A 72,089-nucleotide genomic window follows, 5' to 3' on the forward strand; every position below is an offset into this window, starting at 1 on the left:
AAACGGGGGGGGGGGGAGAGAAAAGGTGCCAGACAGACAGAAAACGGGGAGGGGGGGAGAGAAAAGGTGCCAGACAGACAGAAAACAGGGGGGGGGAGAGTAAAGGTGCCAGACAGACAGAAAACAGGGGGGGTGGGGGGGTTTAGACAAAAGGTGCCAGACAGACAGAAAATGGGGGGGGGGAGAGAAAAGGTGCCAGACAGACAGAAAACGGGGCGGGGGAGAAAAGGTGCCAGACAGACAGAAAACGGGAGAGAAGAGAAAGATTGCCACACAGGAAACGGGGGGGGGGGAATAATATTGCCCACTACTGTGTAGCATAATATCAACTGGGGGCACTATTGGGGCATAATATCAACTGGGGGCACTATTGGGGCATAATATCAACTGTGGGCACTATTGGGGCATAATAGCATAATGTCAACTAGGGGCACTTTTGTGGCATAACATCAACTGGGGGCACTATTGGGACATAATATCAACTGGGGGCACTATTGGGGCATAATAACAACTGGGAGCACTACTGTGTGGTAAAATATGATTTTGGGGGCACTACTGTGTGGTAAAATATGAATTTGGGGCACTACTGTGTGGTAAAATATGATTTTGGGGCACTACTGTGTGGTAAAATATGATTTTGGGACACTACTGTGTGGCATAATATCAATTGGGGGCATGTACTCAGGCATGAGGGAAAGAGAAGAATGTTAATATAATGTGGGAGGCAGGCTATTAGTTTAATGGTGGTGTTTAGGTGGGGGCTAATTATTTAATTTGTGGTATTTTATTTGTGGGGTGATGTGGTTTCATTTTATATTAGGGGCTAGCAATTTAAGATAGGGTGACTTTTCAATTAATAGTCCCCAAACCACCCCAGCATTAAATTAAAATGGGGCTGTTTGGGAAAAAATATGAATTTAATGGCAGTGATGGTTGCGGGAAATAGCATTTACGTTTAATAAATAAACCTATTTCCCTCCCTCCAAACAATCCCAGCCATAAATGAAATAGCATTTACCTTTAATAAATATACCTATTTCATTTATGGCTGGGATTGTTTGGAGGGAGGGAAATAGGTTTATTTATCAGCAGCAGCAGCTATTTATTTTAAATGTAAATTCTAGTATTTTAATGTTGGGACTGGATGGAGGCCTAATTATAAAACATAGGTTGTATTGATTAAACACCAGGGCTGGTTGGAGTTTTTTAAATTACATGCACCCATTTTTTTCCAAATAGGGCCTCCAACATTGCAGTATCCAGACAAGCAGCAACTGAACTAAAGAAACCAGGAGCCATAGGTGGTGAAAGTAACAAGACAGGTAGGAGAGAGCAGGACAGTCTGCCAACTGTCCTGAATCTTGTGGGGAAGTCCTGAATTTTGGTGACTGTCTCATTTAGTGAGATTTGATCCGACTACAAGGACAGTTGGGAGGTATGTCCCACTTCACACTGTACTGCTTGTGAAGGCAGAGCTGTGTGCAACTAACAGTATTGCACACAATATTGCCAGTGTATTTGTCTAACATTTGTCTAAAATGATAGCCATGTTACATAATAGGGGCTCCCTGTCTTTAACACCCCAGGTCCCCCAAGTGTTAATCCAGCTCTGGTTAGAAGGAGGGAGCGGATAGCTGCTCCAAGTCTCTGGATAGGACACAGCCTGCAGAGCAAGCCGAGGAGCTCTAGGTCTCACAAGATTTGGTAATCTTGTGAGACTAAGAGCTTCCCTGCTCACTCCACAGGAAGTGGATGGATGTCAGCAGCACCAGAAGCATAGATAAGTACAGTGGGCTGGGGGTGTCATAATGTGCCTCGGGGGATGGCGTGATAAATGTAATGTTTTATTTTAATGTATGTATCATTGCCCCATGTGGCCACACCCACAATACAATGTGGTCACGCCTTTCTCGGTGCCCACCTCGGTTTCTTTTCTGCTGGAACTAAGGTGGGCCTGTGGAATATAAATGCCAGGGCTGATTTTTAGTCCCAGTCCGGCCCTGCTATGGATTGTTGGTAATTCACCGTTTGCAGCCCCCAAAATAGCCTCACAGACAGCTGCTAATTAGACAGAAGGTTAAGACAGGAATTAAACAGGCAAGTTCAGTGCAAGCAAAAATGGGTCAGAAATGTATAAAACATTTGGGAGAAATTGAAAGTCAAACATAGAGTGTTAAAAATAAGCCAGGTCAGTGTCTGTAGGCAAGATATAATAATGCACAAGTACAACAAAAGGTAACACTACCTGTCACCCAGGTATCAGAGACTATTCTGAGCAGATATAGAGAAGAGACTGATGTCAACTCATGCATTCGTGGGTTGGGTGCAACTGTAAAGGAGGACAAACAGGAACACAATACCTGAGACAGTTGGTGCACAAGGGCAGATTTATTTTAGCATTCCCAACCTCTTTATGGGGTTAGATTGATTTTTTTTTAATCCAGAAGAAGAGCACCAAGATCAGATGCTTGTATATACAGTTCAGTTAAATAATGTACAGCGCTGACAATGGAAGTGTTTATGCATTGGCCAGCCCTGACTTACAAGGAGTGTCTGTCTAGAAGAAAATGCCTCCCTGCATTCCTTGTCAGCTTTCCACAAATTGAGGTCTGATTTGTAACACAAGCTCTTCTCAGACTTCTTCCTTCTTCTACTTCTTCCTTCTTCTTTCTTCTACTTTTTCATTCTTCTGCTTCTTCCTTCTTCCTTCTTTTACTTATTCCTTCTTAATATTCTACTAATTCTTCTTTGTGTACTTCTTTTTTCAAGAATTCCCACTTTACTCTCTTTATACTTATTACATGTTATTTTCAGACACATAACAAATTATTCCTATGTTTTAAAGTAATTGTTATTCAGTAGTGTCTTAAATGTGATAAAGTATCTCTCACACTGGGCCTCATGCAGTGTTGGCCACAAAATGGGTAATTAACACAAAAAGCATCTTTACACCTATATGCTGAGCTGTATGCATCTTAAGATCTGTGCAGGTCAGCACTAGTAGCATATGCACCCAGATTACTCCAGCACACCTCACTGATACTCATATCCCACTAGCACATGATTTTATCCATTTTGTTTTAAGAGCAGCAAAATCATTTATGAAAGTTTTTTTAATAAAAGTTTTGCTTAAACACGCACAAACATGCAAGGATAATATATCAGATGTGTAAGTGCAAACAGAAAAGTTCACTAGTGCCTGAGAACGACTTTATCTTCATCATCCACTATTTGCACCTGACCACTCACCCATAAGTAATACGACTTTCTCAGACTTAACTGCATCATTTTCATCATCATCAGCTATTTGTATAGCACCACTAATTCCACAGCGCTGTACAGAGAACTCACTCACATTAGTTACTGCCCCATTGAAATAACAATAAAGAAAACAGTACTGATCCAACGCTCAAATAAATAATTACAGGATTTTAGGGATAGGTATAGGATGCGAGAAATAAGAATAATTATAATTTATTAATAAAACACCCCAATTGTGAAGCGCTACGGAATATGTTGGTGCTATATAAATAAATGATGATGATGATGATGATTATTAAACATGATATAAAACAACATGCAAGGTCCAAATAAAATAAAATTAAATAAAATAAACTCAATATCAAACAGTCTCCAGAAGGTATCCAGGAGCGATATAGTCCATAGAGATCCCTTGACGATGGTAAAAACAATATCCATTTATGAGATGGAAGTCCAACAGAAAAAAAACAGACGTACAAAATACTTGCTGTGGGGTAGTGTGCACACTACTGGCAACTCCCATTGGCCGGCTCACAGTGAAAAATGGCAGTCTTTGTGCAGATAAGCGTGTCTGGTCCCGTTATACAGCATGCGTTCCACATTGGAATGCGCGTTCAGTTCCTGTTTCCGTTTCTCAGGTGATGTGTAACGAGGTGGCAAGAGGTGTTTTTTCCCTAACGCATTTTGTCACACGGAGTGACTTTTTCGAAGGGTGGAGTTCTTATAGTGCCAACCTCTTATTTGTATCCATCAATGGAGTCACATGATTGGTACTATTACGTGCTGTATATGTTCCCGTTTTAATTACTTCAGTGTTTCTTAGCAGGGATGAGGAATCCAATTAATCAGATTATATTGCTGCACTAGTCATAAGACAAAGGTGAATAAATAAATACGAAGGTGATGAATGAATGAATCAATGTGGAAAGTGGACTACAGCCCTCATCATATAAGTAAAGAAGTAATCATAATGAATCATATTCCAATAGTAAAAATAACGTAAAAATGAAAAATAAGAATGAAAATAAAAATAAAAACTAATATCCTGATAGGCTAAAATGTATAGTCTACTTGAGTCTAAAAAACAGAAACAGGATTATAATCAAACATTATTGAGTATGTATCAAAACTGGTGGCACATGACTGTTTTATATACCGTCTACTAATAAATTATCTGTTATATATCGTATTGGACTTCTTTTTGATGCCAAGTCGTCAATGGAGCTAAGGTATAAGTCATGATCTAATTATGCTCAATACCATCATTTTATTGAACTTAAAATGTGTATGGCCTTATCCTAAACAGGGAACTGCTCAGATATATTGTGTTCTGTATAATATTAACAGAGCTAGCATGCTTGTGATAATTTTGCATTGTAGAATTAATGACCTAAAGTGGGATGATGTGGACTGTGGGGATAGGTGGTTGCTACAATGGTGTACTAGAGGATATGGGCAGCCAGTGAGTTTCACCAACAGTCGATGTGATGCCCCAGACAGGATGTCCCTGCTTACAGTACTAGGTATTCTCAAGTCTTGTAAGGCTTGTAACGTACCTAGCCCAAACCAGCTTCACTTCCACGTTCAGAAGAGGTTGGGCAGGGGAGGGCTGGCAAATTTTAGCCCAGGGGGCAAGACTCGGTTCAGCAGCCTATTAGGAACATTTTAAAGGAAAAGAAAATGCAGATGGCCCAGTGACCCAGCCCAAGTTAGCCCACTATGGGACTGACCCAGGGGACAGATGCCCCCGTGCCCCACAGCCCAGTCTGCCCCTGGGGTTGGGCTTATTCCAGGATGGTATGACTATAATAAACTGTAATTATCCTTATTTCTCGCATCCTATGCCTATCCCTAACATCCTGTCATTGTAGTAATTTGGTAGTGCTATTTGTTTTTTTAGTAATATATATAAGGTCATACACCAATCACTATTTGAGAGCTGGATCAGTACGGTTTTCTTTATTATTATTTCTAGCAAGGGCTGGAAACCGTTTAGATCTACAGCTGCTCCTATCTCCAGCTGGCTGTAAATCCTGTGCACACAATACTTTTATGAATCCTGCCCCATTGGAGCTTGCAGTCTAAATTCACTAGCAAACACACACACAGACTAAGGTTGATTTGATAGCAGCCAATTCACCTACCAGTATGCTTTTGGATTGTGGGAGGAAACCTGAGCACCCGGAGGAAACCCAAGCAAACACGGGGAGAACATACAAACTCCACACAGATAAAACCATGGTTGGGAATACATGACCCCACTGCTGTGAGGTAGAAGTGCTAACCACTAAGCCACCATGCTGCCGAGACTGCAAGTTTTTTTCCCTGTCTACATCCTTTCAATGGCGTGAACACACCCTTAATATATGTGGCCACTGTCCTACCTTTCCGGGTGTAGGTTTGACTAAGTGGCAGAATCAATAGTTATTAAAATTAGTTTAATATGTAACTACATGTATACATATTTAAATGTTAGTATGTGTTTTTCAATACATGTTATACAAGTGGCTAAATGTCTTGGTTTTATCTCCATCAATAACTACAGCAACCAAGAGTGTTGGGATTATTGTTATTCTCCTAAACAGAAGAGTATCTATGACAAGTTCAAAGTAATGTTTTATAATGCAATATGCTATATTATTTTATAGATTAACATACTGTAAATGTGTATTTACTGTATGTTAACAGATTTCAAGAAATCCTGGGGCAAATTCTTTTTTCCACCCACAAATGCGTAATATTTGATCCCCAGGTTGCAATCTGGTCTTTTCTCACAGTGACTTCTAGATTACATGTTGTTTCCTCCTGTAGTTCCTATTCTATGTGTTCCATATGTGACTCTGCTCCCAAAAAAATCACTTTATTGTATCTGCCACTGTTGGTCTGTAGTACTTTTTTCTTAACACAGCTGTGTTAATCTGGTCCAACACGCTACGAACCTTTGTAATACCTTTCATCGAATATGATCAAGGCTGTGATTAATCAAAAATCTTCAGATATTTTTCAATGCTCAGTACCAAATCTCTGTGAAAGGTCATCCCACAGAACTTAAACTGTTGATAACAGTGCGTGATAGAGCGGCCTTAGTAATAAGCTTTATTTATGTGACCATGTACATTTATATATACATGTGTATACAATTTATGTTCCCTTGTATACTACGAGACTAATCTGAGAGAAATGTGGTATGTGCTTTTTGAATGCAGTATTTTTTCCTGTTAACTTTCTATGCAGTTTTTGAGTCTGTAGAGAAAAAGCACAGACCATTAGATATTTTAAAGAAAATTGCAACTCCAGAGGCCTGGAGAAAGCAAGTATAATTTCAAAGTGTTACAATATGTTCCTGTGCAACTTTTATTTTCCATTACAATTGCATACTGGGTGTAATATACTATGTTTCCAAGAACATGGCAATTCATAACAGATGGGTTAAACACCTATAAAAAATTATTACACACTACAAATCAGTGCTGGAATTATGCAGATTTGCTATTAAATAATTATTATTGCATGGAAAAATAAGAGACTTTATTATAGGAAATGAATCCCATGACACTCCCATGAACACTTTATTGTATCTTGTTAAACATAGCAGAAACATATAAACATTTCATTGCAAACTGTAAATGACAAAAAAAATCACATTGATACTTTAACCGAGAAAAAATTAACACTGATGGACCTACCAAGAAACATAATTTAAAAAAATAAATAGAATATATAGAATCTATAATATAAATGTCTAGTGGCTTGTGTTAGTCTGTCTGTGTGTGGAAAAAATAAAACCAAGCTGCAGCGCCACCTGCTGGGCGGAGTTATACACTGACCTACTAAATTCTTAGTGTGTGTGGGAAAAAAAATTTCAGCCCTTTCTGAGTTTTTTATTCCACACACACTAAGAATTTAGTAGGTCAGTGTATAACTTCGCCCAGCAGGTGGCGCTGCAGCTTGTTTTTTTTTTCCACACACAGACACACGCCACTAGGCTTTTATATAGTAGATATTTTTTTTTTTCTTTACTTTGTTTATAACTAAAATGTGTAGCATGGTGGGTATTATTGACAGTTTATATAATCATTAGAAGATCAATAGGAGTAAATGTATCAAGCTGCGATTTTGCATTTCTTGGGTGAGTTTAAAATCACTGATTTATTAACCAGCAATTTGATCTAAAGTCGTCAGAGAAGTGTTTCTTTCAAAATTGCCATTCTCAAAATCGCTACAAATCGCAATCCCGAGGTTTTGCCACCCCAGCTATACAAATCGCCAAATGTATAAAGCTGCGATTTTGACGTGTTTGATTTAAAAATCGTCAGATACAAAATGCTGCTTTCTATAGCGAGATTGCCAAATTCATCACTGTTGCACTGCAAGGCAATGTTAATATAATAGGAGGCAAAATGGGAGTTTCAAGAAAGCATGTTTCTTGTTGTAGAGGGGCAAAATGATTAGGAATTTTCTTTAGGGGGGACAATTTATTTTAAGAATAAATTAATGGCCCAAATTTAATTTAAAATATTACGCATTTATGCGTGCACAAAAAAAAATTGCCCCAGGATTTTTTTCAAATAAATAAATAAAAAATGTTCTTTGCACCTGTCCCGCCTGGTGGATGGTCGTCTGCCACCCCTGATCCTACCACTGCTACGCACAGGAGTAGCAGGCAATGATGAGCTTGGGGTTGTGCTTTAGGTGCTGGCAATGGAAGATGCCAATAATTGACCACACAATGTTACTAAATTTTATATGGCATTTGTTTCACCGCCATTAAAACATAGGTGCGTTTACCTTCCAAGGAGTCATCCTCCTCTTGGATTGCGACTGCTGGTGCTGATGGTGTCAGCTTTGGGCGGAGGCAGTGAGAACAAACATTTGAAATATTAATTAATAGTTGTAATGTGCAAGAAACATTCAGGGAAAAAAACATTTTAAAATGCTGAAACTTCTGTTGCAATGTGCAGAAAAATCAAACATTTACATGCTGCAGGATTACTGTTTGAACATAAAGGATAAACATTTGCACCATTATACATTACTTACCAACCTGAGGTCTGTCGGTGTCCCGAACATTTATCCCTTCAATTAACTCCATGGGAATTAACTGCTTAAATTTCTCTTCATATGAGGTATATGTCATAACCAGGGCTGGACCACCACCAGTCCTTGCAGCTGCAGCCTCTCCTCTGACATTTTCTCCTTCACTTAGCATTTAATATCGGAGATGCGCTTCCTACAATTTCCAATGCTCCCTTCAATTGGGCCCACAGCATTGATAGACCTGACTCACAGCTGCTTTTTTCCTTGAGCAAGCAGTTTTTGCAGCTAGACTGCCCAAAATGTGCTCATATACCAGTACTAAACTGTGTATAAGTGCACAGTTTTCGCAAACAACTAAAGTGCACATTGCGCCCAGACTGTGACTTGCCAACACAAGGGCCTGAATCTTCCCCCCTGCTCCTTCTCACCTCCTAGCTCCTCTCCTTCCTCCTCCCATTTCTCCATAGCCTCTCATAATCCTGACATACAAACACACAGGGAAGAGAGAAACAAAAAAAACAAATAGACTGACAAATACAACACAGGGGAAATACAAAGCAACAAACAAATACACTCACAAACCAAGGACAGGGAAAATACAGTAAACAGCAATAAAACAACACTCATAAAAATAATAAGTAATAAACACACAGACAATAAGACAAACAATGGAAACTTAATAAACTAAGCCAAAAAAAACCCACCACAAATACTTTCAACACTTCTTAACACACCCTAAACTCTCTCCTACACTTCCACCTGCTCCCTATATGCTCCTGAAACCCCTATCAACTCAAATAAGGAAGTAGCTTGTTTTTTTATAATGTTAGTATGGTCAATATTGTGTGTGCATTTTGCATATAAAACTTGCAACCAATCAGAAATGAGGAACCCACTAGGAACCGGACTATGCTGGACCTAGTAATAAAAAACAATGTAGACGTAATATCAAATATTCAAGTAAAGGAGCACTTGGGAAACAGTGATCATAATATGGTCTCATTTGAAATTAGTTTCCAGAAACAACGGTATAAGGGATCAACTAGGACTTTAAACTTTAGAAAGGCAAATTTTAATATGCTAAAGGAGTCTATAAAGAGCATAGACTGGGACAAAGCCTTTGCAGGAAAAAATACGGAAGAAAAGTGGGCTGTCTTTAAAATGTTGTTGGAAACATACACGTATAAGTTCATTCCTATAGGAAATAAATGTAAAAGAATTAAGTCTAAACCAATGTGGCTAAATAAGAAGGTAAGGGAAGAAATGCAAAGGAAGAAGCGTGCATTTAAATTGTTTAAGTCTGAAGGGTCAGAGGAGTTCTTCCGTTGGTACAAGGAATGTAATAAAACATGCAAAAAGGAAATTAGATTGGCTAAATTAGAAAATGAAAGACACGTTGCAAAAGAAAGTAAGACAAACCCCAAAAAGATTTTTAAGTATATAAATGGCAAAAGGATTAAAAAAAGATAATATAGGACCCCTAAGAAGTGAGATGGGTGATACTAAGGAAATGATACTAAGAAAAAAGCAGAGGTATTAAACACTTTCTTTTCTTCAGTATTTACCAGAGAGGAACAAATGGCAGGAGTAATACATAAAAATGGAAATGAAACCATGCCATTAATTAATACTTGGTTGTCAGAGGAAGAAGTCCAAAGGCGACTGAAGAATATTAATATAAATAAAGCTCCAGGTCCAGATGGCATACACCCAAGGGTCCTTATGGAGTTAAACTCGGAAATAGCTAGACCGCTATTCTTAATTTTCAGAGATTCATTCTCATCAGGCTCAGTACCAAGGGATTGGCGAATAACAGATGTGGTGCCGTTGTTTAAAAAGGGGACGAGATCACAACCAGAGAATTATAGACCTGTAAGCCTGACATCAATAGTGGGAAAACTACTGGAAGGTATTTTAAGGGACAGTATTCAGGATTACTTGGTACGCAATAAAATTATAAGTGGGAATCAACATGGATTTGTGAGGGATAGGTCATGTCAAACTAATCTAATTCGTTTCTATGAGGAAGTTAGTGGGAACTTAGACAAGGGCAGGACAGTAGATGTGGTCTACTTAGATTTTGCAAAGGCCTTTGATACAGTGCCACACAAGAGGTTGGTTTACAAAATAAGGGAACTGGGTCTAGGAATCAAAATTTGTTCTTGGATCGAAAACTGGTTAGAGAATAGGGAACAGAGAGTTGTGATAAATGGAACATTTTCTAATTGGTCAAAAGTCTTAAGTGGAGTACCTCAAGGTTCCGTGCTGGGGCCACTCCTTTTTAATATATTTATTAATGACTTTGGTGATGGTTTGGAGAGTAAAGTTTCTATTTTTGCAGATGACACTAAACTCTGTAAGGTAATAAAATCAGAGCAAGATGTAGCTTCTCTACAGAGTGACTTAAATAAACAGGAGGATTGGGCATCCAAATGGAATATGAGGTTTAACACAGATAAATGTAAGGTTATGCATTGAGGGATCAAAAACAAGAATGCAATCTATAAATTAAATGGAATTAATTTAGAAGAATCTATAATGGAAAAGGATTTGGGAGTGCTCGTAGACAGTAGACTAAACAATAGTGCTCAATGTCAAGCAGCGGCTGCAGGGGCAAACAAAGTATTGGCATGCATAAAAAGGGGCATAGATGCAAGGGAAGACAGTGTAATTTTGCCACTGTATAAATCGTTGGTAAGACCTCATCTTGAATATGCAGTACAGTTCTGGGCACCACTCTATAAAAAAGATAATTTGGAACTAGAAAGGGTTCAGAGAAGGGCGACAAAATTGATAAAGGGTATGGAGTCATTAAGTTATGAGGAAAGGTTAGCCAGTTTAGGCATGTTTACTTTAGAAAAGAGGCGACAAATACATTAGGGGTCAATACAGAGAGCTTTCATGGGAACTTTTTACCTCAAGGACCATACACAGGACACATGGTCATCCGCTAAGGTTAGAGGAGAGGAAATTTCACAGCCAGCAAAGGAAGGGGTTCTTTACAGTAAGGGCAGTCAAGATATGGAATTCATTGCCAGGGAAGGTTGTGATGGCAGATTCAATAGATATGTTTAAGAAAGGGTTAGACAAATTTTTAGCGGAAAGGTGTATCAAGGGATACGACCGTTAATTAAAATGAAGGATACTAGTGGATATAGGGTAAAAATAGGACTGCAATATTGAGTCTGGGGGGATTTTCACAATTGAAACAGATTGGCGGTTGCTTACTTTGGATTAATTTCAAATATAAGTGCAGGATCGCAGGAGATCCAAAATAGGTTGAACTTGATGGACTGGTGTCTTTTTTTCAACCTCATCAACTATGTTACTATGTTATGTTAGTATTTGTTTGAAAATGATGATTTTCAGCTAAACTTGGGCAAGTTTGCTAAACACGGACGATGCAAATCGCAAGAGATGAAGCGCGAATTTGAAGATCAGACTAAAAATCGCTACTTAATACATATGGCAACTTGGGGACTCAAATCGCCAGTTATCTCTCGAGATTTAAAAAAAATCGCAACGTTATACATTTACCCTCTAATGTAAATTAATCTGTAGAGAAATGTTACACTTAATTTGTAATAGAACATTATGAAACGCATCTTATCTCATTGTAAAAACTGATGAGTTTGGTTTGGTCTATTGGACCTATAGTTCTATTTCAGCAAATCTTTTATTAGTGATTCAAACAAGGGAATATGTTTAATAATGGGGTTTAAAGTATACGTAGATGAAAATGTATTCAATTTGTTATTTTTGACAGTTTTTTTTAAAGGTTAGATATGTGCAGGGAACCCATTATTTTCATTTATTAAAATTAGTTACAAATACATTTGTAGAAGAAGTGGGTGGAACTAGAACAACATGCAGCCAATAAGCGCGTTATTAGCAGTGGATGAGTATTGCAGTTCAGGTAACCTCTACTTCTATGTTTGGACTCCTGATTAAATTAATATCTAAGGGTAAATGTATCAAGCTGCGAGTTTCCAGTGGGTTTGAAAAGTGAAGATGTTGCCTATAACATCCAATCAGATTCTAAGGGGTAAATGTATCAAGGTCCAATTTTTTTCAGCATTTTAAAATCGCTGCAAATTGTGGGTGTTAATCCGCAAATTTAGCCCAAAAGTTATCAAATATATTAAGTTGCAATCTTTACCCTGATCTTCAAAATCGCTGGTCATCTCTGGTGATTTGCTGCAATGTCTCCTGTGCTAACTCTCCTGTGTTGTCTTTATCTAGCTGCGAGATTAGTAAACACATCACTGTTGCACTGCCCATGTCTATACAGCCGGAGGTCCCGACACCTGTCAAAACTGTTATAAATAGATAAAAGTTTAAAAAAAAAAAAGTGGAGTCCCCCTGCCCGGCCACTATTATCCCTAGTGTTGCCAGCCTACCGCTGGTTGCATGAAAATCAGGAAAACATCTTGCGTGGGGTCCCCCCAATTTTCATTTAACCAGCATTAGAAAAACCAGCCTGGGGTGGGTGGCACTATAGCAGGGGGACACGCGGCAGGGGTCCCCCTGCCATAATGACAACCAACCCCAGGCTGTTCAGCGCTGGGCTGGATTTTCCTAGGGAGTGGGGTCTGCCAAAAAAACAAGTGGGCCCTCCCTCTAGGGACAACCAGCCCAGTGCTGAAAGCATTAGGGCTCTTCCTACACCCCTAAGCAGTGGGTGTAGGGTAATAACGGCGATAAAAGTAAAAAAAAAAATAACATCATTTTGTTTTGTGGAACTACAAGTCCCAGCCAGCTAGGATGCCATAAACTGTGTGTGCATGCTGATACTTGTATAACTACAAACACCAGCATACCCATGGCAGCCAGGGCATGTTGGCACTTGGAGAAGCACAAGTGCCAACATGACCTGACACCCACGGCTGGTTGGGACCTATAGTTCCACAAAAGAAAATGTTTAAAAAACCGCAACGCCCTCATTAAAACCACATACTTTTAATAAAAATAATAAAACCCCAATAAAGACACTAAACACCCTAATTTATGCAACATACTTTTATTAAAAATAATAAATCCCCAATATATTCACCACTGATGTTTTCATCTGTCGTCAGCAGCTTTTAATCCTAAACCAAATCACAATTAATTTTGTATCCAAAGACCGGCTTGACCAAGTCCCAATTAAATTTGTATCCAAAAGTCCATGCTTGACATGTTTTTTGATCTTCTTGGGCAAAAAGCCCCTCTTGTTGCTTGAACTCTTTAGTTCTTCATGGCCAGAAGGGCGCCCTTGTTGCTTGAAGTCTTCTTATCTTCAGTCAGAAGGGCCCCAGATTTGTAAGATCCCATCCGGAACATGCTTGTATACCAAAAATAAAAAAAAGATGAGAAACGCTGCAAACAGCTTCTACAGTGTAGATGCTCCGATACGCAATGAACTTAGCACAGCCGTGAGGTCTATTTATAGTATTAGGAGATTTTAAAGGCAGACAGTGCAACAGTGATGTGTTTACTAAACACGCTGCTAGGATGCAGCGTGTTGTATGTAGCGATTTTTAAAGCAAACTCAGGAGAGTTTGCTTAATCGCAGCTTCATACATTTGAGACTAATATAGTTTGAGTGGCAAACAGTCAGGAGTTTGATCTCTATCGATTTTGGAAATAGCGATTTTGACAGAAACACAACTCTGGCGATTTTACATGAAATCTCAGGTTCCTACATCTGCGAGTTTCAACTCTCCCGAAAAAAATCGCTGGATTTGCAAAGTCGCACCTTAATACATTAACCCCTAGATATCATTTTGTAGTATATCCTAAATAAATGATAACTAATCTGATTGATTGCTATAGGCAACATCTCCACTTTTCAAACCCGTTGGAAACTCGCAGCTTGATATATTTACCCCCTAGTGTGTGTGTATTTGTGTATTATAGAATACATATGTATTGTAAGCTCCACTTGGGTAGGTACTGATGTGAATGATTAAATAATCTCTATAAGATGCTGCATAATATGTTGGCACTATATAAATAAAGATTATAAAGGTTAATAAATAACCGGTAAATAAATGTAGTTTATCAGAGCACCTGATTTGGTGTGAGGATACTGTAGTGTCAGCTGAATTGTATCTCTACATGAAAAGAAGCTTATGCTTCCAGCTTGTTTATAGAATGTGCTGCTATAATAGAGCATTTTTTGTTACAAATTTACATTTTTGAAATGCAGTTTTATAGGAGACCAGCATTTTTATTACAGCATTCACAGACTGATTCACCAGCTACAAAGCACTGAAAACCATGCTCTGTTTATTCTCTAAATGATCTGTTTTATCTGGCTGTGATCTACCACATCACTGAGACAGTCACTGCCTTGGGCTGGCTTTTGCCATATTGAAAGCTTCATATAAAGCACAATTTACATCTGGTAAATATCTTATTTTTAAAAGCAAATCACTACTATGCAATTTTTAACCTGTCAGCCTATAGAGATAGGAGAAAATTATCACATTTTGAGATTTATTGTCATTGCAGCTACATTCAGCAAAGGGTGAGGTTATATATATCTCTCACTCAATTTTTTTGTGGCTGTATAATTGTATTTAATAGTGAGTGTGACTGTTATTAGAGAGTATTAGTACAAGCTGAATCCTGTGCCACTTAGGAAGAAATTATCTACTCTTTTGGTATATATAAGTGGTAGAAGTCACTTGTTACAATTTATCTCTTCTTGTACCCTAGTATAATGTTCAGCATAGTATGTAACAAATTATTACAGGTTATTTACAAACAAAGTGCAACATTTTACCTATCCAATAACTTGTAAGTCATTATCTGAGAAGTGAGAAGATGAAGACAAGGGGTAAATTTATCAAGCTGTGGGTTTGAAAAAGTGGAGATGTTGCCTTTAGCAGCAATCAGATTATAGCTGTCATTTTATAGAATGTACTAAATAAATGATAATTAGAATCTGTTTGGTTGCTATAGGCAACATCGCTACTTTTTCGAACCCGCAGCTTTATAAATTTACTCCAAGGTCTCTTCTGTCGCTAAAGATTGTGGCACATTTGCAGATCAGTTCATTCTTGTTTCTTCCACTCTTATCCACTCTTGTTTTATTAATGGTGCTTTCCTACCTTAGTCCTTATTGTGAAAAAATAATATTTTGCCCACAAAATTTAGAAACCATAGTTCAACAGATGTAGAAACAAAGAAGTAGAATGCCTACCACATTGGACATCACTACAATAAGTGTTGCATAGAGCAGGTTACAAACTGACACCCCTTTAAGTTTCTTGATTTCATATGAAATCAATAGTTCACAGCTTGTTTATTTTCTTGAAGCTTTTGAAGGGAGATTTACTAAAGTGTGGTTTTGCAGAACTACGTTACAAGCAAGGGGTGCATATTAGTTGATTATTTTGCATATAAGTTAAATACTGGCTGTTTTTTCATGTAGCACACAAATAATTGATAGCTTGATTTTTACACTGAAATTGTAAAAGTTGATCTAGGCATGTCCTTCCCAACTATAAATCTGTCCCTACATTTTAAATTTACCTCCACCTCTAATGTAACATGTTTTTTCCACGGTGCAAAGTTACTTCTTTTTAGGGCTTTACTTTCCTTAATGAATCAGGCCCTATGAGTTTTACTAAAGGCTAAAGTGTACACAAACTAGTATGTTTTGAAACTGCACAGCTTGAAACCACTACCGATTTTTCAATTGGAAAATATTTATTAAACTGCAAAACCTCTAGCCAAACTAGTAGTAGTGCCCCATATAAAGAAAAATATAAGTAGTGCTCCCACTATTCTAATATATTCATTCTAGCTATATTATACTTTATTTGTTTAAATACTATTTCATTGAAGTTTCACTGAAATCAAGGGTGTGAGGGAGGGGTACAAAAAAGAAAAGATTGAGGAGGGGATTGAGATTGAAATGTTAACATATGCATATCAGAACAACTGCAAATGCACAAAACTATTTTTTATTTAGAGAATGAAAGCATCTCAGTGTGAGATTGCGGATAGATAAATGAAAATAGCACAGACAGATGTATAGATCATAAGAGAGAAAGGGAAGAAGGGGAGGAAAGAGGGGGAGGACCGGGAAATTTTAGTAGGGGGAAAAAGAAGTATGGAAAGGCAGGGGAGGGGGGGGGCGGTAAGAGGGGGGGATTGATGAAAAAATGTGTAAAGAACTGTCATCTCCGTTGTTAAAAAACAAAACATTATATTACATAATATATTATTCAAATTATATTAATTATGTTTCCCGAATAAACACTTACCTAAAGTCTTCTTCTTTTCTTGATTCCTTGGAAGAAATGAACCACTCACAAGAAACACCAGATACAACATGTTTTAGTCTTTACAATTTCCATACATTTATTAGGGGTATATTTACTAAACTGCAGGATTGAAAAAGAGGAGATGTTGCCTATAGCAACCAATCAGATTCTAGCTGTCATTTTGTAAAATCCGCTAAACAAATAACAAAAATCTGATTGGTTGATATAGGCAACATCTCCAAATTTTCGAACCCGCAGTTTAGTAAATATACCCCTTAGTCTTCATCTGAACCAGATCATTACACAGTATAGCGGAAAGCCAGGCACATGGCTTGTGCTGTGTTTTATTAACCTAGGCAGGAGAGTCACTGCAGTGAGAAAATTTCCATTCAACTAGAAAAAATAGACCTGCACATATATTGTAACTCAAAAGAAAGCACTGTCTAAATCAAGCAGGATAGAGGTTATACAGATACTTTGTAACTTTTGCTTGGCAAATTATATTTTGGATAAATTATTGGAAACGATAAATTAAAGTTAGTTTCGGCTGCTTTTCGACATTGCTTTTATTGTGCCTCATGGAAAACTGATGTGTAGATTATATGAGCAAAAAGTCTAATGTATAAATTATGGCCTTGGTCCCCGTATTTTATGTGTGCTATAAAACTGCAAGTTCACAGTCTCTGCTCTGAATATTCCTACATGAAGTCACACAATTTGTAAAACACACAACGATTGTGTCAATGTAAACCAATCAATACATTTAGTGTACACTATGCTGGTGCTAATGTTTCACTTTCTACGTTCTATCTGTATATACTGTACATAATGTATAGAATAATTACCTATAGCGTAAATTATAACAATATTAGAAGTTACCATACATTATATACATTTTTACTACATAGCATAGAACTTCAAGATGAATTTGTGTATCGATATAATCAACTTATATATACCTCATAATCCATAAGTGTTCATAATGAACACTAATGGGACATTGCTATTCATGGATATACATAATGTGATAACTTGACAAATCACCAGTTCTTCCAAATGTAGCCCTGGCTTCAGGCAAATTTTTCAATACAACAGGCAAAATAAGTATGGATGTCCATTTTGAAAGTGCCCAAATCTAATATAATATCAATGATATTGAAAGTAACACTATTACATCTGAAAAGTGAAGGTATAGAAAATCCCTCTGAATAGATAAACCTCTATAACTATGGATGAGCAAATCTCCCGTTGCTCAATTCACCAGATAAGTCACAAAATTTGTTCACTAGTTTTATTATTGCTAGATACAGGTATTGTCCACTGGGCCGTGATGTGTGGATAGTACAGTCCTATGTACCATGGCATTTAGTCTAGCAATATCTGGAATTATAAAAGAGGGCTGCAGCACCATTATTATTTAAAATAGTCTCAACTGCTGCCTGGTTAATAGCAGTGAATAATGGTGTCTGAGGCTTAGTTCCAGAATATCCCATAAATGCTTGTTTAGGTTCAGATCTAGTGGCTGAGAAGGCTATGATATACGGATAGCATCAATGAAACACTTATGAAAACATTGGTCGACTTGTTGATAGTGGAATTGATTCTGTAAAACACTCCTCCCAACAGATAGATATACTGCAGTATGGAGTGAAGATGACCATTCAGTAATATTAAGTAGCGATTACCATTGACCATTCTAATGACATGACTACTCATAAAACATGGCAGGAATATATGCTCCACAGCATTAAGGGGCCCTTGTTTGACCCACACATACACTTTCCCTTTTGTGGAGAATAGTAGAAAGGATAATTCACCTGACATTATCACCTTCCAAAACTAGTTGATAGTCCACTGTCTATCCTGATATATTGTTATATATTATATGATCTACTAGAGCAGGACCCTCTTACTAGTGACATTTGATTCACTTATGTCTATATGTTTTTTGTTGTTTCCAGCGTTCAGGACAAACAGATAGTATTTAAATGTATTTTTATTGCTGGTTGCATACAGGCTCAAATTTAAAATTTCAATTCCCACTTTTGCTGCCTGTTCCCTAACCACTACAGTACCCATGATCCCAACCTTTGTATGGTTCATCTGCTTGAAGTAAATAAAGGATTTTAAAAACAACTCTTTATAATCGCAAGTGGTAACAATAGTACACAATTATTAATTTATGTATACAAGGTGGTCAGAGATGTATAAGACAAACATGGGATTAGCTCAGGTAAAAAGTTGAAGTCTGCCTCCCCTATTTTTGTGGCTCTTTACCCATTGATTGTTGTATAACCACAAAATATTCTCTGATAGTTGTAAGAATGATCACCATACAATATCAAGAAAACATCTCATCATTTACAATATTGTTTCAAATGTACAATAAAATGTTTTGTTCACTGTGTCAATATAAACTATATTTTGGTTAATATGTATGTTGATTGATAAGTAACATGAATAGTTAAATAAATATTACATTGGACCTACACTAACCATTAAAATCTGAGTTCTCTCCCATTATTTTACAAATGTGTTTTTTATTTCTTTTCGTTTATGCCGCACTATTTTAGAATGGTGACATTTTTATGATTCACCTGTTCCCTGACTAACGATTACTAACCTGGCCTTATGTGCTTAAGCCCTGACCTTAAAAAATAATCATGTAGCTATCTACTAAGATGATTGATGTCCTGTAAATATTACATGACTTGACTGGTTTATGTCAGCAATTATAGTCCTGAGACAATTTAAAGTAGTAATCTAATAATTCTGCAAATGTCTCTAATACAAATAAAACACAAAAGCAATATACAGTTTCCTTCATGCTTTGCTACTAAGTCTAATCTAGTCACAGGCAAGAGAGTGTGGAGTGATTGGTCACTTGAACAATAGAGAGCTGTTGGAATCAAACATATGACCATTTGTATTCATCAGTATAATTAGAGTGTTTACTGTGTAAAAAGAGGTCTCCCCTGGCTGTGATGTATTATCTGTAGAGGATCTGTAGAAGAACTTTAGATGTCCATTATCAATCTTTCTGTACAATTCAATACATAACCTGATACACAATCTTTCTCCTAGTATATAAAGTAATCAAAATCATGGCCCTGATCTACCCATTGTTACTCATTTTTAAATATTGCTCAATTCAATTAAATTCTGAAAAATTAGAGTACACCAGTGGTATTCAAAATGATCATCATAGTTTTCATCATGACAATATATTCTGCATAATTATATAGATACTAGATGGCTTCTTTCATATAAAATGGACAAAGAAAACCTAAAACGTTTGTAATTTCATCTCTCTTATGGAACTGATTCTAACCTATCAGGTGTGGAAAGGTAAATTGAATGGGAAGGTTCTGCTTTGAATATAAATAATTAATTGAATGTTCTGTCACAGTCAAGCAAGTAAAGAGAATGCAAGCTCAATCTATAGATCAGTTATTTGCAATCCTTGCTGTAAATCTTATATATGTACTTAGTGCGGTAACTGTGGCCTAGCACTATTTAGTTACTTAACTAACTTTAGTTTTAATATTTGAATAGATTTTTATTAATTTCTTATGACTTTCTTTTCACATGGATTGAGGAGATGCAGAGAGCCCTTATGGGCCCCTGAGATTTCTGGAAGCGACATGGCCTTGTGGTTCTTACCACCCTGAACTTTTAAGAAATTCTGTATGGAGGAAGCTGAAGATTTTAGCTTTGGTGGAAGCTTTGGTGGACTCCAAAATAATTGGAAATCCAGTAGCTTTGTTGCAAAAGTGAATCTGGAGACCCTTGCCTTCTAATAAGTCTTCAGGCCTTAAGGCAGCGGTTCCCAAACTGTAGACTTTGACTCCCTGGTGTGCAGTGGTGATCTTACAGAGGTGCCGTGGCCAGGGCCAGTAGTAAGCTGGCTAAGAGGTGCTCCCCTCCGCTTGCCATACACCACTGGTCCACTGGCTGGCCAAACAAAAATAAAACTATTTACCTGTACAGGAGAAACTCTGCTTCCTCCTCAATTGACATTCACTGTTGGGTGTGACATTATGACAGCCAACATTTTCAGTGAGAAGCGGCACAGAGAGGGGCCTGAACTTGATGAAAAAAACCAAAGAAAACAGATGAAAGAAAACCAAGTCAAAGGAAAATAAAGGAACAGAGCTGCAGCACTGGGATGAAAGGGGTAGTATAATAAAAGGGAAACCGATGAAGGGGCACAGTGTGATGGTGAAGGGGCACAGTGTGATGGTGAAGGGGCACAGTGTGATGGTGAAGTGGCACAGTGTGATGGTGAAGTGGCACAGTGTTATGATGAACGGGCACAGTGCTATGATTAAGGTGCCATTGTGATGGTGAAGGGGCACAGTGCTATGATGAAGGGGCACAGTGCTATGATGAAGGGGCACAATGTTATGATGAAGGGGCACAATGTTATGATGAAGGGACACAGTGCTATGATAAAGGGGCACAGTGCTATGATGAAGGTGCCATTGTAATGGTGAAGGGGCACAGTGTTTGATGAAGGGGCACAGTACTATGATGAACAGGCACAGTGGTATGATGAACGAGCCCAGTGTGATGATGAAGGGGCATAGTGTGATGGTGAAGGGGCCTAAATACTTTTTACATTATTTGACCAAACTACTTAAAAAATGGGACTACAGTAATTATTTTGGCTAAGGGTACCTTGAAAAAATGATAGAGAACCTAAGGGTGCCTCAAACTGAAAAAGTTTAGGAACCACTGTCCTAAGGGATAAAAGTTGTTATTTTTCTTTTGAGAAAGCATGAATGTTATAAACTGCTGCTGCTTTTCAGCCACTTTGGACAAGGGGATCTATTGCAAGGTACCTTGAGCGTCCATTTAAAAAGAGAAACAATATATACAACAATATACTTTTCATGCACTCAATATAAGTTATATATGTACTCAAATTTTTTTTTTTCAAAAAAAAAAAAAGTATAATCAGTAATATATTAGTTGTAACAAGCAGGAAAAGTTTATTTGTTATATGAGTTTTCATAGTCATGCAACCCAAAAATCAGATAATAACCTTGAGACCTATATCAAAGTCTTTTATCTCAAGATTTGCTCAGATTAACTTAAATATGGAGTAATCATCTTAGAATTGGAGTTGATGCACAAGCTAGTCTGCTGCAGTGAAGTGTAGTGCTTATATATATTTTTTCTTTTTTTAACATCAAAGAGTAAATTCACCTTTTTGGAAATACTGTAATTTCCTGTTTCCCAAGCAACAGCCAGACTGCAAGATTCAGGACCAGGGCCAGCTCCATCTTTCTGACAGCATCTGTCCTGTCTGTAGACAACTGCAATGTTGCCGTGGGGCATTAGTTAGTTTTGATTAGTTAGACACTAGGTTAAAAGCCCTAGGCTGCGACTTTGCACAGTGAAGTCCCCAGTACCATGAGAATATTCTCATTTGCTAACAAGCATTTTGTCCTTGGGTAACTTTTCAAGCTTCACTCCACTATGAGATGTGAAAATGTTTTTCATCAATAATTTCTAGTATGTTGCTTTAAGTTGCTAAATACAATATATTGTGGTCTTCCTTAAAAATAAAGGTTGTTTGTGCCAAATGTCTATCAACATTTGGAGTAAAAGTTTTCTGTTTTAATTTATTCAGTTGTGTTTCCTTCAATTGTTTTATGTTATTTTAATGTAGCAAATTCTGCATTCACAAACTTACCCAGTCCATTATGACTGCACCCTAAATCTTTATTTAAAAAATAAAGTGACATTACTGTTAGCTGATACTTATCAAATGACATGTCTTGGTAAGCACAAAAAAATAATGTCAAATGTGACAGTTTTCAGTTTAATTCAGATCATATACTGTTTTTGTTTTGTTTTTAAGCAGGTGATATTGATTGGTGACAAATCATTCAAACAAAGAGTATAGGTTTCTAAATTTATTCTAAGACGGAAAAAATATTCAGGCTGAGATGTTTTCTTAATTGAGATCTTCTCATTTATATTGTATTGTTTATATACTTAGCTTCCGGTATGATAGAAGATTGGCAGAATAAGGTTAGATAAATATCTAATCTGCTAACAAGAGCTACTTTTTTTTTACTATAAATGTATTTTTTTAAGTTTTCATTAAAATGCAGTGAAAATAAACATGCAGTGTTGCATGACAGAAGAATTACCATTAAATAAGTGTGCATAGTATAAAGTATTCTACAATATCCTGTATGGCATATATATATATATATATATATATATATATATATATATATACAGGGCTGCCAAGAGGAATTAAGGGCCCGGGTACAACAAATTCATGGGGCTCCCCCTCATAGTCGAGTAAGCCCCCAAAATTTCGGGGTTGTGGTCATACATTCAGGGGCGTGGCTAGCCTAACGGCGGAGCAAAAATTTCCAGGGGTGTGGTCATACATTTGGGGGCGTGGCAATGCGCCATTGGGGCGTGGCTAGCACATCAAAATCACTAGGTCCTGAATTCACCAGAGTGTCACATATGTCCCAGCACTCCTGACTTTTAAGACATCTAGCACCACAGTGTAGTATACAAAGAATGCAGTGTGTACACAAAGAGTTCAGTCTTTGCCTGCACCTTACATTGGGCACAACACTCACCAAAAATTGCCATTGTCCCTACTAGAATCACAACATTTCACACACTCTGCTGCTCTCTCCTACCTGTTCTTCTCACTTTCACCACCTGTGACTGCTGCTTTCTTTAGTTGTGGCTTGTCCGGATCCTGGAATGTTGAAGGACCTATTTGAAAAAAAAAAAATGGCTACATTTAGAAAATTACAGCCAGCACCAGCGTTAAATCAATAGCACCCATGATTAATAATTAAGCCTTCCTCCAGCCCTAACATTAAAATAATAGTATTCACATTTAATAAATAAACCTATTCCCTTCCTGCAAACAGCAATACCTATTTCCCGCAATCATTATTACTGCCATTAAATAACTCATAGTCACAGTTAATAAATAGACCTCATTCTCCATAAACTCACCCCCATATTCAATAGCCCCCAAACCACCCCATCTTAAATTAATAGTCGCCACTATTAAATTGCCCCACTATCACCCACAAAAAAAATAGCGCCCATTAATTAGTGCTTCTCTCCCCTTTTTTTTTTTTAAGATTAGTGCTTCTCTCCCCCCTTTTTTTTTAATTAGTGCTTCTCTCCCCTTTTTTTTTTAATTAGTGCTTCTCTCCCCCTTTTTTTTTAGTGTTTCTCTCCCCTTTTTTTTAATTAGTGTTTCTCTCCCCTTTTTTTTTTTTACTCTCTGCCTCTCTCCCCTGCTTTTTTTTACTCCCTCTCCTTTATAGCACTGTCCCTTTCTGTTTCCCTCCCCTTGCCTCTCCGCTTCTTTACTTACCTTATTTATTTTCTTCTCTTCTCTTCTCTTCTCTTCTCTTCTGTCCTCTCTTCTTTCTTCTGGTCTTGTCTGGCGCTCCTCACTGACTGACGGGCGTGACTTGATGATGTCACGCCCGGCAGTCAGTGTGAATGGAGAAGAGAGGAAGGAGGGATCAAGTGAGTATGAAACAATTGTATGCCAAACAATAGTTTAAGTTTGGTTAACTCACATGGTTTGAAAGCTCCTTCCTCTCAACAAACAGACAGGGTGTGTCTGTTAGTGCAAACAGAACCACTGATGGGAGTTTTCTCTTAAAGGGAAGGTGGGTGTGTCACCTGCCTATCAAACTAAGGCTGGGGGAGGAGTATCATGTATAAAAGCTTGCTTGTGTCATTTGTTCACTGAGACCAATGCTGGGAAAGCTGGCTGGTCCTTAGAGAGCTGGGCTATGTCTAGGGCTATGCTGTGAAATTCATACGGTGTCAAATACATTTTTAACCATCCTGACAATAAAGCTGCATAAAAAGAAGTTGTTCGCGTGTGCTTCAGCATTAGCGGGCTCTTGCCACAATATATATATATATATATATATATATATATATATATATATATATATCTTTCTTGATATTCACCTACAAACTGAGCCATAAGATGAACAGTCAATCTACATGTTTACCATCTATACAGAGAAGTTTTTGAACAAATTTGAGAACACTGCATTGTTTTATGCAGTATGGTGTAAACCAGTGATGGCTAACCTGTTGCACTCCACGTGTTGTGAAACTACAAGCCCCAGCATGCTTTGCCAGTAGATAACTAGCTGATAGGTGGCAGAGCATGCTGCGACTTGTAGTTTCACAACACCTGGAGTGTCACAGGTTAGCCATCACTGATGTAAACCATATTTTAGCCAAAATGTCTCTTCCAGCCATATTTACCATCCTGATACTGAGTTGAATGTATGCCTGCCTCTAAAGTGTAAATTATGAAAATTTGCACTGCGCATGTCCACAAAGTGTGTGCACGTGTGAATGTGCAGGCAGCGTTGCACACATCTGACACTTGCACCTCCATATGACTGAAGAGGCAGAATGGGGGGAAGTAAGGGACAGTCTAACTTAGGTAAGGTACAGTTAGAGCGTGTTCCTGCAAATGCGACTGAGGTAGACCAGCAAGTACTATATTTGCTGTAGTATATGAAGCCTAAAAGTGAAATTGTATTTCACCATCAAAACAAATGTTAACAAACTTATCTTGAGTTTATGACCTGGTTTTGTGTTGCATATGTGGGTGTATCTATGCCTGATGTAAGCTTCACATAAACCTGCAGTAAATGCTGCAGCTGCAGAACTGGGCGCATCTTGATATGCCTAATACTAGCATGTGAGAGTAAATACACCTCTTTTTTTATTTTAAATTACTCCTATTTTGTGACCAATTCAATTTTAGGCCCTAATTGTTTGCATTTGGAACACAATTAAGCAATGTGATCAATTTAAGGTCACAATAATTTAACACAAATTAGTCATTTTCAGTTAGTCCTCAATGTCAATAAACCAACTATTAATTACATGATATGTATCTGTGAACATTGATTAGCATATAATGGATGTACAGTCTTCATTAATAAAAGCTTCAATATGGACCAGGTCTACCACATGGCAAAGTGGTTACACAGGTTCCATCACACACTTATCCCACGTGAATAGGGCTCTATTCCTCTGTCATCCAACATTTCCATCATAGTGCTCTAACATCTCCCTCAGAAGTCACATTGTCTGGTCCTGCAGGCATTTTAAGTGTAAATTATTTTACGTCTTGATTGTATCCTATTTTAATCTGATTGACTATAATAGTTGTCAATTAACCAGAGCATTACATTAGTGGCAGTCCCTTGTATAAATTGTAGCTATTTATATACCGCAATATAGCTGTGCAGGGGATGGAGTTCAAACATGACAGTGATAATTTTCTAAAAGTATTATTATGTATTGTGCTCTCAAACATTTTGTTGTGGGGAACATCATTGTGTGTGCAGAAAGGTACCATTATATATATATATATATATATATATATATATATATATATATATATAAAGAAATAGATAGTACAGCGCGTAACTCCAATAAGACCTATAAAGTTCATTTAGAGTCCAAGTTGGACATAGGATTTCCTATGTTCAGGAGGCAGCCATTATTCCCACAAAGCCAGATGGTGACCTGGAATAATCTATAATAAAACAAATAGGGAGGGGCGCCACATAGTGATATACTGTATATATAAAAAACACAGAAGATGTGCCATGGATAAGAAACTCAATCAACCATATGGGTGAAAAGTGGAGATATTTTTATACACTCGGACAGCAAGGGTGAATGTAAGAAGATCAATTCTTCAAGACCTATTTGTTTTATTATATATATATGTTTTTTGTCTAGACAATGTGGGCAACCCCCTCGTGTAGAGGATCTATGTCTGTTTCTGTTTATATATATATATATATATATATATATATATATATATATATATATATATATATATATAAAATGGACTGGGACAATTATATATATGATTGGCCCAGTACAGCCGCCAACTAACCCTAAATCAAAGGGCAGTCCTAGATTGTAAAAAAATGTTAGGAGGAAGAGGAATAAGTTTGAGTGATGATCAGTGTGTGTAATGGTAGGGGCTCATGGAGTCAAGGTGGCAGGTGAATGGTGGGAAGATGGAACGTGGTAGGAGAGCTGGTGAGGAGATGGAAGGGTGAACCAGGTAAACATTATTAGAAGGATAAAATGTATTGGGGAAATGAAATTACAGGCCATTGGTATGGCATAAGAGGGCAGAGGGATGGGGTTGGAGTTGCAGAGATATGGGAGACGGTGGGTCAACAGAGATAAAGGAGCAAGGTATGAGGTAACAATATATTTGTGGAAGTAAGTAGAGCCAGTTGGTATAAATAAATTACTAGCTATATACTAATATATTGATAAAGTGTTAGAATATAGGAAACATATCAGAGAGATGTACATGGTAAGAATGTAGATTACTTGTGTGAGTGTTGAAAGTTTGAGAGGGAGACTATTGTGCTTTTAGGCTGTTTGAGTGTAAGTAAGTAATTTGGAAACATCAGGTTAGAGATTACATATATCAGATAAAATAAAGAGATAAAGATAAAAAGTAGTGCATAAAGATATATTCAAATATAAGTTTACAGTTTTAGTTCCATTCTGTGGCCTCTTCAGTTGTTCTTCCCAGTACTCATATCCAGGGCTGGTTATTACTAATGGAGGTGGACAAATACTGTGTGGTCCTCCCACAAAAGCTGCAACCAGCAGGAGGCTATGACATGCTGGGCTGGTCCCACTATAACAGGGAACCACAGTCCTTGACACACAGCTCCCACATGTTCAGCACAGGATTTAATTCATTAGGGGAATTGGTCCAGCAAAAATTGCCCAATTGCCCCCCTCCCCCATAGAAACAATCAGTCCTGTGGTGATAGCACTCTGGCTCTTCCCAACACCCATTTGCAGTGGGGATAATTATTAAAAAATATAAAATAAATCATATTTTAATATGTGACACAGCTAGTCCCAGCGAGTCCTAGCAGACAAACTGCTTGGCTATGCTGGTGCATGTGGAACTAGAAGTGCCAGCAAACCCATTGCTGCCAGAGTAAACTGGCACTTGTAGAACTGTAGGTGCAAGCATGCCTTGGCCTCCAGTGCCATTGGGATCTGTAGTGTTATATAATAAAGTTCTAAAAAACACCAACACCATATTAAAAGTCCTTTAATGTAAATAAGCACTCCTCTCAGTGCCTGTTTTTTCACTTTACAATATTCTCAAACCCTAAGGCGTGTTCTTTTCATTTTTTCCTTCTCTTCTTCTTTTGACTATGATGATCCTAAGGTTAAAAATAAAAAAACACCTCTCAGGGTATATTTATTAATATTTTTTTCAACACTGCAAAGATCTTCATCAGTGCAGATCTTTGCTTCAGGACTTTAGCACCTGTAAGAGATAAGCCTGGTAACAGGCATACTTGGGGGCCTACTCAAAATAGGGCACACCTCCATGGGGCCTGCCAAGTTTGTACACCTTTATTATCCTTCGGTTGCACCTGCATGTTCCATCCCCACCTCTCCAGATGTAAACACTTGTGGCCCCCTACAATGCACTTTGAATCTCACATTTGTCATGTAATAAACTTATCTCTGTCCACAATCTATTTTTTTCAATGCTTTCAATCTGTTGGCTCTCTCTAAAACCTGGCACTGATACTGCTTTTCCTGTTGTCTTTTCCTATATAAATTATATTGTAATCACACTCCACCAAAATAAATATTACTTTTCCATTTTACATTTCTATGGGTCCTTACTTAGAACTTTATATGCATCCCTAGTGTGTCAGTACTTTTAAAGTCCCAAGGTCCCCCCCCCCCCAAGTACTTTCTTTCATCTTTCCACACTCTTTAACTCTTTCAGCACCTTTCTTTACATGTTGCATGAATACATTATTGACAATTCCAAATACAAATACACTCTATCCTATGCCTTCTTTCTCCATCCCAACCTGGCCATAAACTATAGTCAAACACTCACATCTGCAGTAAACTAAGCTCCTCCCACTGTTCACAACTTCCTGGCATTCCCAATCACAAAAATGCTCCATGTTTACTGAACACCACTGGAGGAACTATCAATCCCTGTAAATTTTGTTTATTACAAATGTATTATCTGACTTATACATTCAACCATGCAAAACATACATATTTTACATACCTCAATTTCTCCTTGTCCAGTGATCCAAAATGCCTCCACAGTACATTCAATTTCCTTGTTAGCCCACCAGTACAATCACCCAACACTGATCTCATAACTCATCAACTTATCTGTCATTTCAAGGAAAGGAAATTGACACCATCCATCAGGAGATTCTGTCAGTATTTCCAAAGAACACTTTACCCATTACCTGCAGACTTCCTGATACACTCTCTGCATATTTGATCTTCTAATCTGTCCTCCACGCAATCTACTACCTTCCATCTTCATCCTATTTCCTTACGCTCTCACCAGTTTGGGGAATAGGCCCCAATCTAACTAAAATCCTTCATCTCTCTTTCTCATCTACAATTTTTCTATTTTCTTACATTAGTTAATCTGGTCCTTAAGAAGCCACATCTTGATCCATGTTTGTCATTCAGGAACTGATTCATTAACTTAAGAAACTTCTTATTCAAGTCTCCTGGACAAAACCATGTTACAATGCAAGGGGTGCAAATTAGTATTCTGTTTTGCACTTAAGTCAAATACTGACTGTTTTTTCATGTAGCACACAAATACTTGATAGCTTATTTGTACACTGAAATTTAAAGCTGATATTTGTGTACTACATGAAAAAACTGCCAGTATTTCACTTATGTGGAAAACAGAATACTAATTTGCACCCCTTGCATTGTAACATGGTTTTCTCCAGGAGACTTGAATAAGAAGTTTCTTAAGTTAAGTTCCTTAATGAATCAGGCCCCAAGTTACTGCCACTGTCTCTAATCTACCTTTTGCTTCTAAACTCCTTGGTAAATTATGTAACCTCCATCTCAAAAAAATCTCACACATTCACCCTTACCTAAATAATGACACCACTAAAATGTTTTCATCTAAAGTACTTGAATGTCTGTCATTCACAGCTCAAAAATATCCACTGCATTCACTCTTACCTAACTAATGAACCGTTAAAACATTTTTTTCTTACATCATTTTCCACCTTTCCTATTGTAATACTTTGCTAATGGCTTTCAATCAAATAAAATGGCTTTACTTCAATCCATCTCTAACATGGGTGCCAGGCTAATTTACCTTACTAATCATTTGACTAATGCTGCCACACTCCTGTTTCTTCCAGTATACAATGAACATTTTTTGTTTTAATTTACAAAGTCAGCAACAATAATTTATCTTTCTACATCGATTGTTCTATCTCTGTTTATTAACCATGCACTGTGGCTTGCCAATAACCTATACCAGGCTTGGCTTACCTGTGGCACTCCAGGTGTTGTGAAACCAAAAGCCCCAGCATTCTTTGCCAATATATAGCAGCTTATTGCTGGTAGGGTATGCTGGGCCTTTTAGTTATACAACACTTGGAGTGCCACAGGTTAGCCAAGTATGACCTATACTGTAATCTGGAATGCACAACCTTGAACAATCAGTATAATCTCTAACCTTTAAAGTTCTAGATGTGCTCTGAAAATACATATTTTCCTGAATACCCTTAAATGAAACTGCTTAGCTTAGTGGTAGATCGCAAAATCCCTTATAGCCAACACCTTCCCTTAACTTATTTACTCTCCATTTATAGTAATCAAAGTACTACCTGTATATTCAATTTGTTCTTTAGAATAGATGCATTTGCGTAAAAAATTCCATCCTATTGGCTGCATTCTTGCAGCAATTGTAAATTACAAATCAGAGTGTTTAGATTATTGTTGTGCAATTATGGCAATTATGGTACAGCAATTATGTTTGTACCCTTCCCCTGCATAATATATGTGCCTTTTTAACCTCAATTTCTATCCCTCTCCCCATACCTTCAACCCTAAACTATTGAGATGACTAGTTCTTGTTACACTAACACTGCAATAACTCACATCTTTGTATCATAATTACAATATAATAAACATATACTTAACAAATTTTATTCCAGCAATTATGCATCACACCTGGCAATATTGTTGTTATTCAAAGTAAGTGGGTAATTAAATATATTGAGATGTATTACTATGATTATGAAAATCAAATATATGATGTATTTTACAAAGAAGAATCAATTATAGGTTCTGTTTTTCTTCTTAACTAACTATAAATTCTCAATGACTATGCAACATATATGCAATTTAAGTACAGGACTCCTACAGTACCATTGATACCAGAAATATAACTCCAGACTAAGCCGTTAGTTCAATGGTCCATTTTGGGGTTTGGACACAACTTAAATGGAAGTACTTATATTGTTAAATATTTTTTGTCTGAAACTTATTGTAACATTAACGTTCATATATATATATATATATATATATATATATATATATATTGTTATGAGCGTTTTGTCACTATCCAATAACGATTGTCGAATCTCGATTTGTGTTTCCAACGCACAAAGATTTATTCTCAAAAAGTAGCAGTATATATATCTTAGCAAAATAATAGCAAGTACAGCCGTTACTTATCGTAGGCGCTCTGGATCCAGTGAACAGTCATTCAGTTCTGAAGCCTGTGGTCTAGGTGACTGCACTCTGGATGAGGAGCTGCTGCTTATATGCAAACAGGGATACAGTAAAACAATGCAAAGGTGTGGCTTCCTTCTATTGGTCCAGGCATCAGTAGGGTCCAGGGGGTTGCAGATCATAGGCTAGTTTAAGCTCAGGAATCCAAAGCAGGGGGTCATCTCTCCAGGGGATGAGCTCTGATCTTCCCGCCAAGATTACTAATCATAATAGTCCATAATTCCTTAACATTAATAACTTGCGTATGCACTTTGCAATCCCTTCGCAGAGTGAACCGGACAGTCGCAAATGTGAAGGGGAATAGTATGATACCACACATGTTATGATTCCTTTAACGTGTACCATATGTTTTACTGATATGCATATAACTTATCTTATTACATATAAATACTACTATATTTCGGCATAAATGACTATGTGTTGCAACTACCATTAATGTGTACTATTTTACAAGTGTGCGTGTTTGTGTGAATGTATGGTAAAGACTAAATACTGTTGTTGCCACGTGTTGCAGTTGCGTACGCTCTTCCACGCTGTAGTGTGCCCTTTCACGCCGTAGCGTACGTACGCATCTTTTCAAACAAAGACAACCAAGTTTGCTCGATTTTAATTGAAATGACTTTATCCAATATGCTGACTTCAACAGCTCCACCCTTTGATAGTATAATAAACTATCACCTAATCACAGTTTCAAGTTCAGGGTTATACAACACTTCATCACATACCATGATCTCTGTGTCTTGCACTACCCTTTCAGTCTCTTTCTCAGTGTTACTCCCAGAAGACTGTTTTCCACACTTCAATACAGTAGGAACACATTTGACAACTAAACCAATTGCTAAGATGACACCCAGTATAAGGAGAAGGAGCTTACCTACACTCGCAACCATTTCCTGTACCCACTTCCCCAGACCAGAGAACCATTTCACAGGGTTCAACCATGAGAACCAACCTGCCACCTTTTCCCCGACCTCATATAACGAAGAATTATGGTTCCTTCGAAATTCCTATTTCAGTTGCAGAATTTCATCCATCTTCCGGTCTATAACCTCCGGTCATCTGTATTATTGGTGATGTACGTGCAACATTTTACACCGAACTGGGTGGCCAGTGTCACACAGTACCCACCAGTAATAGAGGTGAGATAATTTAGTACCAGTCTATGTTGCACAAACTCCTTCTTGTACGCTTGTAGCTCCCTTCCAGTATACCTGAAAGTGTCATCATACATCTTGGTGATATTATCTATTAATTTAGCTAGGTCTTGGATATATTTAAAGTTTAATGTTCCCTGAGCGGTCCTGGTGAGATCTAGAGCAACCATAACTTGAAACCCAGCGGTTTCACTAATCAATTTTGTAGCTATGGGCTCCTCACCAGGAATCATATTTCTCTTGCCACGGTGTTCATACTGTGTGTGTATTGTTATGAGCGTTTTGTCGCTATCCAATAATGATTGTCGAATCTCGATTTGTGTTTCCAACACACAAAGATTTATTCTCAAAAAGTAGCAGAATAATTCAAGCGAAATAATAGTAAGTACAGCCGTTACCTATCGCAGGCGCTCTGGATCCAGTGAACAGTCATTCAGTTATGAAGTTTGTGGTTTAGGTGACTGAACACTAGATGAGGAGCTGCTGCTTATATGCAAACAGAGATACAGTAAAACAATGCAAAGGTGTGGCTTGCTTCTATTGGTCCAGGCATCAGGAAGGTCCAGGGGGTTGCAGATCATAGGCTAGTTTAAGCTCAGGAATCCAAAGGAGGGGGTCATCTCTCCAGGGGATGAGCTCTGATCTTCCCGCCAAGATTACTAAACCTGATAGTCCATAATTCCTTAACATTAATAACTTGCGTATGTGCTCTGCGATCCCTTCACAGAGTGAACCGGACAGTCGCATATGTGAAGGGGATTAGTTTGATACCACACATGACATGATTCCTTCAACGTGTACCATATGTTTTACTGATATGCATATAACTCACAATATTACACATAAATACTACTATATTTCGACAGAAATGACTATGTGTTGCAACTATCATTAACGTGTACTATTTTACAAGTGTGCGTGTTTGTGCGAATGTATGTAAAAGACTAAATACTGTTGTTGCCACGTGTTGCAGCTACGTACGCCCTTCCACGCCGTAGCGTGCTCTACGCATCTTTTCAAACAAAGACAACCAAGTTTGCTCAATTTTAATTGAAATGACTTTATCCAATTTGCTGACTTCGACAGCTCCACCCTTTGATAGTATACTAAACTATCACCTAATCACCGTTTCAAGTTCAGGGTTATACAACACTTCTTCACATACCATGATCTCAGTGTCTTGCACCACCCTTTCTGTCTCGTTCTCAGTGTTACTCCCAGAAGACTGTTTTCCACACTTCAACACAGTAGGAACACATTTCACACATAAACCAATTGCTAAGATGACACCCAGTATAAGGAGAAGGAGCTTACCTACACTAGCAACCATTTCCTGTACCCACTTTCCCAGACCAGAGAACCATTTCACAGGGTTCAACCATGAGAACCAACCTGCCACCTTTTCCCCGACCTCATATAACGAAGAATTATGGTTCCTTCGAAATTCCCATTTCAGTTGCAGAATTTCATCCACCTTCGGTCTACAACCTCCTTAGGGTCATCCGTATTATTGGTAATGTACGTGCAACATTTTACACCGAACTGGGTGGCCAGTGTCACACAGTACCCACCAGTAATAGAGGTGAGATAATTTAGTACCAGTCTATGTTGCACCAACTCCTTCTTGTACGCTTGTAGCTCCCTTCCAGTATACCTGAAAGTGTCATCATACATCTTGGTGATATTATCTATTAATTTAGCTAGGTCTTGGATATATTTAAAGTTTAATGTTCCCCGAGTGGTCCTGGTGAGATCTAGAGCAACCATAACTTGAAACTCAGCGGTTTCACTAATCAATTTTGTAGCTATGGGCTCCTCGCCAGGAATCATATTTCTCTTGCCACGGTGTTCATACTGTGTGTGAATGTATGGTGGTGATGTAGTCTTGTGAATACCAACCATTTCTTCATGAGTAATAGTCATGATTTCAGGAACCAGTTTAGCTAAGAAACACAAGCCTTTGGAACTCGGAGTCACCCAGGAATAAGCTTTTCTTCCACAAACAAAATACACATCATCAGGGAGAACATAAGGAACCATTAAGGTCCATTAATTATATCACACAGAGTTTCGATAAAACTACCCATGCCTAGTGTCTCCATTTGCTCAAGACACGTGTCAGCATGGATGACATTTTTACAATTATCTATAGAGACTTTTCCAATGGATACTTTCTTATGTTTGGTTACACGCCCTAATTTGTGACTTCCGTCAACATTCCTGCTTATTGGTGGCCTCAGTCTCCCTCCAAAATAAGCGTGGCGAGCCATTGTCTGATCTGATAGGTCAGCTTCCCAATTCTCCAGACGCTTTGCATGAGAGATATTTAGACACAGCAAAGATCTGTCTACAGAGTATTGTCGAAGCGTTAGACTAGGGGACCTAGTGTTATTGTACCTCCCCTCTATGGGCCTCCCACCCCTCAATTCGAGTACTTCGGAGCTGTTTAATGGGAATGGCACTAGTCCTATGTTATGCTGCCCCTGTGGCACGTGAGAGCACACCCAGCACTCGGTTTGGCTTAGCACCTTACCCACCAGGGAGTGATAATCCTCCAAAAAATGCCCGCCCACATTCAGATTACCGGTGGACTGACATCGCTGGATGCATCTCTCTTCAACTAGGGAGTCACAGAACTCGCAGATACAATACTCATCAGACAATAGCCCCTCACACTGTCTCCGAGTTCCTGAGCTAGCAGACCTTTTCATAACCCCTGGACCAAGCTTAATAATGGACTGCTCTGGGTATTCTAATAACTTTTCCTCGATTTCCATTTCATCCGTATCACTGCCAGAACCTTCCTCTGTCCTCCATCCTCCTTCACAAAATTAGAATGTCCTAGAAAAAGTAAAAACAAGGAAAATCCTGGAACAAAAGAAAAACAAAAACCGCCACTCCATAGCTGGAAAGATAGTTCTGATGCAAAATCTCTGGCTCAGGTATCTTGACTGCGGGCCTTAGGTCTCCCAGGACAAATTTACGAGTGACAGATCTGTGTTGTCGGTCTCAGTTTTATCTCGCACTTTCTCCGGGTTATTGACTCTCCTGCAGTGGGTGGAATGGACCCAGGTGTCTCTCTCTGCAACCTTCAGTGATGTAGTACTGGTCAGCAGCACTTGGTACGGGCCTTCCCAACGGTCTGTTAAACAACCTGAACGTAAGAAATTGCGGATCATAACATAGTCCCCAGGTTCAACATCATGACAATTCGTTTCTGGCATACCAAGTGACAGCATTTTGAGTTTTTGTTGTTGTTTCAGCTGTCTGCTCATTTTTATAAGATATTGCACAGTCACTTCATTATTACACTTTAAGTCGTCTTGCGGACTCACGATCAAATGAGGTTTCCGTCCGAACAGTATCTCAAAGGGGGACAAATTAAGAGGAGGTCTAGGAGTGGTTCGAATGCTATGGAGGACTAGTGGCAAAGCTTCAGGCCATGCCAACCCAGTTTCAGCCATTATTTTACCAAGCTTGTTCTTTATAGTACCATTTACTCTTTCCACCTTACCACTGGCTTGTGCTCGGTAAGGAGTGTGAAGTCTGCTACTGATTCCCATGAGCTTACACATATTCTGGAAGATATCACCAGTAAAGTGGGTACCCCTATCACTTTCAATGATTCTAGGGATACCGAACATACACACAAAATCTTGTACAATTTTCTTTGCAGTGAACACAGCAGTATTAGTGGCTGCCGGATATGCTTCTACCCAACCGGAAAACACATAAATACACACTTTAGATTCCTGCACAGTGGTAATTGGATATAGTCAATTTGTAATATCTGAAAAGGTCCGTCTGTAGGAGGGATGTGGGATGGCTCAGTTGGAATATTTTTACTCAAACAAGTAAGACATGACATTGCTTTCTTACCAGCCTGAGAGGAAAATCCAGGAGCACACCAGTATGCTCTCACCAGTTTGCACATACCTTCTTTACCCAGGTGAGTCAGACCGTGTGCTGCTTCAGCCAGGCTTGGATAGTATGTTCGGGGAGCTACAGGCTTACCTTGTCCATCCCTCCAGAGTCCTGAGGACTCTTGACCACATCCCTTCGCCTTCCAGACCGCCTTTTCCTGCAGGGAACACAAATCTTGCATTTCAATTAATTTCTGCATGTCTAATGTCTGAAAAACCATTATAGTCTCGGTCGATACAGTCATAGGTTGCCCTGCTGCCCATTTAGCAGCTTCGTCTGCCCTGTTGTTGCCCAATGACACTGGGTCTTCTTCAATGGTATGGGCTTTGCACTTTATGACGGCTACTGTTCTGGGTAACTGTATCGCTGTCAGAAGTCCTTTTATGTGTTGTGAGTGTGCCACTGGCATACCTGCTGATGTCGTAAAGTTTCTAAGACGCCAAAGGGCCCCAAAATCGTGCACTACCCCGAAGGCGTACCTAGAGTCAGTATATATATTGGCTGATTTACCCTCTGCCAACTCACACGCTCTCCTTAATGCTACTAGTTCCGCCACTTGGGCCAAGTGAGGTGGGCCAAGGGGTTCAGCTTCTACCACATCCTGATCGTCTACCACAGCGTAACCAGTACATAGCTCTCCCATCTCTGTCTGTCTATGACAACTTCTGTCTGTATAAAAAGTAAAATCTACATTTTCTAAGGGGGTGTCACGTATGTCGGGCCTTGCGGTAAAGGTCTGCTTCAGGTGTTCCATACAATCATGCATGTCAGTACTCTTGCCTAACTCATCATCAACCAGGGTCTCCTCACCTCCCACCCTTTGTGTCTCTAGAGACACATATGGAAGGTATTTAGCTGGATTTAAGGTGCTACATCGTTTGATGGTGATGTTTGAGGGTGCCATCAGGGCTAGTTCCCACTTTGTGAATCTAGCTAAAGAAACATGTCTGGTTTGGGCTGAATTTAACAGAGCTGATACAGCATGGGGCGTATAGACAGTTGAATTATGTCCTAATACTACGTCCTTGCTCTTACTTACCAGAAGAGCCGTTGCTGCTACGCTTCTGAGACATGTTGGGAGTGATCTAGCCACAGTGTCCAATTGGGCACTGTAGTATGCTACCGGTCTGCTAGCGTCACCATGTTTCTGTGTGAAAACACCTGCTGCACAACCATCAGCTTCTGTACAGTATAGCTCAAAAGGTTTTTCATAATCAGGTATTCCCAATGCAGGTGCTCTAGTCAGACTATCTTTAAGATTAAAGAACGCCTGCTCTGACTCTTCTGTGTATACGACACGTTCTGGTTTCGAGGAAGAGACTAGTTCCTGCAATGGTAATGCCAGAATAGAAAAACCTGGGATCCAGGATCTACAGTATCCACAAATCCCCAGGAAAGTACAAATCTGCTTCTGGCTCTGCGACAGAGTCATGTGTTGTATGGCCTCAATCCTATCGGTTGTCAGGTGTCTTAGCCCCTAGGTGAGGCAGTGTCCTAAGTATTTGACCTTAGTCTGACATGGCTGTAATTTATCCTTTGCCACCTTGTGCCCTGTTTGCGAGAGATGATGCAACAACAATTTAGTATCATCAGGGCCAGATTAAGGGAATGGAGGCCCCTGGGCTAAGGGGGCCTCCATTCCCCCGTGAGGGTTCCCCCCGTGATCTGATCCACCCCCCCCTGGTGAGCCGAGCCGCCCCCAAGGCACTTACCTCCTTCTCCTTCAGTCCTTCTCCGGCGCGCTGTATGCTCTTTACTGAGGAGATCTCGTGAGTCTCACTCTCACGAGATTTCCTCAGTAAGGAGACTACAGCGCACCGGGGAAGGACCGCAGTGAAAGTGCTCAGCAGCATTGATCGGGCCGGGGGGGCCCCCGCCCGATTAACACTGATGGTGAGCACTTAAAAGGGCCCCCTGGATGCCCGAGGCCCCTGGGATGTAGCCCAGTTAGCCCTATGGTTAATCCGGCCCTGAGTATCATGTAAACATAACATAAAAGAATCAGAGAACAGCAAAAAATCGTCCACATATTGAATTAGAACAGACCCATTGCAGGGTTGAAAGGATTGCAAACAGTCATGTAAGGCTTGGGAGAAAATACTGGGGCTGTCAATGAACCCCTGGGGTAGTCTGGTCCATGTGTATTGCAATACCCTGTAGGAGAATGCAAATAGGTATTGGCAGTCAGGGTGAAGAGGGACTGAGAAGAAAGCAGAACATAGGTCAAAGACAGTAAAATGAGTAGCAGACGGTGGAATCTGCATGAGGATGAAAGCTGGATTCGGCACTACGGGGAATTGGCTCTCAACAACTTTATTAATTCCCCTTAAGTCCTGGACTAATCTATAGCCCCTCCCCCCATTCTTCTTCACAGGGAAAATGGGACTATTTGCTGTGCTCCATGTACGAATTAAAATCCCTTGTTGTAACAGCCTTTTAATAACAGGATATACCCCTAGTTCCACCTCTGGTTTTAATGGATACTGTGGGATTTTGGGAGCTATCCTACCTATTTTTAGATTTACCATGACAGGGGCTACATTTGCCATCAGTCCAGTGTCCTGTCCATCTTTGGTCCATAGTGAACCCGGTATTTCCAGCAACATCCCCTTTACTTGAGATGGACTTTGTTCTATAACAGTAGAGTGTAACATTAACCTTTGAGGGGTGTCTAATATATCCTGTACCTCATGTGCGACTTTCTCTGGTATATCTAAGAACACACCATCTGACAAACAGTATATGACACATCCCATTTTACATAACAAGTCTCTCCCTAGCAAGTTAGTAGGAGCCGCTGCAGCCAAAAGAAACAAATGTTTAGTGTGCAGGGCCCCGATAGTAACTTCTGTGGGTTTAGTTATAGGATAATGTAACACTCTTCCCATTACCCCCATAGCTGGAATAGTCTTACTGGTCACCTGTAGATTAAAAGGAGAGGTTATCACAGATCTGGCCGCCCCTGCATCTACAAGAAAACTTTGTTTCTTACCAGCTATGTCAACTATCATTGTTGGTTCTTCTCTCTGACTCTCAGTTAACCTCACTGGCTGTAGACTACAGGTATGACCTGACCCCTAGCGCTGACTATCATTTTCCCGCGCAATATTTGCTGCTATAACATGCGCAGGTAGCTGTGTGTTCTCTTGCCTATGTGTGTTTCTCCGTGGAGGATACCTATATGATTCCCCCCTTGATGTTTCTTTCCTTGCTTCTGGACAGAATCTCCTTATGTGTCCCTCTTTATGACAGTGAAAACAGACCATTACCTTCTTACCAGTGTCGTATGCTTGGTATGTTTGTGGTTGTGTGCGTATTCCCTCTAAAGTCTGAATACTCACCATCATCAACCTATCACCTCTCTCTTCTTTCTTTCTAAAGATATTTTTGTCATGTTCCACATCAGACTCCCTAAGAGAGTCTACTGTGATACCTCTCCAATTAGGTAATGAGGTTTGTACTCTGGTTTTTAAATTTTTCCTAAGACCATCTATTAACACCCCTACAGCTAATTCCCTGTGATGTGGATCCTCTCTTATGTAAGTTACTCCGGTAAAGTGTGTCATCGATGCTAGAGCCCTAGAAAAATAGTCTGCTGATGTTTCACTATCCTTTTGCTTAATGGTGAAAATTTTACTCCAATTTACCACTACTGGAAAATAGATGGCTAAATGTTTGACAATTTGTTCTATATTCTCTTGGTTAATCTCATCCGTCAAGGTGTCATCTTCATCCAACAAACAATCTTTAATACATTTTTGTATGTCAGTATTGGGAGGAAGACACGCCCTCAACACTACACGCCAATCCTAATTGGTTGGTTCATGTGCATTTCCTTCTTTAACAAATTTCTGACACTTAGCCAACTCCTTTCTAGGATCTGGAATTTCGGTTATAATGGAACGTAATTCTGATCTAGTCCAGGGACAATGCATTGTAACATTTTTTAAAGGAACTACACCATCCTTGTCCGCCTTCCCATTGGGAACTGATATTGTGCGGACTGGATACGTACCCACTGGTTCACTATCTTCAGAAGTATCTACAGGATTTGTTGTGTCAGTATTTTGAATGTGATCCCTCCTAGTGGTCACACTACTCTCACCTATCTCAGCCATTGCCCCCTTTCCATACTTACGCTGAACCTCTAACATATTAACAGCATGGGCAATGGCTGAAATTACCGTGGGTCCATCCTCCTCTTCAGAAACACTTGCTTTAAACCAGGGGTGTCCAACCTTTTAGCTTCCCTGGGGCACATTGGAAGATGATGAGTTGGTATGGGCTGCACATAAAATACACTAACACTAACGATAGCTGATCATCCCAAAAAAACAGAGAAAACATAGTTAACATATTAAACTTACTTGGAAATGAAGTTAGTAAGAGTTATGGAACCTGTTGCAGAATCATGATTAAAGCAGTAGTCCCATTACCAGCTGCAATTTAACTTACCTGCATCTGCCCCTTAGCGGGGTTCGGGGAATTAAATGCCAAAAATTTTTTTTTCCTCTCTTTCTGCACCCATGAATCATTTTTTTTATTGATAATTTTGAAATGGTCACCGATATAGGTAGCATCAGGAGGACTAATAGAAATCTACAGAGATTTAAAGATACGGTGGCGGGAAAATTGGCTCATGGAGCAGCCTCCAATGAGGGAAACAGTGGGTGATATTTTCACCCTACTCAGCACTGCACATTTAAAATGGTTTAAAATATTAAAAATACAATCGTCTCTTAATATTTATATTAGATACATACAGAGAACACAGCTAGTTCATAATTGCATGGTACAGAAAGTCCAAATTCAGAGTAACAACAATAAGATACTGGATAATCTTTCACTGCTGCTGATAGTTCGCGCGAGTGACTCCTCTGTGCTGCACTACGCAATGGATGTCGGGTGTGATGACGTCACCCCCGACATTCACTGCGAGCACCGCACGGAGGAGGAGACCAGGGAGGGAGCCGGAGCGCCAACTGACGTGACCGCAAGATAAGTATTTTTTTTTTGCAGGATATTTTTTTCATTAACAGGGCTGCCCCCTTGCCACAACCGCTGGGCCACCGTTACAGTCGCGCTGGACCGCATGCGGCCCGCGGGCCGCGGGTTGGACAACCCTGCTTTAAACTGACTTAAAACAGGATATAACTTAGCAATTTCCTTTTTTTCATTTTTAATAACGGCTGTACTTACTCCCCCCACCACATAGGGTGGCGGGGGGCAAGCTTGCACTGAGTTCTCCATGCTTCTCAACGGCTACTTCCATTGTGCGCTCGCTTTTCGCCACGCCTACTTCCGCTGTGCACTCGCTGCTCTGCCACGTGTTGCCTTCCATTTGCAACAATTTTAAACAGTCATTATGTCTCACTTTTGTTGGCTTAATCAACCACACTTTATCTTTTACGTTATTTAGTACCTCTGAATTAACATTTCCTATTGTTGGGAAAGGCCTAACACACTCCTTGGTCATCTTGACCCACGTGTTGCAATACGCCGTAGCGTATGCACCATATTTCTTAAACATAAGGTACCTAGCTGACCCCAGCGGTCCTTCCTTAAGCAGCACAGCATCAACCATCTCTAGCGTTTGCTTAGCACCCATTGTGAAAACAACCTATTTCTCAACGCTACGCAAAAAGACTTTTTACCTGTTCTCCTTTCAAACAGAACCTACTAGAGATTTTTATCCGTGGACGGTTTCACAGGCTACGCCCACACACCTCCTAACACAGAAATATCACTATGGACAACAGAAATATCAGCTCCTTGATATCCTGGCTCTCCACAAAATTCTGTTGAGTATTACTGAACTGGTAGTACCGGAGTTTACCCGTTTGTACCAGCGTAATTCCTCCAGCCGTTCAACCCAAGTCACAAGCACGGTTGCACAATAAACCATGCGGTCCGATCGCACCGCTTAGCGATACTAACTATCGCTAAACTTTGCGATTACTCTTGGGGAGAAAGTTCCAAAAGCTTTTTGACTGTTCTCTTTTCAAACAGGGCTTTTGCTGCCAGTATACCTGCCTTGTATACTACCTGTCTTTTCAACAGTAAATCAACTTTCACTTCAAAATCATACAATCAACAAACACATACACCTTAGTTTTCTGCGCATAAAATCAACAATATTCTCAACAATAGTAATAACGTTTCAGAGACTTTCACAAGTGATTTATACTATGCATGTATAACTATCAAAACGATTGTTTAACCACATGGTAAAAACTGTTTTCTCTTTTGTTCCTAGATTCTAGTTAGCGCACCTTCAGATTATGCAAAACGGACATTCGGTTTCACAACACAGAGTAAAATTCAGGTTTTGAACACATTGCGTTCTTACCCGTATATGACGCGTCTCCACCCTTTGTTGTGGAACCGAAATCCGTTGGTCTTGCGTATCATCCGGTGATGAAACCTCCGCTGTGAGACCCCAAATTGTAATGAGCGTTTTGTCGCTATCCAATAACGATTGTTGAATCTCGATTTGTGTTTCCAACGCACAAAGATTTATTCTCAGAAAGTAGCAGTATATATATCTTAGCAAAATAATAGCAAGTACAGCCGTTACTTATCGCAGGCGCTCTGGATACAGTGAACAGTCATTCAGTCCTGAAGTCTGTGGTCTAGGTGACTGAACTCTGGATGAGGAGCTGCTGCTTATATGCAAACAGAGATACAGTAAAACAATGCATAGGTGTGGCTTGTTTCTATTGGTCCAGGCAGCAGGAGGGTCCAGGGGGTTGCAGATCATAGGCTAGTTTAAGCTCAGGAATCCAAAGGAGGGGGTCAGCTCTCCAGGGGATGAGCTCTGATCTTCCCACCAAGATTTCTAATCATAATAGTCTATAATTCCTTAACATCAATAACTTGCGTATGCACTTTGCAATCCCTTCGCAGAGTGAATCGGACAGTCGCAAATGTGAAGGGGATTAGTATGATACCACACATGATATGATTCCTTCAACGTGTACCATATGTTTTACTGATATGCATATAACTTATCTTATTACATATAAATACTACTATATTTCAACATAAATTACTATGTGTTGCAACTACCATTAATGTATACTATATACTATATATATTTATTACAGGTCAGCCGTTCGGTTTCCGATGAAATTCAACGTTGGGGATCCGAGTGAAACCGATTTGTGAAAATGAGATGAAACATCAATTTTTTGTTTGCAAGACACGTGCTATATAAATTTAATCATCCCTCATTTTCTTCAGCGCCATTTTAGAAGAGACAGCGTGCAGGAAGGAGGATAGCTGCGATATTCTGCTAAAAAAATAGTGTTAAGGGTGAACCTTTGGACATAGGAAAGCAATAGAATCTTGACATTATTGTAAAGCAGTTCTATAGAGAATAGTCAGTTATAATAGCTTGCTGATCAATTGCTTTTAATTTCAATCTTATTAGACTTAACACAGACTAGCGGCTACTGGTTCTTGTTAATGCATTGCATTGCATATAAATAAAAGTAATAGAGAGTATATACAGACTCAGTTAGATAGATATCATTCTGAACTAACTAGTGTATTCTTTGAGAAAAACAGTGTTTTTGCTGTCAGACTATTAGCAGCAGAATCCAAAAAGCAAACAGATTTCTTTCTTTTAAAGTGAAAGTTTTTCTAGTGAAAGTAATCTTTTGTTGGGGCAGTGACAAGTGAAATCATTTACAAAAAACTGTGTGTGTGTGTGTGTGTGTGTGTGTGTGTGTGTGTGTGTGTGTGTGTGTGAGATTCAGCAGCAATTGCACCCTCCCAAAAAAGCAATATACTTCAATCTTTTTCTCAATACATTTATAGTTTGGAAGGGACATTCAGTGAAATCTATATGTAAAGATGGCTGTTAATCAGGGTCAGCATGCAGGTAACCCTCCCCCCCCCCAAAAAAAAAAGCTATATATATTGTAATCTTTTCTATTTTTCAATACATTTATATTTTGTAATGGTCATTCTGCGAAATCTGTATGTAGAAGAGAGAGTTTTCATTAGAGGGTTTTGTCTGGGCTTTTTCGACATTCGGTGACCGCATGTAGAACATTGCAGCGGCTGCAGAAAAAAAGCCATCTTCCGTGCCACCAACTGAAGCAAACAAAAAAAATAGTGCAAAGTGCAAGAGCTAAAAATGTTGAAATGCTGCACACACACTACATTTGAAACTTTATACAGGCATTATAGAGAGTGAAGAGGCAGTTACAATTGTCATTAGATGGACAGAGGCATCAGCAAATATTTACACAAGTAGATACCCAATTGTAAAGAGCTACCTAATTTGCTTCCGCTATCTAAATAAATGAGAACACTGACCTTTAAATTTGGAGTGCGCTGCAACAATTGAAAGCTTAACCACACAATACATTGTCAAAGCATTCATTGGTTGCCAAGAGCATGGCTTTCACAACCATTTTTAATTATACGCTCTGTGCCATAATGCTGCCCTTCTGAATCAAACCAGGGACACGTGTATATTTATAGGAAGAGAGGGAGGAAAAATCATTCCCTTGGGGTAAGATTCGTCCATACTCGGGGTAAAAGGAACTGCCTAAGACTCGCAGTGGAGGTGTTTCCCAAGACCCTTGTATATCAATATGGAATGTATATAAATTATATTTAAATGTTCTATTAGTGACGTATAAGAAATATGTAAAAGAGACAGTTCAGATAGGGCAATAGACACCCTTCGCACACATGCAAGTATGTATAATACTTACACTGATGTAGATTTGGTTGCCCAAAACATGTCTTGAAATACAATTGAAAGTCCAAATTCTGAGAAATTAACAGGACAGATTTAGGACCTTACCAAGAATCATGTATAGCTACAGATATGATGCCTGATGATTTATGCTATGTGATGGAGTCAGAGAAACATAAATTATGATTAATTATTTTTTTAATTGAATTGGAGAAAGCAAAATCCTTGATTAAGACAACAATGGACAACTAGAGAGCACAATATTAAATGGTACAAGTAAAGATGGCATTGTCCTTTGAAATAAGGCACATCTGTGCCATAATGCTACCCTTCTGAATTAAAGTAGGAGACTGGTAAAAATTTATGTGGGAGGGAGGGCAGAAAAATCATTGCCTCGGGGTAAGCTTTGTCCAACCCTGGGGTAAAGGGTACTCCCTGAGATTTGCAGCAGAGTATGTCCCCAAGAAGTGGTGTACTCACTCTGATGTCAGGGTTGCTTCCCGGATGGTAACGGGTAGCTGGGGAGCTCGACTTTTTAAATTTAATTATTGGTGCATTCTGAATGGACATGGGGGGCATGCTCTTGATTCCATTTCTCCTTTCTCCATTCTACCAGTTCCTGCTCATAAGATTTTACTAAGTTGAGTTAAGTCCTGGGGCACCCGAATATCTGTGAGTGCATCCAACTTGACGGGAAAGGCGGCTTCTATAGGTGAAGACCTCTCCTGCTAGTTCTAAAAGCTTATGACAGTTGCTAGCAAGCTGTAACATTATAAAGGATTATTTCCTGGACCAGTAGTGTAATGGCAATCTGACTTTCCACTCTTTGGTTTTGCTATTAGTTGTTAGCTGACAAGCACTGCTCTTTTCGCCACCATTTTTGTTGAAATAAGAACTGACCTTTTGGCAAATTTACATTAGTGTCCGTGTGGTTATTTATTTATTCGATTACAGTAATAGTAAGTCTGAACATGCAAAGAATGTTTGGGTGCAATGAAAGGGATATATGAACAATATTCAGTTTATTCTTGTTTGAATTGAATGAGAGAAAGAAATGCAACAATGGCAAAGTTACAAAAATCCTTCATTAAGACAATTGAAAATTTGTACCATTGTGAAGGGATCATAAGAAAATAGACTGGAAATGACTGGAAATGAATGTTAGTGTTATACATAGTAATATATAATGCAGAGATACTTCTGGAGCAAAGCGATATTTAATTATTAATTACCAACTCATCTGGCATATAAATGTCTCCAATGCAAATATATGGCTGATTTTTAGATGTGCTTTACCTAACTTTGCACGGTAGAGTTATGTGCATGATGCATATTCCCTGCCTATCTAACAATGTATCTGACAATGTAGCACATTATTGTATTATGCATATTATGCATATTGTTATGCATTTTCTATACCTATCTTACAGCATAGTACAGAGTTATTTTATGTGTATGATGCAGTTTCCCTACCTCCCTGACACTGTATGATGGTATTATGTGAGCTTATTCTGAAAAAATAATGTAATATATACTGTAAACAATGCAATCATATTTCATAGAAAACATTACAATGTATTAAAAATATAAAATAATAAATAATATTAAAACTATTAACAATAACAAAACCAATGTAATGTGGTAAATAATGTTTTGTTCTTTACACCAGATGTACTTAGGTTTTTCCAGTGAAAGTGTCTTAGTAAACAGTAAATGAGCATATCAGTCTGTTGGAATTTTTTTGACAATGCACAATATTATCTGGAGATTTACTTGTACATATTCATATAGATTGTGCAACCTTTTTAATGTAATATAAACAGTGTCATGCACACTACATATAAGGTTTATGTTATGTATTATAGATAATATCATCTCTTCACAGGCACATGCCAACTACTCTGTGTAATATTATATATATGTATAAATATATATATATATATATATATATATATATATATATATATATATATATATATATCTCCATATCTGCACAGGCCTGAGACTGTGCAACTGCTGCAGTTGGTCCTCCTCTGCTCACACCTGTTTGATACATTGCATGGAGGAGGATTGCCCATAGTCTTCACCAGTGGCTCATGGGGCCAGGGACATTGGTCTGCTTTCTGGTGGCTAGCTCCTCCCAACCTTATGACATGTGCCTTCGATCACCCTTGAGCTTCACCTTGGCTCCTCAGTAATTATATTTGCTGAGTGGCTCCAATCAGGGATCAGCATTTATTTTTATTATTAGCTTTTATTTATATTGCGCTACAAAGGGCCTGCAGCACCGTACAAAGAACATGGACAAAACACAGAGAAATGGGCAGTACAAAAACAAAAACAGAGAGCAATTAAAAAAACAAATCAGCTGAGAATACATTAACAAGTCAAACAGGTATAAGTTTATACCAGAACTCTTAGAAGCTAGGAAAGGGAAGGAGGAGATATGGGGAGTGAACTAAAAAAGACTGACCTGTGCCCAGCAGTGGGGCGCTACTAACAGGAACAGTGATGGAGATGGGAAGGAAAAGGAGAAGAGGAAAACCAAGGGCAGGGGCCTATTGTCGAGGTGTAAATGAAGTTGAGGAATCAAAGACAGATGTAAACAGGAGGAGGAGGACACAAGGAAAAGAGGGCCCTGATTGCAGGAGCTTACAATTTAAAGGGAAGGTCAGGGCTAGGGGTTTTGTACTCGGAAGGAAGAGATGAGCAAGAAGGTATTATGAGGACCAGAGGAGAAAAGAGGGAAATACATACTATGGTGAATGAAGAAGGCTCAAGAAGACGCGTGTTGAGGAGGGGACAGAGAAAGTTAGAAAGAAGAAGGGTATGCTTTCCTGAACAGGTGAATTTTTAGGGATCATTTCAAGATTAACAGGCTAGGAGATAGCCTGATAGAATTTAGAAGATCATTCCAGAGAAGGGGCAGCACAGGAGAAATCTTGTATGCAGGAATAAGATGTGTAAAAAGATGGGAGGTACGACTGTGGTCGTTGGCAAATCATCGAGGGCGAGAGGAAGCATGAATGGAGATGAGGTTAGATATGTAAAGAGTAGTAGTGGCAGAAACAGAGAGAGAAGTATTAGAGAGTTAGGAGGTCATTTTAGAGAGGACACTGTTAGACTGGCCAATGGAGCGAATGGTGTGCAGTAGGAGATGGTGACCACCATGTCAAAGGCTGCCGGTCCAAGTGGATGAGAAAAGAGTAGTGGCTGTTAGATTTGGCAGATAGAAGATTGTTAGTGACTTTAGTCGGGGCAGTTTCAGTGGAGTGGAGGGGGCTGAAGCTAGACTGGAAAGGATCTAGGAGGAAGTTGTAGAGGTAGTTAGAGAGACAGCTAAAACACTTCTCTGATGGTCAATCTCATGTTACTGAGGCTTGCTGATTCAGGAAGGAGGATGAAGAAAGAGGAAGAAGAGGTTCAAGGAAGAGGTAGAAGCAGGAGAAGGAAAGGGATAACACCATCCCCAGCTTTTGGCTTCAGTTGTATGACTGGGCCTCTGTGTAGTCCATTGTAGTGGAGTGAGGTGAGAGGTGATGACATGAGGCTTAAGCAGAGAGAAAAAGTGACTGGATTCAGGTATCTTAAGCTGGTATGAAACTGTGTGGATATGTAAACCACTTTAAGGTGTGTGTTGTGTGTCCCTCCCATGGTAAACGGGGCAGAGGAAACCTAGGAAAACGGCAGTCTGTGCATGGATCTCTGCTGGATATGTAAGTCACTTGGATGTTCTTTGTATCATATGGTGCTCATTAGGCTTCCCACATTCTGTGTCATATATTGATCACTAGGAGGCTCTCTGTATTAAATGGCAGTCACTGTAATGCTTTTTCTATTGTATATAATTCCCTAGGATGCTCTGTGTATTGTATGCCAGTGGGATGCTCTCTGTATTGCATATCACTAGGATGTTCTTTATATTATGTACACTATATGGACAAAAGTATTCAGACGCTTGACCATTACACCAACAGGGAATGACATTGTATTCAAATACATATACCTTAATATAGATGTAGCCCCCCTTTAGCAGCAATAACAGCTTCCACTCTTGTTGGAAAGATTTCCACAAGATGTTGGAGTGTTTCTGTGGGAATTTCTGCCCATTCATTCTGTAGAGCATTTATGAGGTCAGGCACTGATGCTATGCGAAAAGGTCTGGCTGGCAAACTTTTTCAGTTCATCCCAAAGGTGTTTAATGGGGTTGAGGTCTGTTTGGGCCAGTCAAATTCTTCCCCACCAAACTCGTCAAACCATGTCTTTGTAGTCCTTGCTTTGTGCACTGGGGCACAGCCATGTTGGAATAGAAAAGGACCTTTCCTAAAACTGTTGCCATAAAGTTGGAAGCATAGTATTGTTCAAAATCACTTGGTATGCTGAAGCATTAAGATTGCCTTTCACTAGAGAAAAGGAGTCTAGCCCAAACCCTGAAAAAAGCCCACCACCAAACTTCACAGTTGGCATAATGCAGTCAGGCAGGCAACGTTATCCCGGCATCCACCAAACCCATACTCACCCATCTGACTGCCAAACAGAGAAGCGTGATTCATCACTCCAGAGAACACGTTTTCATTGCTCTACAGTCCAGTGTCTGTGTGCTTTACACCACTCCGTCCGACACTTGGCATTGGTTTTGGTGATGTGAGGCTTGCATGCAGCTTCTCACCCATGGAAGCCCATTCCATTTAGCTCCCGCTGCACAGTTTTGAAATTCGGAACTCTTCAGTAATGGAAACAGCAGACCGCTGGCGACACTTATGCACCATGCATCTTAGCAGTCGGTGACCCAGCTATGTGATTTTACATGGTCTTCCGCTTTGTGGCTGAGTTATTTATGCTCGAAAATGCTTCCACCTTCTAATAATATCACTTACAGTTGATCGTGGAATATCCAGCAGGGATGGAATTTCACAAACTGTCTTATTGCACTGGTGGCATCCCATCACAGTACCATGCCTGAAGTCACTAATCTCTTCAGAACGACCATTTTTGTATCACAAATGTTTGCAAATGGAGACTGCATAGCTAGGTGCTTAATTTAATTACCTCTGGTAAGGGGTCTGATTGAAACACCTCAATTCAATAATTAACAGGTGTGGCCAAATACTTTTGTCCATATAATCTATCTATCTATCTATTTATCTATCTATCTATCTATCTATCAATCTATCATAATGTGAGCTTCTGTATTCAGGCATGCAAGCATGTGTACAGCATTCCAATGAGAATCTGAGCAACAAATTATGCATTTACATAGCCTTATATACCTTTATACTTTTTACTTTTTATTACAAAGTTCACCATACCATGTTGCACTGCAGGGAGAGGGGGGAATTTAAAATGTACAGACACTGTTACATTTGGGAGGTGATGTGTTCTAGCTCAACTCTAAATTCCAAATTAGACAAAAAGTTGTCTAGTAGTTATGTGCTTCATGCAAACGTAGCCATTATTTTCCCTACATGCAAAGTCCAGAAGTACATTTATTTGAGGATTTATTTATTTATTTATTTATTTAGGCTTAAAGGAAACACCTTCTCCTTCAGTTATGGGTGGAATTCAATAAGTTAAATAGTAATATTGAGTATTACTTATGCAGTGTCCTTCATTGCTCCTGATCCTGTGGGTTACCTGTTGTCTGTAAGAGCAAAGCAAAGCTCTCCTCGCTCATGCTGAAGCTGGCCTTTCTTTAAACAGAGAAGTGTTGTCAAATCATCTCCTCCGTGAACTGTGTACTTAACTCCAGAACAGTTGCAGGATATATATTACCTTACAAAATGAAAGCTGTCGTTTTCAAATTCTGACAATATAGTGTTAGAGGGCCTGATTCATTAAGGATCTTAACTTAAGAAACTTCTTATTTCAGTCTCCTGGACAAAACCATGGTACAATGCAGGGGGTGCAAATGAATATTCTTTTTTGCACATAAGTTAAATACTGACAGTTTTTTCATGTATCACACAAATATCAACTTTAAATCTCAGTGTACAAATAAGCTATCAAGTATTTGTGTGCTACATGAAAAAAAAGTCAGTATTTAACTTATGTGCAAACCCCTTGCATTGTAACACAGTTTTGTCCAGGAGACTGAAATAAGAAGTTATTTAAGTTAAGATCCTTAATGAATCAGGCCCAGAGTGTTTATTTTAACATATGTGCTCACCATTCCACTAATTAGCCAATTAGAAGCAGTTAGCTATTGCTGGCGAACGTCATCATAATCAGCATTGTATTTGCACCTGCTCTCAAAGAGGTTGAAAAGATACATCTCCTGCAGGTGTATACATGTCTCCATGCTGGTCTGCCTCAGCCACATTAGCATTAACATTACTGTACTCATCCTATGTTACACCTCCCCTTCCCTCCTTAATTTCACCTTGTCAGACGCAAGGAGGCGCAAGTGTCAGATGTGCACAATTTTGTATGGGCATATACTCTATGTGTGAGCTCTCTGTGCATTTTTTTGTATGCTACAGCTTGAATATAGACAGAATTATAATACATATAAACTATAGAAAATAATATCTGCCTACCTGTCGTATCTCAGAATAATATGAGCCTGGTCATGCTTGTATTGCTTTATAAACCTAATTTTGTATCTGTCTCCTCACCTTGATTTGTCACTTATTCTGGACCTATTTATACCTATCTTGCTTTATCACACTAATTTAAGTCCTGTCTGTGCTCGCCTTGCTTTATCATACTTGTTCCCAGTGTACCTGTCAAATTCATACAATCTCTTGAGCTTCTTTACTCTACTCCTTGCGTTTTAATAATGTCCTGATCTTACTTCAATGTTACTGAGTGGGCTTTTTCCATCACTCAGCCATATGTGTATGTACGCGTGTGTTATTCTTAAATGAATATTTCTACAACGCTTGTCTCCCTCCACCTCCTCCTCTCGGAGATATGCCTCCCGCGGGGAATATAAATGCTGACAAATGACAAGCAGTGCGTTAACGCTCGTTATGGCGCCATCATTATAATCCACCAAGCAATGGCGTTGGGGATCCCTGAAGGACACTTAGCAGTAGAGCAGCTGCTCCACATTTGTACCTGTTCACATTGCTGCATGAAGACATTGTAATAAAAATCTGTAGCTCTACAGCCAGAAGATGGGAGGAGGGAGCTCACATACAGAAAGAACAGAACTATGAGCTTACAGAATTAGAACTGATATGACTCTGACATCTTCATTCACTTGGTTGATGCTGTTTCCTTATAGATTTTGTCCTATTCACTGAATATTGCTGATTCCTATTGTAACATTAAAAAAAAAAAAATCATACAATTCTGTTAGTGAAGATAGGAGAGTTTCTACAACAGGATTAGACTGGTAATTGCTTATACAGTAAATAGGGATATAGTACTACTGAAAGTAAGAGAGCCAGCATTGATTACAATAGGGATGCGTTGCTAATGCTGTTAATGGTATTTTACCACTGCAACTACAATGCATGGAGCGTTAATGATGGGATTACAAATGAAGTAATGCCTACTGAAATTGTCTTGTGCTTACAGTATCTCTAAGGAGAAAGAAGATAATTAAACATAGATATGCAAGGCAGAGATTCACAGGTCACTGTGGGTACTTTTCAAGTTTGGAAGCTAGGATTTTAGATTGGACATACAGTAGGCAAAGGTGTTTGTTTCACTCCATGGAAAATTAAACATAGTAAAGTTCTTTGTTCACCCGTATGTTGCTAGCAAGATAATAAAACCACCAACCTTTATGTTCATACCCACCCGTCTTTGTATCTTGGAATATATATATATATATATATATATATATATATATATACACACACATATATATATATATATATATATATATATATACACACACATATATATACACATACATATATATATATATATATATATATATATATATATACATATACATACATATCATCAACATTTATTAAAGAGGTAAAAGAACCCTGCTCGCAAGCTTACAATCTATAGGACAATGGGAGTTAGAAACACAAGGGCATGTGCTATATCATATTGCACAATGGACCAGCTAGAATGCAAAGGTAAAAGTATTGAGTGGGCTGTGTGTGTGGCAATGATGGTCAGAGGGTTGTTGTTTTGTGTTAGCTGTATAGAGGGTGATAATAGGGTAATCTAGGGAGATTAAGATGGTGGGTTTTCAGAGAACGCTTGAAGGTTTGAAGACTAGAGGAAAGTCTTACTGTGTGAGGGAGGATGTATGTGTATATATATATATATATATATATATATATATATATATATATATGTATAAATCTGGACCCGTGGCAAGAGGACACAAGAGACCAAAATACACCATAACTGAGAGTAGCTGAGTAAAATGGGACAGAGTAGAGGGAGAAATTACCTCAGAGCTTGGCTACATATAAAGAGGGGAAGGAATCCCCAAATTCAGAGAGCCAAAAGAAGGGGAATGAGTCCTCATAACAATAAAGAAAAGCCCCTGAAAATAAAAAGGGGTGGTACTGAATAAAGAAGTGTCATATAGCGTTTCCATGTCTATAGGGTGGAGATCATGTAAATGAAGGGTAGTCACGTCCAATTCAAGCTTTGGGCATCTCACAGGTACTTGTTTTTCTGCCATATCTCCTGCTCTAGCCTCAGGGCCAGTCTAAGTCCTGAGTAATAGTGATGACAGTCGTGTTTGCATGCTATAACATGTGTTTGTAAACAGAAGCAACTGGAAAAATTTTTTTTATGTTCAGTAGATATTAAGAACAGCCTAATTAATGTATTTCATGGGGTAAAAAAAAACTTTTTGAATAGGTTTTTTTCTGTGCATTCTTTTGAAAAGTTATATTTCACATAGATATTGGACGTATCCTGTAGTGTCCTGTGTAGTAGAGATGAGCAGGCCTACACCTGTATTCACACCTGTATTCATCAGCACACATATCTCCAGATCCGTTCTTTGTTGAATTCAGCTGTGCATATGTCCAAATTCAGCACGTTTTAAAACTAACGCACGTTGCATTCACTATTCCAGCCGTGATGAATCAGGCTCATGAACTTAAACACATTTTGAGATCACTTTTTCTGGAATAATTTAGACTGACGCATCAATTTTATTTACTGGGAATCTGTATAATCTTCAGCACCAGCAATTCCCCACCACATATGTTCCTACTGTTGGCTGATCTTTCCGTTATACATTATAAAGGCTATTTGTACAATATATGTTGACATAAGCAATCAGTTAAGGTAAATATTATAGATGTGCGCCAAAAAATTGTGAAAGTTTTTTTTTATTATTTTGGATCTGGATTTAAATAATTGTGAAAATAGGTTAAATAATGTCATTTTGAACTGTTTTTGTTCCTATATTGCTATTTATGGCATTAACAGTATTTTCCAGTCATTTCTAATCTATTTTCTAATAATCCTTCACAACTGTCCCAATTTTGGCCATAGTCTGCAGCGAGCTGTTTTAATGAAGGATATTGTAATTTTGCCATCATTGCATTTGCTTTCTCTCATTCAATTCCACCAATAATTAAACTGCATAGTGTTGATATCTCCCTTTCATTGCATCCAAATCTCCTTCGCATGGTCAGACTTACTATTGCTGTAATTGAATAAATAAATAACTACATGGACACCAATGTAAATTTGGCAAAAACTCACAGTTTTAATTTAAACATAATGGTGGCAGAGAGAGCAATGTGAGTCAGCTAATAACTAAGAGCAAAACCAAACAGTGGAAGGTTAAAGTGCCATTACACCACTCGTCCCAGGATATAATCCTTTACGATTAGCTGGGGCTAAATCTGGTGTCAGACTGACTACGCCCCTTCTGGACCAACAATGACGTGACCACACAAAGCAATTCAAGGGATCCTCCACACAAAAGGACCAAGAATCAGATTACTTTGAAAGGGGCAATGACTTGCGGCCAATCAGCGGTAGCGCAGTATGAATTAGTCGAAGACTACAATGCTCTTTTGCCTACTGTGCCTCCTCTGTGTTAGGGAAAAAGCAAAATTGGTTAACACAGAGAGTAATGCAATAAAACAGGTACATTTGAAGAGGGCAAAGGAAGTATTTGGTGCAGCAAACAAACCGACCCGGCATCCACTAAGGGAGAAAATATATAGAGAAGCCTAAGACCCTCCCTGTGCATCTTAATGGCTGGGAATGCAGGAGACTTAATGACACTCGCACTAACACGTGTTTAAGTGCATTGGCTTATGGCTCCTCTTGTCATAATCAGTCTATATATTTCTCTAACTCCATTACATAGCATAAATCATTAGACATCATATTTTCATCTCTACATGTATTTTTTGCCAGGGTGAAATTCTGTCCGCTTAATTTCTCAGAATGTGTTTTGGGCAACCAAATCTGCATCAATGTAAGTATTATACACACTTACTTGTGTGGGAAGGGCAACTATTGGCCTATCTAAACTGTTTGTTTTTACATATTTCTTACATTTCACTAATAGAACATATAAATATTATTTTTATATATTCCATATTTATATACATGGGTCTTGGGGATCACATCTGCTGCAAGTCTCGCCAGGTCCTCTTTACCCCGGGGTTGTGCAAGGTGAGGGTTCCAATCCCTCCATCAATGCATTTTTAGGTAACTTACGAGCCCTGTCCCCCGGAGGCACAGGTACCTTAGGCTCCAAACACCACCGCCCTTCCGGCATCAGACCAAGGGGATCCGCCAATTCAGGGCATCCTATACTAACTGCATTAGGTCAGATACTACACTTGAGCTTAGACAAAAGGATGATTCAATAATGACATTTTAATCTCAAACTAGACATGGTAACTGACTGCAGATACACATGGCATATACAATGAATGCCACCTTCATCTATTTACTTTTATAAATGTCTAATTCTATTAATTCATACCACTGTCCATCCACTGACCTCTACCTGGTACTGTAGCTTCACTGTCTATGATGGATGCCCTGTAACATTCAAAATATTTTGTGTGTGTAGTTTTTGAAGTTTTGTAGTATAGGTGTAGACCACCTTCGTCTATCATCATCAACATTTATTTATATAGCAGCAAGGTGTTTAAAAGCTCCACTCTTGCCTAACAATGAATGTTATGCCCATTAAGAAGTACATGGTACTAGTTTTTGAAGCTTTTGATATGAGGGCAGGCCATCCTACCATCATCATTTATTATATATTATATATATATATATATATATATATATATATATTTGTTTTTTTGGATTCTGTTGCCAATAGTCATACAGCAAAATCACACTGTTTTTCTACACTAAATATACTACTTTGTTCAGAATGATATCTAACTCAGTCTTTTTACTAGTAGTATTATTTATGCATTAATAACAACCAGTAGCCACTTTTCTGTTTAAACTCTCTGACAGATTATTAAGATTAAAACCAAATGCTCAGCAAAGTATTCTAGCTGACTGAACTGTACAGAATTGCTTTACAATAGTCAAAACATTTATCTGTCCCTCTTTCACCCTGAAGCTATTTTTAGAACAGAGCACTGCAACTAACATCCTTCCTACATGCTGCCTGATCTAAAATGGAAGGCTATATATAGAAGATATTGATCCAAAACACATTCAAATTTTGCATCAATAATTTCACGGAAATTATGTTTTGCAGTCTGAAATTGGCGTGCGAAGCGGAGTCATGACTCAGTTTCACTCGGAAGGGGAAAGTTCAGATCTGTCAGATTTCTCTGAATCCAAATCGCTCATTTCTAGTAAACATATAGTTAATTTAACATTATTTGATCCGTCCCATATGTTTTAATTATGCACATGCTAAGCAGCCATAGTGCTTTAGCTGCATCTTTTGGAAAGACCAAAGCCCAGTCTGATTTTCAGAAAAACTTGGCAATTATCATTTTCTCTCCATTTCGCTTCAATATTTTCTATTGAACTATGTACCCCTTGCTATTTGTGCTTTTTATTGTAATTACACAATGTGTTTCTAGGCTTTGACACCAAACTCTGAGGCCCCAAGTCTAGCAAGGTGCTCTGGGGCATTTTTAATTTGTGATGTTTTGCTTTTATTTATAGCAACTTAATTGATATACAAGTAGCTCTTTTAATTTGGACTGGTTTCCAGCAGGGGGCAGTAGCAGCAACAGCCTTCGAACTAGAAAATCTGCAAACAGTTATCTCTTCAGCATGTGAATGGGACAAGATGTAACAGGACTCTCATTTTCTGTGCTTTCTAGAATAGGTGTCTCTTATCTAAATGGCAGCCTGATTACTTAGTCATTAAGTTTGTATTTTCACCTCTCATTTGTTTACTTATTTGCTATTTGTTTAATATTATTATTATTATTTTTATTATTATTAGATATATACTACCAACATATTCCGCACTGCTGTTCACCCTGGAAGATAATTTTTTAACGTAAAATGGCAAAATAGAAACTCAGTGAAACAGAAGGTGAGAGTGACCTGCTTGCAACTGTTTATAGTCTACATGAAATAAATGGGATAGAACAAGTCTTTGTTTGACAATAAAACAGCCACAAGTATAACATCAAAATTTTATATAAATACCTGCTGATGATGATTTTACTTTATCACATGCTCAATAGTGCTGTATTCACAGGCCTCCCAGCCAGTTTGTGTTAGAAGTTAGAACACAAATAAAGCTCAATGAGGAATAGATGAAATATTGTGGATAGATAGTTGATGATGGCAGGAGAAGGCAGCCAGGGGATGGTACGATTTTGGCCACATAGTTCATAGCTGTGCTCCTCAGTCTAGAGTCAGGCAGAGGATGCTCCCCAGCCATTCTAATTGTGTTTTATTATATACACAATCTGAAAGGCGGGGTTGTATACACTTTGCCCACCAAGCATGGAGATGCACTATGCAGTCACACAGTTACTTAGTGGCTACACAGTGCTCCTTCTGTCATACCCAGTAGATGGATCCTAGCATGCTGATTTGGTGGATCATGCTCGCCATTCCCTAAACAGAGTGTTGGGAGGTCCCACAAACTGATTTGTGAATAACTGGAACTAACCCACAATCAGAGTAATAGGAACTTGCCAAACTTGTTCTCCAGCACAAAGAGAAACAGTATTGGACCGCAGAAGAGATGAATCATTAATCTGAGTCGCCTCAAAACACCTAGGGCCTGATTCATTAAGGAAAGTAAGGATTTTTTTTTCCTGGACAAATCCATGTTACAATGCAAGGGGTGCAAATTAGTTTACTATTTTGCACATAAGATGAATACTAGCTGCATTTTCATGTAGCAAGGGAATTTTTAATAGCTTTATTTGTACAACGAAATTAAAAGTTGATTTAGAACATGCCTTACCCCAACTATACATCTGCCATCCCATTTTAAATTTACCTCCCCTTCCAATGCAACATGGTTTTGCTAAGGTGCAAAGTTCCTCTGTTGCTTTACTTTCCTTGTTGAATCAGGCCCCTAGTGTCTGGATTTTATCACCAACAGAGATTTGGTAAGGAGGGAGGACTGCACTAAAGCTACTATAGGTCCTGCTGTTTGTATAGCCACCACAGGTGTGTGGTCTGTATTATAAAGCCAAGAGAGTTATTGGGGTGTTCTACATAATAAAGACATCATATGTTTGGAAGTCTGTATTTTATTTTAGTCTCCAAAACAGGGTTGGCAATGTAATATAGTCACTAGTAAGAATTATGTTATGACCAGTGGCCATGATAATGCTCTTTGTATTGTACAAAATCACTTGAATTTTCTCTGCATGTACATTGTTTTTAAGATTATCTCTGTATTATATATAAGTCCTTGAGGTGTTCTCTGCATTGTATCACAGTCATTAAAATTTTCTCTGTATTGTACCTTGATCACTAGAATGCTCTCTGTATTGTATACTGTTCATTAAGATGTTCTCTATATTGTATATTGGTCATTTAAATGATCTCTGCATTTTATATTGGTCACTAGAATGTACTGTGCATTGGCCACACATTTCACGGCCAGGCCCGTACCCACTGTACATTGGCTACGCAGTTTATGGCCATGCATATGCCCACTTTTTTGGTGTCATCCTTAACTCTGTCCTCAGCTTCACTCCTCACATCCAGTACCTTCAGAATTCAGTTCAAGCTGCACACTCTCACCTACAAAGCCCTCACTAACACTTCCTCTACATATATGTCTGACCTCAGAAGAAACACCCCAGCTCAATCACTCTGCTCTCCCTCTGATGTCCTGTCTTCAATATTTCCTCTACACTGCACTCCAACTTTGGAACTCCTTGCCTCATCCTACAAAGACTCTCCCCAAAAGTGCAGTATTTCATACACTCCTTCCAAATTTACCTGTTCATGTTTGGCCTTCCATACCCACCCTACACTATCATGTCCACTACATCTAGTTCCTCCATCTACCATATCCACTTTTGTCCTTTGCTCCTACTGTCTTTCATTACACCCTCCATTTACACTGTAAGTTCTATTAGACAGGGTGCTCTCTACCCTATATATCATGTTCAGCTGCCTAGTACATCCCTGAAATCATGTTTTCTGCTGAGTTTTTCGATGTTTGTCTATTGACACTCCTTTAATTTTCACCCCTGTTTGTGCTAGCTGTAATTGCTAGCTCATGACTATCAATGATTTGAGCTATGATACTTAATTGTATTCATAAGTCTTATTATGTTTATTGTATTCATACATTTTTCTTAGCAAAATCCTTCAACAACACTTGATATTGTGATATTGAGGCTCAAGTTTACTCTGCCAATAACTGGGTCTCATAAAACAAAAAAAAGAAAGAAGATAGGAAGAAACTAGTGTGATTTCATTTTTATTTAATTATTAAACAAATATGTGTGCTAAAGTGCACACACATTCATAAAACGTTTGTATGGCACATCAGCACACCAGTGTGTATTATATAGGATTATATCCCGCTTAGTGTGTGAAAACACTTTCACCTGGTAATCGCCACCCATCGTTAATATTAGAGATGGGCGGGTCCGGTTCTCCGAGAACCGAACCCACCCGAACTTTGGGTATCCGAGTACCGAGCTGAGCAGCTCGGTACTCTCCCGCCCATTCCGAATACAAATCAAGGCCGAACGTCATTGTGACGTCGTCGGATCTCGGGGCTCGGTTCTCGCAATACTTCAACTTTATAAATACACGCCTCCACAGCAATCCATCGCCATTTGACAGAGGGAGAGAGCAGGGTGTAGTCATAGGCTAATTAGAGCAGGGACAGAGAATACAATATTGTTCTTGCAATTGCTCTAACCAAAATCGCTAGTGCAGAGAGGAGGATAGAGGTTTATTATTTTTTCTTCATATTTGGCACTCCCCAGCGCTTTTGGGGTGTCCCCCATAATTGTGCATAAATATTTCTGGCTGTCAAAAGTCATATCTGTCAGCAGTATCTACTAAATAATTTTTAGCACTCCTCAGTGCTTTTGGGGTGTCCTCCCTAATTGTGCATTAATATTTCTGGCTGTCAAAAGTCATTTCTGTCAGCAGTATCTACTAAATAATTTTTAGCACACCTCAGTGCTTTTGGGGTGTCCTCCCTAATTGTGCATTAATATTTCTGGCTGTCAAAAGTCATATCTGTCAGCAGTATCTACTAAATAATTTTTAGCACTCCTCAGTGCGTTTGGGGTGTCCTCCCTAATTGTGCATTAATATTTCTGGCTGTCAAAAGTCATATCTGTCAGCAGTATCTACTAAATAATTTTTAGCACTCCTCAGTGCTTTTGGGGTGTCCTCCCTAATTGTGCATTAATATTTCTGGCTGTCAAAAGTCATATCTGTCAGCAGTATCTACTAAATAATTTTTAGCACTCCTCAGTGCTTTTGGGGTGTCCTCCCTAATTGTGCATTAATATTTCTGGCTGTCAAAAGTCATAACTGTCAGCAGTATCTACTAAATAATTTTTAGCACTCCCCAGTGGTTTGCGCTCAGAATGGATTCAAAGCAGTCCACATATGATCTGAATGAGCAACCAGGTTCTGTCACCAGTCCTGATGTTAGTGTTCCCAGTACGTCATCTGGCCAAGGCGATGTCAAACAACAGAGTGTTTTCAAATTAGTGCAAAAAACAAAAAACAAAAAATTTTTTACTGTATTGAAGCGAAAAAGAAGTGTAACTGAGCAAAAGTTAAGTGACGATAAAAAAAAAATTGCATGCATGCCATTCTACACACGCAGTGGCAAAGAGAGAATGAGGCCTTCACCTTTGGCTATTAGTGGCAGATCCCAAAAAGTTACCCAGCCTACAATTGGTGCACAACTACTGTTACGCGTCAAAGCCGAGCTGCAAGATAACAGTGAGGCATTACAGGAGAATATTTGCTCTGATTCACAAATGACAACAATCCCTGTGGAGAGTCCATCCAACAGTGGGATGTCTAATCGTGAGCATTCTGCTGATGTGTGCCTTAATAGCCCGAGTGTAGCCGGTGATACCCAAATTGAGGATGCCACTTTGGAATTAGAAGAGGATGAGGGGGAGATTTGTGTAGGCGACGAGGGCGCTAATGATGATGTTGATGATTATGATGCAGACAGATACCAAATTGCCTTTCTCAATTTCTATTTATATTCTAGATTATATAACGGCTGAATAGTTTTCTATTTTACTCCTAGTGGAGAGAGGATCTGATGCAGACAGATACCAAACTGCCTTTGTCCATGTCAATTAATATTGTACAGTCTATAACGGTTGGATTTTTTTGTATTTTATACAAGTGGAGGGGGGCCTAGAGAGACAGAGTGACCCCAAACTGTCTTTCTCCATGTCAATTAATATTGTACAGTCTATAATGGCTGAATTTTTTAGTATTTTATACAAGTGGAGGGGGCCTAGAGAGACAGAAACCAAACTGGCTTTCTCCATGTCAATTAATATTGTACAGTCTATAATGGCTGAATTTTTTGGTATTTTATACAAGTGGAGGGGGGCCTTGAGAGACAGAAACCAAACTGGCTTTTTCCATTTCTTTACATATTTAACTATAAGTGTAGGGTGTAATATACATTCAAAGACGATGGCTGCATTGCCAATATGCATAGATGGAGAGGAAGACAATCTGTTTTGTGTGTAGAATAGGCCTACCAACGAAGAATTAAACTGTTTTTTTGGATGATTTATTACCTCAACAATTAGATTACTTGTCTCTAAAACAGTTGGAGCACTAAATTGGGTTAATTTAGGCCCAAAAACATGGATTTTCCAAAAAAATAGCAAAACAAAACCAAACAAAACCAAAACCAAAACACGCAATGGCGGTTTTGCAAAACCAAAACACGACGGTAATCCAGATCCAAAACCGAATCCAAAACCAAAACACGGGGGTCAGTGACCATCTCTAGTTAATATATTCACTTTATTAATACTTGAAAATTGCATTTATCAAAATCTATATAAAGCATTCTCAAAAGCGAAATTGTAACTTTCTCTACCTCGAGGACAGAGTAGGGAGGTATGGGTTAGATAAGGGAAGTGTTGCAAAAAGCAGAAAATAATGGAAATTAAGGGGCTGCTGCTATGCAGATTAGTGGGTGTAGCTACAATAGTGTATATTTTTCAAATAATCATTCAAATAATAAATATTACACTTTGAATAGTTAAGTACATACCAATAGTTTGTTACAATTAACTGTACATCTTAATTCCAATAAAAAGAAATAGTAACACTTAAATATTATAAAGTGTTGTCTTATTTTAGACTAAATTATTTTTTAATTATTTTCCATTTAATGCCATATACACATATTGTAAATATCGAACACTTATATACGTACATATTATACATGCACGCTACTTATATGTGTATGTGAACTTACAATACATACTCACTGCATACATATATACATACACCGAGCTTACATACAGCAAACATGCCTGGGGCAAATGTATCAAGAAGCTGCATTGTATTCAGCGTTTTGAAATCGACACCATTCGCCACACATCAACTCCGCATTTTTAGGGTAAGCGATCTGCAGAGGTTTTCACACAGCCCCAAAAGCATGAAATTGTAACACATGTGGGGGAATTTCAGCCGAGGGAAGAAACCAGACAGATTACTGAAAGGCTGGGGTGCAAGGAGAGGGGATGTCCGAGGTGACGGCCAGGAGAAGAGAAACTTTATTCAACTCCTATCGTTGACATTTCGATTTCATCTGGGTATGGGCATGGGACTAAGGACACTACTCACTACTCACTGATGTACTAGTTAATGCCCTCACCAAGAAAGAGAGACGAAACGGAAAGATGATACTCACCGGATAATCGCCCCCTCCTCTTGATGGTCATCTGCACTCCCGGGGATTAGCGTCTAGAAACAGGGGCAACACAATGCTTTCTACTGGACTAGTATATACTTCCCACATTAGCGCTAGCTACAATAGTACAAAACAATGCCCTGGTCCTAACAACCAAACTATGTGACCAGATGCTGCGCAACTATAAGCTCCTTGCACTAGGTGTTGTGTACTATCCTAGCTCAAACCCCACAGTTCACAGACACCAATCACAAAAATGCAGACAGGGAATACGAATACCAAAAGCCTACCTATAATGTGGGCCTGACTTCTGAATCCTTGAAGGGAAAATACTTAAACCAATGCACACAATACAGTTCAGTATAATGCAATCAAACACAATGACAGGCACCAGTACACTATAGCCACATTATCTTAATCTGGAAGCTTTCATTGGCAGCAGGGGGAACCATGATAGCTCTTTTTCCATCCTCCTGCTGCTTCTCTCCAGCGTCTCCATTTCTTCCAGATCCTCCAGCCAGCGGCGTCTCTTCCCTTGTTTGGCACTTCCCTCTCCTCTGTCCTCTTTGCGCTCATGTGCCTTTCCTTCATTCTTATATTCTTCTTCTTCTGCCTGCTTCCTTCTTGATCCTGGTGTCTTTTATGCTTCTTTCGGTGTCTTCTGTGCTTCTTCTGGCGTCTTCTGTCTTGATCATGCCATCTCTTCTCTGGAGCTCCTTCCTGCTCAGTCCGAACTGAAACTGTACCAGCTATATAATAGCTGTTGCACCGATGCAGAGCAGTGATGCAGCGAGCCCTGATATGCTCATCGAAATGCCAAGAATTCATATATTTTTTATCAACCTGTATTTGTCTGTTCTGTGACTGATGGTGAGAGGAAGGAGAGGAGAGCAGTATAGGGCCAGTGAGAAGGAGGAGGGAGATAGAGAGGAGCAAGGAGGTGAGGAGGGTCATTAGCTTCAGGAAGAGGCAGGGTCTTCTGCTGCTATTGGAAAGTCTAAATGTGGTTGCAATATGCGCTTCAGCTTTGGGGAAAACGATGTATTTGTGACAAACATAGTGCCAGTGTATGACAGGTTTTTTGGCAGTCAAGCTACAAAAACAGCATTTTCAAGAAAGAAACAGTTTGATCTGCTGTGAATGCGGTTGGCACTATTAAACAATCCATTGAGAATTACCACAGGTGCATATCAAATATAAAAAGAAAGGTCACAGAAAATTATTTCAGATGAGGGGAGAGCAGCAGTAAGGACAAGCAAGGGCCTCGCAATGGTCACGGACTATACCTCCTATGAGGAAGAATTCAAGCAGCTGATACCACAAAAGATCATAGAAGGGATAATGCAAGCTTAATATTCAGGAATCATGTAAATGTCATACATTTTTTCACATCGAAACTAGAAGCCTGACATATATAATATAATGTGATAATGCCACGTGGAGGACATGTCTTTATTTCACAACTTCAAAAAAATATTAGAATTAAATATATTATTATCATCTCCCATTTGTAAATCCACAGATTCATCACAAATGCAGGCTTGGAATGATCACTTTATTGAATGATTAGATATACATTGATGAGGATATAATAAGGGGATTTGGAAGATGTGGAAGAAGACATTGATAAGAATTTTACCGATCACAGATAATTGTATTCATTTTGAATCTTTTAATGACCTAGATTAGTTTATAGATCAGTGCACTGAACATAATTTAATTATGTGTATGAACCATGAGATATGTTTATAAGATGTTATTATGTAGTTGAAAATAAACTATATGTGTTTTACATACTTCCATGAATTCATTACCATTCAATATTTTTTGAATAGTGGTATTCCAACATGCAGTGCAGTGATTTTTGCTAGTTTTATTGCTATTCTCAAGAATACACAGGTTCTTCACAGCTGCAGGAGTTGAACTACCAGCTCTTTGGTGATTAATACTTAATATAGTCTTCTCAGTGCCAGGAATATTTTTGTATTGCTCTGTACAATACACATTATACCTACCAGGCTATACCAAGAATTAAAGCAACAACTCTTTACTAGACCACAGAGCTTATGTGGCAAATATCCTCCGGTCTGATGCCAGTGCCTGGGCAGCCAATGATAGTTAGTGGTCAAAAAGAAGTTCATTCACAAAAGCACAAATGCACAAGATGTAAGAAAATGTAATATAACAGTGATAAAGGTCAGTAAAATCTAATACTTAACGGTAATGCACATCAATTTAATCAGCTAGCAGTGATAGTACCAGCAATTTATGATATGGCAGTTATAATACCAGCAACATCAAATATTCCAATAATAATGACCATCTATATATAATATGCCAGTGATAACTTTCAGCAATATCTAATATGCCATTAATAATGCCCATCCAATGAGATCTAATACAATTGTGAAAGTCCATGGGGTATATTTACTAAACTGCAGGTTTGGAAAAGTGGAGATGTTGCCTATAGCAACCAATCAGATTCTAGCTGGCATTTTGTAGAATGTTCTAAATAAATGATAACTAGAATCCAATTAGTTGTAATAGACAACATCTCCACTTTTTCAAACCTGCAGTTTTGCAAATATACCCCCGTGAAATGCAACATGCAGTGATAATACCAATCAAAATTTAATACACAGTAATAATGTCCAACAAGACCCAATATGGCCTATCTACTCTGGGTACAGGGTTACAGTGCACTCAGTCTCATGAGTCAATGGGCCCCTATGTTGTTTGTTGTCTTGTGGAAACCCTACACCAAAAGTAAATTCCCCAGACTAATCACTCACTATGCACCTTTCTAGCTATAGAGATCCATTCCTTCAGTCACTGTAGGAAAACAAAGGAGTTTCCTTAGGGACATGAGTCATGTCATACAAATTCTCAATGAAATAGAATGGAAAACTGGATACACACTCGTTACGTGAGATGTGACTTCCCTTTACACAATTATTGAACAAAGGGCAGGTTGTGTTCATGTTCGCAACATCCTATCAACAGAAACCAACATACCAGAGGAGCACATTGAATTTTTTCTAGATAGTATCACCCACATATTAGAACATAGTTATTTCTAATCAGAGGGCCATTTCTATAGACAGGTCCGTGGGACTGCTATGGGCATAAAATTCGCGCCCAGTTACGCAAACCTGTTTATGGCAGAATGGTAAAATACCACTATCTGGAACAACAATCCATTTGCCCAACATCTACTTAGGTGGCATCACTACATTGATGATGTCCTCTGTTTTTGGACAGATCCAAAAGATACTCTGGACTTATTTCTTGAGTTCATTAATCGAAACTCTCTGAATTTTCTAGTCACGGCCCATGTCAGTACTAAGTCAGTACAATTTCTGGATCTTGAATTTACATTGAGAAAAACCGGATACAGACCAAAACTTATATGAAAGAAGTTGACTGCAATTCTTTTATTCCATACTCCAGCAGTCACCATAAAAATTGGCTACAGAACATCCTGAAAGGCCAATTTCCGAGAATTAGACGCAACTGCTCTAGACCTGAGCAATATGAGATAAAGGCCAAAACTTTGAGTGAACGTTTCAGAGAGAGAAAATACGACTGAGAAAAGGTAGAAAATGCTTTTAAATCTTTAAAGAGTGTAAATCAAGAATGTCTTCTTATGAAGAAAGAAAAAGACGTTAAGGGGGAGATTACTCAGATTCCGTTTATCACTAAATTTAGTCAGGACTCCAAAAGAATAGAGAACATCATCAGGAAACATTGGAAAGTATTATTAGGAGATGACCAAATGAGGGACCAAGAGGCTTAAATATTGATTTTGAGCTTGACAACTTCCTATGAAATTACGGTTGTTTGTAACACCTGTGTACCGGATTATTATCGATAGTAATACTTACAGTGTTCTGGGGGAAGAGAAGATAATGAAATTACTTATCTACCTCTAAAAGAACTGTTGAAGGCAATAAGAGATATTGTGATATCTTTAGTATGTTAAAAACTGAAAAAACGGACAGGAGGATAAAGGCTTAATACCTTTATGTCCTCTATAGCTTTTAATATATTTATGTTGTTCTAACTATATCAATCTTATTAATAAGAAGTATAAAATGCCTCCCTTAATGTCCAAAATAAAATAGCATGCTTAGTAGCAAAATGTGCATTTTATCCCCTTGTATGGAAAGATAACCACAATTTCCCATTGGACACGGCAAAAGTCAATCAACCACATGGACAAATAGGAAGTTGAACCGTATGAATCAATCAAGCTTCAGTATTGCCTTTATTAACCACCGATTATTTCTACATGCCAGTTTTATCCCTGAGGAAGCCCCTGAGCGAAACGCGTTGGGGCAAAAAATTATCACTGAGAAAAATACAGCCCAGCTGACCTGTGCAGGTTGTATCTGGAACAGTGCAATAGGCTGCTATACTTTCTGATCGCCGCATGCACACCAAGTTGAGCCAATGCCGCGACTCTTACCATACACGCCCACTAGCAGTCACATCTGGCGGCTATTCTTACATTGGAGACCACGGAGGGACTGCATGAGACCTTAGAATACATCCAGGAAAACCCGCAATAGGGTAAGTCTCTTCCCATATCGCCCTGCTACGTGGCATTGCAAAGACTATATGTACAACACAGAAATGGGATTTTTGTCTGCACCATCGGATTAAAAGTTTTTTATCAAGACAATCATTAAGCTATTGGGCCGAGACCAGGACCAGTATCAGCAGCAATAACCGTGGATCATTTATTGTGTTGGACTTGATACTGTACTTATTGTTTTATAGAAACAATTCAGTTTGGTACTTTTAATGACCTTGATTGGTTTGGACAAGGCATAGCTTTGAACCCTGGTCTGGATTTGAGGGCTTCAACTGGCACTACAAAGGTAGCCATCATTTTCAATATAATGATTTCTCACCGGCTTGCCAATTGTCCTTAGAGACACATGTGTTTACCTCTGACTGAATTACAATTTGAGGAACAAAGTTTTTTTATTTCTTATTGAACCTGTTTAGATGAGATAATACCAGTCAGTGATAATTCCTGTGTTTACAATGTGACAATACATCAGTGACAAGATCAAGATAGATCTATAGTAATGCCCTGCTCTACCTAATATTTAACTATAACGACATGGAAGATCTAATATGCCAGTGATAATGCTCTAAAATATTATACACCAGCAATAATTAACTGCCCATATTAATGCTCAGTAAGTTGACAGTAGTAATAATGCAAATTAGTATAAATAGTTACCAATAGGATGTCATAAAAAGTTGTGTCCGTTATAGTGACCTTCGTAGCAGTAGTGCACAATGAGGTGCTCACCAGAAGCAGTAATGCCTTATTTGATGCTCCACGGTAGCAGTAATACTTTTTAATAACTGTGCAGTGTTCCTTCATGTGCCTTTGTGTTCTCCTGTGCACTCTAGCCTATCTAATCCTAAACTAGCCATACAATTATGGCTCTTCCTCATCACCACTGGAGACTAAATATAAGGCAGAAGGTTCATATTGATGTCAGTTCAAGTGACGTGACATGGATTGATGTATAGAACTCTCCCTATCACTCACCACATGTAGAATGGAATGGATAATTAGACAGACATGGAGAACATAGTGAATAGATTTAGGCTGGTTTAGCATTTCATAGGGTTTTGTAAGTAAGGATCAGCATTTAAACTGTTATGCTTGAATAAACATGTAACCAATGCAGCACTAGGCATAGCTTTTCAGCTTTAGTAAAACAGCTAGTGAAAAAAATCATGGATTGCAAAATTGCCATTTTTTCAGTGGAACGTCAGCACAGTATTACAGTAATTAATATGGTAGACATTGAACACTAATTAGTGAGGTAAGGGTGGGTATGTAGTCAAAGTGGCAAGATTTTGCAAAGAATTAAATGTGGGGAGTGAAGACAGACAGAGCTGAATGTGATGTCAATTCATCATGCCTGAGAAGTTGGAGTAATGATAGAGTTGTTTACACAGAGATATCAGATATGGAAGTGGGAGAGAACTCACACTAGAAGGTATAGAAATGGCACTTAAAATCAAACATGTTGACTGTGCTATTGAGGGGAGAGAAGAAACTGCATCAAAGGCGGCAGAATAATTAAAAATGAGTAATGACACTCTTCGTCTGGTATTAATATGTTTCTGTTCTGATCGTCTTGACCCCTCAATGTTTTCCGCTATATAGTTGTGCCTGAATCTGCTTATTCCTCATCCATTTTTATGGATTGTACTGTCTATATGTAACATGTGACATTCCACACATTTTTTTAAGCTGAGCATTTTTGTAATTAATGGTTTTGGCGAGACAAGGAGTTCTGCACCAATAACAGAGTAATTACATGTATTTTGTTGTGTAGTGTTTAACATGTTCTTAAATGATGCCAGGGGGTTCCCAGATGTACATTATTGAAAATGTGGGAGATAAATTGATATTTAACGGATGACACCAACAGCTAGTTGTGTAACATTTTGAAAGTAGCATAGTGTGAAACAAGAAGCCACATGTGCGTTAGCCTTTCCTCAGCCAGGGAGGGGAAATGATGTTAGCCGGCTAGTACGATCCATTGTACTAAAGCATTCCTGGCTCACCAGGGAGTCCTGTGTGTCTGTGTTTAAACAGGGTAAAATATATTCATGTTGCAGCCTTTGTGCTGAAAGAGACATTTGAAAACGTCTCCAAGGGGAAGTATATCGTTATTTGTTAATTGCAGATTGATGGATATTGTGTTTGAATCCCCAATTCAGATAATTCAGTGTTTTATGGGACTGGAGCTATTCTTTGCTGCTAAACAGTATCCTGTTGTAGTCACTATATGAAAGTGGGCCTGTTTATGAGTGAGAGATCTCTTCCCTCTAAACTGGGAAGAAATGATCAGCTCACACTCATACAGGGCCGGACTGGAATTAAAAATCAGCACTGGCATTTGAAGCATACAGGACCACCTCTGTTGACGAGCAGGAAAAAACTGTGTGCCGCCAAGGGCGTGGCCACATTATGTTGGGGGTGTGGTCAACATGGGGCATTGATACATACATTATAATAAAACATTACATTTATCACATCCTCCCCATCCACATCACACCCCCTTCAAGACACATTACGAAGCTCTTAGTCTCACGAGATTAATAATTCTCATGAGAGTTAGAGCTCCTCGGCTTTCTCTGCAGGCTGTGTCCTATCCAGGGACTAGGAGCAACTATCACATTCCTCCTGCTAACAAGAGCAGGATTATGACTCAGGGGGCGCTAGGCACTTAAGACAGGGGGTTCCTATGATGTAATATGATTATTAGACACATTTTTGACAAATGCACAAGCAATACTGTGAGCACTACTGTTAGGTGCACACAGTTCTCCCTTCACAAGCAGTACAGTGTGAAGCAGGACATACCTCCCAACTGTTCTTGCAGTCAGACCAAATCCTGACTAAGCCAGACAGTCACCCACCAAATTCAGGACAGTTGGCAGACTGTCCTGCTCTCTCCTTCCTGTCTTGTCACTTTCACCACTTGTGGCTGCTGGTGTCTTTGGATCAGTTGCTGCTTGTTTGGATCCTGGAATGTTGGGGGTCCTATTTGGAAAAAAAAATGGGTACATGAAATTTAGAAAACTCAAACCAGCCCCAGTGTTAAATTAATATAGCACCTACGTTTTAAAATTAGACCTCACTTCAGCCCCAACATTAAAATAGTATTCACATTTGATAAATACATCTATTTCCCTCCAACTAGTCCTGACATTAAATTAATAGCATACACATTAAATAAATAGACCTATTTCCCTCCAACCAGTCCCAAGATTAAATTAATAGTATTACCATTTAATAAATAAACCTATTTCCCTTCCTACAAACAACCCCAGCAATAAATTAAATAGCATTTACGTTTAATAAATATAAGCATTTCCCACAACCGTCCCAGGCATTAAATAATTCATAATCACATTTAATAAATAGACCTCATTTTCCCCAAACAGTTCCACATTCAATGAAAACCACCCCAGCATTAATCTAAAGATCCAATCACCCCATATTAAATTGATAGGCCCCACTATTAAATTAAATTTCCCCACCATCACCCCATAAATAAAATAGCACCCAATAATTAGCCCCTACTCACAATTCACCATTAGATGAATAGCCTACCTTCCACATTATATTAAGAACCCCCCTTTCCTTTGCACATTACATTCATATTCTGTCCCCCTCACACTCACACACATTATAGTCATATACTGTCCCCCACACACATTATTGCCCATTTTTATTTCCCCCCTCCTATAGCCATTGCCCCCCCGCAGACATTTTCACTCACTCTTAATCCCCCCCTTCCCCCTGCAGACATTTTCACTCACTCTTATACTTTCCCTTTCCCCCTGCAGACATTTTCACTCACTCTTACTCCCCTCTTCTCCCTGCAAACATTTTTACTCACTCTTACCCCCCCCTTCCTGCAGACACTTTCACTTACTCCCCCAACTCCCCCTGCAGACATTTTCACTTACTCTCCTCCGACCCCTGTAGTACCCTGAAACGGAATGCAAAGAAAAGGAATGGAGAGACCCATTGAGAACACCAGTGTGGATAACTTACCTAAGCACTCTGCGCCCTGAACAGGACACGCATCGCGAAGGCTCCTACGCGGCTGTTCATGACGTCACACGTCATGACGCCAATGGCATGGCCGCTCGAAAGTAACAACAGTGGGATTTGGAAGCGCAGGGAGCCGGACCGGCCCATACAGCCATCGGCCCTTCTGGTAAATTCCAGAAGTGCCAGATGTCCAGTCTGGCCCTGCACTCATAGGTTCTTTGTCTATTGGTCCAGTCAGTCTAGTCCT

The sequence above is a fragment of the Mixophyes fleayi genome, chromosome 11 (assembly GCF_038048845.1).
Source record: "Mixophyes fleayi isolate aMixFle1 chromosome 11, aMixFle1.hap1, whole genome shotgun sequence".
NCBI lineage: Eukaryota > Metazoa > Chordata > Amphibia > Anura > Limnodynastidae > Mixophyes > Mixophyes fleayi.